This window comes from Necator americanus, chromosome X, assembly GCF_031761385.1.
Source record: "Necator americanus strain Aroian chromosome X, whole genome shotgun sequence".
NCBI lineage: Eukaryota > Metazoa > Nematoda > Chromadorea > Rhabditida > Ancylostomatidae > Necator > Necator americanus.
In genome coordinates, this window is record NC_087376.1 from 3,260,940 (window position 1) to 3,333,028 (window position 72,089).

At 35.1% G+C, this 72,089-nt stretch overlaps 6 protein-coding genes across 11 annotated transcripts; 5 read left to right on the top strand and 1 right to left on the bottom strand.

Moving 5' to 3' along the window:
- Positions 1–1,662: 1,662 nt before the first annotated feature.
- On the top strand, positions 1,663–18,108 carry RB195_021362 (uncharacterized protein; the record flags this gene model as incomplete). 2 transcript variants are annotated; one of them, XM_064208066.1, is made up of 14 exons in its annotated part: positions 1,663–2,005; positions 2,083–2,211; positions 2,328–2,429; positions 3,614–3,677; positions 3,964–4,094; positions 4,362–4,456; positions 5,922–6,038; positions 6,434–6,539; positions 7,834–7,920; positions 14,110–14,200; positions 14,267–14,376; positions 15,240–15,346; positions 16,385–16,540; positions 17,905–18,108. In XM_064208066.1, 14 exons carry the CDS (start codon positions 1,663–1,665, stop codon positions 18,106–18,108), a joined length of 1,842 nt encoding a protein of 613 aa, XP_064063946.1. The 2 variants fall into 2 exon arrangements, with proteins under 2 accessions (XP_064063946.1, XP_064063947.1); XM_064208065.1 differs by lacking the exon at positions 17,905–18,108 and having other exon boundaries at positions 16,385–16,591.
- Positions 18,109–18,126: 18 nt separating this feature from the next.
- On the top strand, positions 18,127–18,603 carry RB195_021363 (uncharacterized protein; the record flags this gene model as incomplete). Its single annotated transcript, XM_064208067.1, has 1 exon — positions 18,127–18,603. One exon carries the CDS (start codon positions 18,127–18,129, stop codon positions 18,601–18,603), a length of 477 nt encoding a protein of 158 aa, XP_064063948.1.
- A 1,441-nt stretch (positions 18,604–20,044) lies between these two features.
- Positions 20,045–22,027, top strand: RB195_021364 (uncharacterized protein; the record flags this gene model as incomplete). Of its 2 annotated transcripts, XM_064208068.1 has the most annotated exons (9): positions 20,045–20,156; positions 20,215–20,349; positions 20,591–20,677; positions 20,789–20,871; positions 20,960–21,049; positions 21,113–21,250; positions 21,315–21,440; positions 21,612–21,709; positions 21,925–22,027. In XM_064208068.1, the coding sequence occupies 9 exons, from the start codon at positions 20,045–20,047 to the stop codon at positions 22,025–22,027; spliced, it is 972 nt and encodes a 323-aa protein (XP_064063949.1). The 2 variants fall into 2 exon arrangements, with proteins under 2 accessions (XP_064063949.1, XP_064063950.1); XM_064208069.1 differs by lacking the exon at positions 21,315–21,440.
- Positions 22,028–22,468: 441 nt separating this feature from the next.
- Positions 22,469–30,213, bottom strand: RB195_021365 (uncharacterized protein; the record flags this gene model as incomplete). The annotated part of the gene is made up of 23 exons (XM_064208070.1): positions 22,469–22,563; positions 23,647–23,788; positions 23,849–23,948; positions 24,482–24,576; positions 24,650–24,758; positions 24,844–24,916; positions 24,977–25,081; positions 25,149–25,284; positions 25,345–25,481; positions 25,691–25,757; positions 25,841–25,971; positions 26,043–26,133; positions 26,222–26,305; positions 26,373–26,461; positions 27,020–27,160; positions 27,233–27,369; positions 27,430–27,552; positions 27,824–27,943; positions 28,001–28,071; positions 28,150–28,287; positions 28,343–28,524; positions 28,599–28,878; positions 30,010–30,213. 23 exons carry the CDS (start codon positions 30,211–30,213, stop codon positions 22,469–22,471), a joined length of 2,850 nt encoding a protein of 949 aa, XP_064063951.1.
- Positions 30,214–48,236: 18,023 nt separating this feature from the next.
- RB195_021366 (uncharacterized protein) lies at positions 48,237–53,856 on the top strand (the record flags this gene model as incomplete). Its single annotated transcript, XM_064208071.1, has 17 exons — positions 48,237–48,335; positions 49,296–49,405; positions 49,477–49,735; positions 49,808–49,994; positions 50,475–50,553; positions 50,695–50,909; positions 50,992–51,181; positions 51,242–51,473; positions 51,540–51,761; positions 51,819–52,001; positions 52,216–52,386; positions 52,448–52,675; positions 52,731–52,907; positions 52,984–53,131; positions 53,185–53,312; positions 53,418–53,636; positions 53,725–53,856. 17 exons carry the CDS (start codon positions 48,237–48,239, stop codon positions 53,854–53,856), a joined length of 2,979 nt encoding a protein of 992 aa, XP_064063952.1.
- A 6,294-nt stretch (positions 53,857–60,150) lies between these two features.
- Positions 60,151–71,630, top strand: RB195_021367 (uncharacterized protein; the record flags this gene model as incomplete). 4 transcript variants are annotated; one of them, XM_064208075.1, is made up of 23 exons in its annotated part: positions 60,151–60,237; positions 60,860–60,964; positions 61,074–61,160; positions 61,225–61,374; positions 61,428–61,610; positions 62,801–62,924; positions 63,022–63,110; positions 63,171–63,296; positions 63,551–63,649; positions 64,539–64,620; positions 64,677–64,736; positions 66,785–66,950; positions 67,043–67,150; positions 68,243–68,361; positions 68,434–68,519; positions 68,594–68,735; positions 69,388–69,465; positions 70,082–70,292; positions 70,399–70,482; positions 70,571–70,693; positions 70,750–70,884; positions 71,367–71,450; positions 71,534–71,630. In XM_064208075.1, the coding sequence occupies 23 exons, from the start codon at positions 60,151–60,153 to the stop codon at positions 71,628–71,630; spliced, it is 2,625 nt and encodes an 874-aa protein (XP_064063953.1). The 4 variants fall into 4 exon arrangements, with proteins under 4 accessions (XP_064063953.1, XP_064063954.1, XP_064063955.1 ...); XM_064208074.1 differs by having other exon boundaries at positions 64,683–64,736; XM_064208072.1 differs by lacking the exons at positions 66,785–66,950; positions 67,043–67,150; positions 68,243–68,361; ... (7 more) ...; positions 71,367–71,450; positions 71,534–71,630 and having other exon boundaries at positions 64,677–64,813.
- Between the last annotated feature and the right edge of the window lie 459 nt (positions 71,631–72,089).

Below are 72,089 nucleotides of genomic sequence, written 5' to 3' on the forward strand. Positions count from 1 at the left end.
AGCTGCAGGGGGAAAGAGTAATGTTAGATACGTACGTTGTACGAAACCGAAACACATGAATCATTCCCGTGTACGTACACATCGTCAGTCCTCTTTCAATGCTCTCTTCTTTCGTCGTCGTTGCCGTCATCTTCTTCTTTCATCGATACGATCGTAAACGTTCTCGGAGACTATTTCAAAAAAAAAAAAGTGCTCCTTCTTCGCCAATGTTCCGCTCCGAACACATTACAAGTAGTTATTGAACTCTGGAAAATTCTTTTTTCCTTCCAATGTTGCTTCCGATACTAGGAAATCCTTGCCAACAAAACTCTCTTAACATTTCCTTTTTTTAAATTTTTCATCTGACTTCTGGATGGGGGAAAAAAATCCCGAGAGTATCTCTCGACTGCTGAGACCACCCCTAATTTACGCAAGGCCACGCCCCTCCCCCCTCTCCACTACCTCCTAACAGACGTGAACAGAGCATAAAATGTGGTGACCACCTGCTGAGACTGCTCGGCTAGTAGCGATCCGGAATTTTTCTCCGATTTTTTTCCCCTTGGGCTAATTTCTTCTTCTACCATAATTGTTTATATGTTCTTCAAAGCATAGAGCTTACTCTTAGTCATAACAATGGATTTAAGAATGTTTATGGAATTCTGTTTATTTTGTCAGAAGTGTTGGATCCTACTGACACGAAAGGTACTCGTTTTTCTCCTGAAAATACGTCAAGTCGTTATTTCACATGCATGCCATTTCACTTTCACTATTTCCAGTGCACCGTATACCAATTTTCCGGACTCTTTCCAATTTTTCCTTTCTTTTGCCTCTTCCAGTAGAGTTTCTCTTGTGTTTTTTAAAAATGTAAACGTTAAAAGCGCATAAGTAGACTTCTTTTCCAATAAGTATATCCTGACATAAGTAAACTAGCATTTTCTAACGCAAAAAAGTTATAATTCCATATTTTTCAATGTTTAATTAGTATTTAGACTATCAATTAAAAACACTCCTTATTTTGGAAGTTACTTTTCAAAATAACTATAGCTACAAAATAAATATTACCGTAATTATTTCATTTCTTCGCCGTTAAGATGTTCATTTGATAATATTCGTTCTCTTTGAGGTATGTTTAAGGTTGCATATTCCTTGGATTTTCCGCTGCTCCTCTACCGATTCTTTTCAAAATTTATTGGATTCATTAGTCATATGTTTCACGGATTTTTTCTGTACTGCTAAATCTATAAGATAAGTCATAGTTTTTTTTTCTTCTGCAGATCTTCAGATTGGACCTGCTCTATTTTGCTCTCTGCTGGGATTTATTTTCATGGAAATTTCTTGTTTTCCATAGAATCCTTTCAGAAAGATGATGATTTTGTTTTGATTTTATGTCAAAGTAGTGAGTATCATAAACAGTGTGATTCGCTTTAGTTTTCATTTTTCGGATATTTATGGATCCCACATTGTTGGGACGTTGTTGCTGGAACGCTCTAATGTTCCAGGAAATATGATCGCCGCTATGTTTCGTTGATCTTCGTTCTATGTTTCGTTGAGACGATTAATACGTGGATATTCTCCGGAATATTTCAGATATAGGCCTTATTATTTGGTCCACCTCGGTGGTGGCCACACACACACACACCCAACGTGTTGCGCATTGATCGCCAATGAAGTTCTGAGGGGGGGATGTTGGCTCGCCAGCCGGCAAAATTACCGCTGTCCTCAATGGAGGGACCGAGTACGACAAATCTGACGAACGTTTACGGATGTACATCAAGTCCAGAAGCACGTGATGATAGTGGTGTATCAACAATGGAATCTGTATGTGGAAAAGACTCATTCGAACATGATACGGCACCGGCTACCGTACGAACATTAGCCGATATTTTATTATCCGAACATAATAATAATTATACGGGTAGTATGGACGTGGTGAAATTATTACGATTACGTTCCGTTGATGATGAACAAAATCAACAATCAAATTCATCAAGTTTAGAATCACTTTCTTCACTTGAAAATCATCAAGGTAAGAACTATGGATTTTTTTCTTTTGAATTCCTCAACTTATCCAAAAAATTGACAGTTTAATTATACGTATTAAAGGCAGCCAAGGTCCGGATGTGGACGGTGGTTCCGGTTCCACCTCATGTTCAGAAGACTCTTTTGAAATGTCAAGTACGTGTAGCGCTCGTGACATGGATGTATCACCGGAAGAGATATCTCCGGGAAAAGGTTAGTGGATTTAACGTAAGCACTCCGAATAATGCATAATTCATGTCGCTTAGCTTATTGACTCATCGGGACTCATCATTCCCCGCGTTCTAGGATCATTAACTTTATGATTACAGGATTTACTAACGTCACAACTCAACAAAATCTATGTAATCCGATTGTGGATCGATTAGATAGAGATTCCAGAGAAACTACATGTGAATCGTTCACCTCAGGAGGTATGTATTGTATGTATGTGAAGGAAGATTCATAACTGGTTCTTGACTACCACTTAAATGTTCGTACAACATTACAACATTCATTGTTAAAGGATGTAACGACTGGTAAAAAAACAATTAAAAAAAGCAAAAACTGAACAGATTTCCCTGCCGAATATTTTTTTTCAAAATCGATTTTTTATTCGGTAATGTTGTCCCGATCAGAAAACTTGATCCGAACCGTTTTCTGTTTCCAACGAAATCGTATTTGTCGGCTTTTTAAAAAAAAATTGAACTAGCACTTAAACTAATTATAATAAATTAAATTAAATCAAACTAGCTTTAATATAAGAACGTAATCGTTTTCCAGAAATATTTTATAACCGTTTTTTTCCTTGATTTCACATGTAACCATGTTTCAGATCAGTTCACTGCGTTTGTTTTTGCAATATTTTTTTGCAATTCACAAAAACCTCTTGGACATGTTTAAGTGTGGCAGTCTGGAGTGTTTTTTTTCTGGCATATCCGTATCAGTAATAATCTATATATTTGCTCCACTTTAGAAAAATTACACAGCAGCTAATCATGGATTTTCCATCATCCTCCTCACAAAAACATTACTAAAGGAAATTGCATAGTTTATGGTCAGCAAAAGGGCAAACGGTATTAATCACCAACGGTGCCGTTGGATGTTTTTTTTTGATTTCTAAAGTATAATTAAATTTTTTTAAACAATAATTAATTATAGTATAGTAATAGTATAAATCACATATTATTCTAGAGTAGTAGTATAGTAGTAGTAGTGGTATAAATCACATCATATTATTCTAGAGAATTTTCTCCTAGAACATTCTAGAAGTTAACATTTTATTTCTGAAGATATCCCATTTAGAATTTGATTGAATTTTTAAATTTCCAACTTTTTCTGTATTTTCGTGTAAAATTGTTAAGAAACAGGAAGTTTCCGTTTCCAAAGGAAAGTAAATGCATGATATTAAAACGAAAAATAAACATATGTGTTTCATTTATGGAAAAAAATATAAAAAAAACTCGATAATAATTATGGAACATAGGACGGGTGCATTTGAGTGAATATTTATAGAGAATTTGTTATTTATGCTGTAAAATAGCAGAATGAGTGGTGGAATGAAATTGAAAATCGTTTAAAATGAATTCTAAACTTTGCATCATGGATAAACTTTCAGGAAGTGATCGTAATAACTCGTCCAGCTCTGCTCGAACACTTTACGATGAGGATTGTTCGGAAAGGTGAAAGTTGATCGTCCATTAATTCTATTAATAATATTTTATTAAAGGATGAAAAAGATGAAAAAAATATTTTATTATAGCTTAAAAAATTGTTTCACATATAAAATTTGTGGAAATAACTTCGAAAGTTTAAACTTTAAAGTTTTTTCTCGCATAAAATATGCTCCGAATGCATGTTATTGCTATGTTTTACGATCTTAAACTACATAATTTTGATTTATCGGAGATGGTTGTGTTTGTTTCCTCCTCTACCTTCATTTCCATGGATAAATTTAATCCATTGTAGCCGTTCGAATTATCTACTATTTCGTCAACCACCAAGTTCTATCTCTATGGATTCATTTATGCTCAAAAATACCAAAAATATCTCGGCAATACGTGAGAGTATCAATATGGAATTGCAAAATTTGGATACTGGTTCGTTTTTCTTTTCCCCGTTACCATCACTAAACGAGTTACTTTTTTTTATTTTTGTTCAACAAATTGGTTTAAACCTATGTATGTATGTATGTTATATATATATATATATATATATATATATATATATATATATATATATATATATATATATATATATATATATATATATATGTATATATATATGTATGCGGACGGCTAGCCAGCAGCACATTAGCCGACCAGCTATGCCACCGGAACCTCAACGCACCGCTTTACTCCTTCCAGGATTGCCTGAGTTGGATTTTGTGAAGTTAGAAGAGCAACTTACGAATGCAGCTAGAGAACGTGAAGAGCACGATCGTCGGCTGTTAGGCGAAGAGGTGAGTCGAACGTTTCTATTTTTATCCACTATGATTTCTGGATTTAATTAACTGGCTAACCGTTCATTATTCACTTCCTTACACGGCAACCAACACCTCCTTATTCTATGTTACAAAGCTCTTCTATATCCCTTCAGAATCTTATCTATTCTCTCCAGGATACTTATGTAAATTCCTGGAAGTTAGTCTGAAATGATCTTGTTCGATATCTTGTGCGCATTCCATTCTCATTACCTTCATTACGTTCTTCTTTAGCCGTCGTTGAAACGATCCTACTACTATTCCTCCTCTTTTCCCTCATATAGGATAAATAGACAATCCTCAAAACACTAACCTCTACCTCATTTTTTTCTTCTCTTTTCGCCATTTTCACATAGTCTGTTTAGGTTCAGATTGCATTTCATGGATCGAATTACAAAGAGCACAGGACTCTCTACTAACGACGAGTTGAAATGTGATCTCATGCAATCATTCTCAATTAGTTAAACAAAAATTTTATTTTCGGGATTTCTTCTCCTAAGTGTTAAGAAAAATTTAAATCACATTTTAATTGCTAAATAACTAAGAAATCATGGTTTTATTTGTGAGCAAATTTGGAACAATCCTCATAGTTTAATCCCGTTCGTCGTTAATTTTCATTTCGAACGGATTTCTTCGTGCTACATTTGTTAGGCGGAGGACAACTTTTTATGGATGCTTAACTCGTTAAACATGTACGGTCTCCGAATGCCGCTTTTCTTAACGTTGTCCATAAAAACATGAGGTTTTTTTTTTTGTGGCGTGCGAACCAATGTTACGCCGTAAATCAAACACACGTAATCCGGAATGTGCGTCAGAAAATCGCAACTTGCTGACGTTTTGAACCGTATTCGATTCGGGAGACGAGGGGCGTTCTGGTGAACGCTATGACTCCTATGAAACGATAACAAGTTGTATTCGTGGTTCATCTTTGTTGCTTCTGGATGGATTCAATTTGCCTCGGGGCAACGACGACGACAACGTCGTGTATGCCCGGTTGAACAGCTGATTTCGTCGCCACAAATCGTATTTGCAAGTGCATTCAGTCGATTGTGGCTGTGAATGACAAACAGGCGAGAAAGCGTGAACGAGGAGGTAAATAGGATGAGGAAGGAACAAGATTGAGGGAGGTACGATGGCAAATTGCATCTTAAGACGGCAGACGAAGGTTCGTTGGTCCCCATGTACCGTGTACGTAGACAGCGGGTAGAAGAAGAATTCAAAAACGTGAATCGTTGCCGTCGATGCTGCTGCTGCTGCCGTCACGGATGTCAATGAGGTGAATGAGACCAGTGATGAGGACAAGTGCATGAACGACGAAGGATATTGCTGCATTTAAAATGTGTCCATTACCTATATATATACTGAAAAATGACGTTCAATCATCAATTTATATTAACAAATATATATGTGTTATTTTTTTAAAAGAATATTATTTATTATTTAGGTACGACGTCGTTTAGCGTTGCAAGCTGATTCATGGAAAGGTGCAAGTCCGGCGGTTAGTACACGACCACATCGTTCAAATTTAGCACTACGTCTACAAACAGCTATGAATTTACAGGTACAACATATTATTTATACCTTTTCTCGGATTATATAAACTCTATCCGAGTAGAGTTCTATACAAAAAAAAAACATATTCGATTTCTCTTACTAATTCCGTATTCTCGCTATAGAATCTGGATATCTTGCTTCTTCTCAAGTTTCATTCTTCTTTGTCTGTCGTATATACTGGCAAACATTTGCTGGAATTCTAGCTTACATTAGAAAAATTATTTTTTTTTTTAAATTTGATGACATGATAAAACTACACTACTTTGGACTTATCTTTTCTCCTATGAAAAAATAAATCTGCTTTGTTCAAAAGAATTTTTTTTCTAGAAAACCTCCATCATTCCTCATTGTTTCAGTAGAATTTTTTTAAAATAAAATTTATTCTAATTCCATTACGATTAGGTATGCTACATGAACGAATTAGCTGAAAGCGCATCCGAAAGTGAAATATCCGAATCAGACGATGAATTAATGGTACCAAAATCGCGTTCAACACCGAATCTAAAAGGTTTGTGGATTTTCCAGAAATTCTATTGGATCTCTTCAACGAGCCAGCAGCTAAACCAATAACGTTCTATTTTTTTTCCGCATAAATATACAAACTTGTAATGTTTATCAACTCGAATGAATTTTCAAGCATAAACATACGGGAGACTCGTAAACCTACGGTTTTCTTTAAATGTGCTTTTCTGCTTGCTCTGAATATGTTCTGGACAGAAAATTACTTCCAAAAAGTTCAAAAGCTACAGTATCCCTGTATATAACTTAATCCATAGTGCAAGCTGGAAAATAAGTACAAATCAAGTTAGGTACTCATGAATTTCTTATTGGCGCTTTTTAGGTGGAAATTTCTTTCCTAATGAGATTATCGATATTCATAAAATATACTAAGTTTTATTAATTTTATTTCATATCCTCGATTTTATCCTTAATTAAATTTAGGTTTTACTTTTATGTATATATTTCTTCTAGGATTAGGTTTCATTTGAAATATTCAACATAACTATTTTTGTACTAATGGTGAAGTGTAATCAGTAATTTTTGATACGTGCATACTGTAGAATACAGTACGACTGGAAGAATTTCGAATTGAATTTTGAAGAACGAATCAAAAGTGTTAATATTATTTGTAGATAAAGTAAAAATTCACAATTTTTTTACACTGCTCAGGTTATAATACTGTACTGTATGTACCGTATTAACGTTGCTACATTTTCTATATTATTCTGCTGTTTTTTTTCATCCACACTTTTTTTTCGGCGTGAGACTTCATTTGTATAAAAGCACTGCATTAACTAACTTTCCTTTTTTACATAGCTATGACTACAAGAACTCTATTATATATGCATTTGTACGTGCTCGGAGCTTAGTTTGTATCCTTGTTTATTTCTGCATTTGTGCGTAATATTCCTGGAAAGTAGGAGATCCGATCTTGCTTGCAAGAATCTTGCGAATCCATTAACTCTAGGATTTTTTTTTGGATCATCTCCAACCCTGTATCATCTCCTGGACGGGATATGAAATTTTGAGCATTATTGAAATATTCGCTTGGATCTAATCAGTTTTAAGCAGCTTTTTTTCTAGGATAATGCACGAATTTCTTCTTTGAGGGAGACTTTATTTGTTTGATTATTTATTTACACTTCATAATATGTACAGAAAGATCGGTTATAAAAAACTGTATATCTAAAATTGGCTATCTTCCAATCCTTGAATAATATCGGAGTTTTGTAATATTCTTATGATTGAATCGTGTTCAATCCAGTCTCCTATGACTACGATGATTTTCTTTAATTTTTCAGGAACGAGTCGACCAGGTTCATCCAGAGAAGATCCATATCTGCAAAAATTACGTGATCGTGCTGTACACGGACAACATCTCGATCCATGTAGGTGTTTTTTGTTTCGGCTTGTTTTCTAGGATTTTCTCCCATTTTTAGCATTGCCATCGAATTAGTGAAGAAATAAATAAGTAAGAAATAAATAAATAAGAAAATAAGGAAACAAATAAGAAAGAAGAGGAAATAAATAAATAAGAAATAAATAAGAATGAATCGTGCTGTTTGTATTAATCTCATTTTTTTCCCTGATTCCCATGTTATATCTGCTAGCCGTTGTATCCGTGGAATTCTTCCTATTTCCGCCGTTGTCAAGAGAGCGGCTGGGACGGGCGGGGCAGGGGCAGATGAGAGAGCAAATCTTTGCTGCACATTGTTTTTTTTTTCACCCTTCTGGTTCATTTGAATTCACGGACATACATGAGAAGCGAATGAGGGAGAGGAGAATTGAGGGAGTAGCTTTAGCGATGAGGCGGCATGAGGGAAAAGACTATTCACATACACCCCTTGAGACGTTTGTGCACACATAAGAAGGCACACACACACGTACAAATATACATATGTATACAGATTTCGATCACCGTCATTCCATTTATGTCCAGAAATAATTGCTACCACAGAATTTCCCATGATGAACAGAAGAATAAATGTGATTATTCCATCCATAACCGCATATGGATTTTCACGATGTCCTCATATATTTAATGTAGAAGCATAGTTATTGGAAGAGCACATGTAGCATCATATTTTATGGAATATTTTAAAGAAAAAAAGACTAGCGATATTTTCAAAAAGGCTGTGCAAATGAAATTTCCTGGAAATACAATGGATTTAAAGAAGTCATAACGTCGAAGCCTATCAGGTCTTTAAAAATATACTCAAGTATTTGGAAGAGAATTCAATTCACATATTCAAGTATTCTTTTAAAAAAATACAATTATTTCCTTCTTATTATTTTTTATTCTTTAAAAATACAATTATCTGCAGGGGATCACGATAATTTCGTCCAGAACGTGATAGTTTTTTGGCGAAAACAAAAATTGAACGAAAAGATTGCGGAAACGAAGAAATAATTCGTATTCTGGATAACATTTATGAATTTTATGGATTGATTTTTTATAGATTTAACCATTTATACTGTAAAATATTTATAGCTATTTATACTTATATTACCAGACATATTTTAGAATAATTACACATTCAAATAAATCCAGAGATTTAAACCTAAATGAACTGAAACGATTTTTCTCAAAGTCTTTCTCATCGCATTTGTTTGTTTTTTTTTCTGTGAAAGTGAAAATTGAAGAATTTGAAGTTGCTTAAAGTTGCTACCTTTTGAATCAATGTCCAGGATTTTTCTACTATTCTTACTTTCTTTTTTTCTATTTTTCTAGACTATTTTTCTAGACTTCCATGTTGAAACCTTCAAATTGTTTCCGTTTCCTTGTAAATTGGTTCCCGTTTGCCGAAATTATTTTCGATGTTTTAGCATTAAAGAGGAAAATTCTTTGGAAAACAACATCCGGAAGTCTAAAACATGGAAGAAATAGGAAAAGGTTTTTTTTTTCTTTCAAATGAAGAAAATACCCTGGGTGAAATCGAAATGACGACGATTTTTTAAATGTGCACTTTGAAAATTAATTTCACACTAATAGTCTTTCTCTAAAATACCTATTTCAAAACGCTTAAAGTTACCAGTAATTACTTTAGATACTAGTAGAAAATAAGAATGTTTTAATACGTGATCACTATGAGGGCCTTTGACTGGATGCGGCACATTCCAAGAAAGCATTACGGAAGTATTTATAAATTTTTTTAAATTATTATTCACGTCATCCAGTAAAGCTCTAGAGTCCAAATCTTACAGAGTTTCCCAATGTACCATCACAATAATTAATTTTTTAGTATTTATGTCCGTAGCTAAGCGGATTGCAATGTTTTTTTTTTGTGCCCTAAATTAATTGTTATAGCTTCCAGTGTACCTTGAGTGTATTTAATAAATGTGACCAAAAGAAAAATAAGAAAAAAATGATGTAAGTTGAAGATATGAATAGGCTTGAAAGTGAATGTAATTTTTAAAGGAATACTTGAACATGAAAATTGAAATTTTTTTTTCTGGATACCTGAGTATATTTTTAAAGACCTGATAGGCTTCGACGCTATAACTTCTTTAAATTCATTTGTATTTCCAGAAAATTTCATTTGCACAGCACTTTTGAAAATATCGTTAGTCTTTTTTCCATGAAATATTCCATAAAATATGGTGGTGCATCTGCTCTTCCGATAACTATGCTTCTACATTAAAAATATATGAGGACATCGTGAAAATCCATATATGGTTATGGATGGAATAATCACATTTATTCTTCTGTTCATCATAGAAAATTCTGTGCTAGCAATTATTTCTGCACATAAATGGAACGATGGTGATTTTCTTGTGATGAGAAATCTTTCGTCCGATAGCGTTATCGTTTTTTTAAATTACATTTATTGAATTCCTTGAATTTATTGAAAATGTTTTTGATATTTCTCGTATTGCTTTCACCATGACAGCGCAAATAAATTCTTTTTTTCTTTCACGAAAATTTATGTGCTTATACTGAATACGTTATATGCTATCGGAAACTGCCTGCAGATGGTGGCATGGATGTCTGGGATTTGGTGAAATGTCGCTCGGATAGACATATTCCCACGAAATTATCGATGTCTTGTCGAACAGAGGGAAGAATCTGTGTGAGAAAATTGAAAGATGTAGTAACAAAAAAGGAATAACGTAGAATATTAAAGAAAATATTATTTTTTTTAAAGGAATGATAGGCCAAAATTGATGGAAGTCTTTGAAAAGATAACAGAAGTAGAAAAAACGATACGAAAGTGCTTTGAATAGCAAAAATCTCTTACATTTTTATTACCTTATTATTAATTCCTCTACATATATAGTTCATAAAAATAATTTCTGAGATTTTTGCTTTTAAATTAGTTATTAATTAAAATTTTGGAGCTGCGGTGAATGTGTTATCGTTCTTTTTCTAAAAATTTCTTTTATTAAATATCTACGACACAAATGCTCTGTTTTTAAAGTAAATATAATTAAATCCAATGTAGTATAAATATCATAGCATAAATACTTATTTTTTATTCAAAAATAGGAAAAAATGATTAATAGGATTCTATCGATTTCGGGTGGTTACGAATTATTATTTACTTATATTTATTTTATCAATACAAAGTCGAATGAGTATTTCGAGCGTAGGGTTTTTTCCCCTACTTTTTTAAAACATTTCTTAACTCTAGTAAATGCATTTATACCGAATCTTGTACACTCAGGAATATTTTCGGATCTCCTTGGATTCGTGGATCTGTAACGTATGTAGGGACGTCTTAACTAAATAAACTCATTAATTTTTACTAGATGTTAGCGAAAACTTCCAAAAATTTTGTTACGTAGAATTTTCCCAATTAATTGCTAATTACTAGCCGTTTTGCTAATTTCTAAGGATTTTTTGTCTTGATGGTCGTTGTAAGCTCTCATGGATATCGATATCTGGACTTTTCCAAGCATCCAGGACGATAGCAACAACTCGAAACTGATTCAACTGAGATAAATCTTTCTTTCGTCTAGCTTTTATCCACTCCTCTTAATTGTTGAGAATTGTAAATTTTGAAATGACCCCACGAATTTTCTGGAATTTTTTGGTAGGATGAAAGCTATGAAATGAACCAATAGAGGTAGGAAGATGTAGAAGTTCCTATCAAAATCGCTCTATTTCTAAAAACTCTGGTTTTCCTCCGGATGATGTTACTAAATTTATTATGGCGGAAACTCTGGATGCATATGGATGACTAGGAGATTTATTTTTGTTTTTACCTAAGAAAGCGTTTGTTAATTTGATGTTGGATCCTTGAACCAGTTCCGATTGTGCACATTGAGGGTACTATGACGAATTCGAATGAAATCTCGGGATTCCCATACTTTCTTCCTAGGTTTTTTTTTCCAGAATCAATTTGTATAACTTGACCTAGATAGAATAACTCGAGAGGATTCCTTCAATGTCTTTTTCTTCTTCTCTTTTTATTTGTTTTCGAAAAAAAAAAGACCCAACGCATTCCATAAGAGCTCTTAAGAGGTTGATCCGTTCATGACTTTCCGGAGTCATTTTGTGATGGAAAGTAAGGCTTAACGGAATGCATCGTTATCCAGAGTTACTGATTTAGTGCCGTATGTGCAACTGGTCGTTTTAAATCCATCCATTAATCACAAACGGATTACTGGAACTGCCATCTTAGTTTCGCCTAAGATTCGATCATACGAGAAAGTCGATGATGGAATACCCTAGCAATCTATGCTCGGACGTCTTTTTTTTTTCGAATCATCTTTCTCGGACCACCATTTGAACGCTGATTTGTCTTCGATAAGTACTCCCTAAGGCCATTCCTTAAACGTGGATTTCGGACGGATAAAAACTTGCTCCGGGGATTGCGATCCCGTGAAGAAAAAACCACACTTGAAAGTGGAACTAGTGAGAATAATATTTTTAAGCAATGTATTAAAGGAGCTGTAACGTTTTTCTCAGTAAATAAAAGGAAAAATTACCTCCATTTCTTAATTTCTCGCAATAAAAAAAAACAAAAGTGCTTCAAATAAAGTGAAAATTTTATTTAATCACAAAAATTTATGGTGATATGGTAGCAGAATTTGTTTTTTTTTTCGTAAATAAAAAATTTCTTTCGTAACAGCACTTTCTTTTTGATTAGCTTTCCTAACTGATTTTATTCGCCCACAGGCTGGATTTTAGTTTCGGGATCGTCATATTTTTGAGCTCAAATTAAGGATATAATATAAATTTTTTTTGTCAACTAAATCCGGATGAAACAGGTCACATCCTAACATCTGTCACTCATGTGCTTCGTTTGAGATTATGGTACCAAATGTTTTTGCTGTATGGATGTTCTGGATTCAGTCTTAAAATTCCAGAAATGAAGTTCCTAAGTCAGAATTATAATGGATGGATTTATCAAAATAATGTCAAAATGCACTAACTCATTGAATATTCTTTGATTCACTCAATTTTATTAAAGTGAGGTTTTTAGTAGGTAAATAGAGTGTTTTGATCGAAGATTACTGCAATAGTAATGGAACGAAAACATTTCCGGATATAATCCTCTCGGGGGAATAAAACTAGGATACGCTTCCCTTTCAAGTTATTCTTCGAATAAGAATACTATGAAATAACTAGTAATAACTAGTAAATCCATTTTTCCACAATTATGTGCGAGTTTAGGTCACTTGTTCCAGGAATCGAGTTACGTAAAAATAATCGTATAATAAATAATGGAATTTTTACATTTAAAATACCCTCCAAATCTGGAAAAAATCTTTCACTTTTCAAGGAATTGAAGCTGTTTTTGGAAAAAAATGGTGGTTACATTTTTTTCGTTGAAAATTTGCACTTTGATGTAATCGTTGTGTAAATATTTGGCAGTTCCAATTACCATTTTTTGGTTTCTGTCCTAATACTGACCTAGAAATATTTAGAACAATATTTGTCCATCTAAAGTTCTTTCCAGAACAAATATCCAGAGAATCCAGAATCCAGAGAAGAAGAAGAATTTTTAGGGTTTGATACCTGACTGAATTATGTATTAGAAGAAGGAAAATCTCCTTATATTTATTTAATATTAATATCATATTAATTTCATTCTTTTTTAAATCCAAACTTAACGTTCTTTAAAGCTGCGTGATGTGCAATCCTTATGCATCTGGACATTTTTCTGGAATTGAATAGCGATAGCGTGACAGCTGTACATGCTTCTTGATAAATTGTTGTCACCATGACATGTTGCCACACTTTTCGGGACATTCAATAAATCCATGGAGCAACGCGATGCTGGATTCCAAGAAACTACTCTGCGAATACAGCAGGGCCTGGATTGCACAATGGAGAGATTTTGCGATGGAAAAAATCGTTTGCTAAAAAAATACAGTATTTGATCGTAGCATTTTTCCTGAAGATTGGTGGAAAATCCTTCTTTTGAGCCGTACACGTTATTGTACACGGTAGTCCAACCTTGTTCCTGTGGGATAGCAGGATTTTGCACTTTGGAACAGTCCAGGATCTATCTTTTCGATATGTAGTCCTACTAAGCAAGAACTGCTATATTATTTGGATAAAATATTAAATTGACACAGCTATTTACGTTATTTTTCTATATTACTTTATTTATAATTAATAATTCCAGGTGAACGACAAACTCTTCTCCACGCTGAGACTAAGAATGTTCTGGAAAATGCAAAGAAATCTGCTCAAACAGCATTAGAACGTTATAGAAGGTCGTTAGCCATTATTTTTTTCGTCATTCTAAATTACTGCATAACTAATTACTTGTTATGTTACAGCAGTAAGTCTAAAGCAAGTGGTGTTCCTCGGCAAGCACGTCAATATCTCAGGAAGATGTCTGTGGATGAAGTGTTACGGATCAAAGAGATTATGGAACAGGCTATAGATAGTGAGTTAAGCTGACAAAATCAAACTATACAGCAAGTTTTTTTTTTCAGAGAAATCCATGCATTAATAAGATTTATGGATTCAAATTTGAGATTATTCACTGACTTTTTTCAATACAAAATGTAATTAGTAAAATAAGCCGTGGATTAAAACTAACAGAGACCAAAATTTTTTATTGTTTTCGAAATCCTCGGTTATGTCAGTGTTTTCAATTATTCGACTGTAAAGTAACATCTGTAATCGTTCTCCGAATCCAGAACATTCATCCATTAAACCAGTGTAATTTTAATTTATATCTTGTGCAATGAGAAGGAGGCAAGCAACGGTTGCTTGGATGAAAACTCAAATCGATGCATCTGTCTCTTTTTTAGAGGTATAAATGTGTGGTACATGTAAATCTCTGGATGTTCAGGAAATGTGTACTCGTCATGCTCTTTTTTTTTTGAGAGAGTATCTTCTTAGAAAAGTGGATTTACTTCAGCAGAAGCAAAGCAAAATCAATATTTTCATTTTTAGCTGAGAAATCCAAGAGAATATCAGACATTAGACACAACAACACTTTATTTTTTGTTTACAAAGCGAACAGCCGCGGTTAGTAGAGTAAAATTCCCTCTTTCATCCCTGAAAATGAGAGAATTATAAGGGAGTTATTTGATTTAAGTTAGAATTCCGATAAAAATCCAGAATTGGTCTGCTAATTCCGTGGAGGTTTTCTTTATTGGATTTTTATTGAAGATACATATATTTATTGAAGATAAAATTTTGCTTTAATTCCGGAATTTTCAACCAAGAGAAAAACATTTGAAATATAGAGATTTTTTTAAAGAACAAAATGATTAAAAATTAAAAAGTAACTGTATTCAGGAAAAAATCTGGAGTTGGTTCAACTGCTTATAGAACGTGATAGCCTTCATATGGAACATGACTCGTTACTTGTCGATATTGACGATTTTACGGAACATGAGGCTGAGGTTTGTGAAAATATTCAGTTATAATTTTTACGAAAATGGTGGATTGTAATCTTGCTTCAGAAATATTCGATGCGAATAATACGTAACTTGAAAAATATCTTAATTTGTTGCGTCCTGACTGATTTTAGATTTAATCCACACTTTTATGGTGTCCATTACGGATTGAATCCGTATGTTTCTGGTGTATGTGTGTATGTGTTATCGATCCTTATCTCCAATAGTATACATACCTCACATTCAAAAATATCCAAACCATACTCTTTAACAATCCATGCATAAAAATTATCCTAGAAGACCTGAGAATATAAATACAATAGGTGCAGGCATGCGAAATGATCCGATTCTTGACATGTAAGCGTGAACCCCGGGTAACACTGAATTATTTTTCGTCGAATTTCTGGAAGAATGCATCTTGGAATACTATCTGAATGCCTCTCTTCGGAAGAGAGTCTTCAGATGAAGGGAAATGAAAAGATGTCGATTTTTAGCGCATAGCTTAAAAATAGTACCGCGTTTAAGTATGACCACCTCAGTCGTCAATTTTTTTTTCCAGAAAACTCCAGAAGAATAAATTTTTCGTGCACTGTTGTGCCGAAGAAATTCATCGGTCAGTTTCATTGGAACTAAAACTGCATTGTCGGAATTAAACTGATATAAATTGAGCTTAAAGATAAATAGATGGCGGGAATAGATAAATTAGAATAAATTACAATTTAAAAGTATTTTTGCTTAACTTTACGGAATTCACTCAATCCTGGACATCAACGTGGTCGATCTATTGGTTTATTTCGTCTCAATGCGTAAATACGAAAAAAAAACTTCAGACGCTGTCAAACTAACTGTTTTTTTTTTTACAAAATCGATTCTATGCAATTTATATTATTATAACTATCCTCATTTTATAGTTTTAAGGCAATATTTGATCAAGAAATTATTTTTTACCCCAGAAGGTAAAATCTGTGCCTCATAGATAGAGTTTCATGAGTTTTTCTTAAACTATCTCCTTCCAAATTTTATTTTTTTAAAATCATTTTCTAGTGTGCCGCACTTGATTTCCCGCATCTACTGGGCATGATGGACGGCCGGATAGCGCCCGTGTTGAGAGGTCCGGCCACGATTGTGCCGAATGGTGGTGTACCGTCTACCGGTGCACCTACACCAGCACCAACACCAACAAGTCCCACAAAAGCATTTGTTGCCCAATTACCGAAATCCCTCTCACGATTCGTGCTCTTCCGACGTTAAATAATTTCGAGTGCAATTTTGTTTTTCCATAAGGTTCCATTTATCCGAGAGATTTGGTGTGTATTTCTTCATATTATTTTTTTTTTATATTTAACATTTATATCAACATGATATATGTGGGTGTTGAAGTCTCGCTGTCATTACAAGCAATAAATTAATTAGATGATAAATATTCCTGGATTTTACTGTGTGCTACATTTTAATTGTATGTTGCAGATTCCTAAGAAAACAAAAACGGAGAATACAAAATCGTTCGTTTTAAAAAACTGAAAAAATCAAATATTGAATACATAGTGGATGAAGTCAGCATAATATTATGTACATTTCTGGATTTGCAGAAGACTACAATTCGTATTGTGCGAATACAAATTGTTACCGCTCAAACTCAGAAAAAGGAAGCTTTTCAGTTTTGTACCGTTTCTCTTAAAAAAATTACCTCTACGGTTAATTTAATGTCCAATATACTATATATTGTCTTTATTTTTGATAGCTATAAATTTTAATAACAACCTCATACCAAAGTCTGCAAAATTTGCTCAAAAAAGACTACATATGTACTTGCATGTTTGAAAATTACCAGTTTTTTCTTTTGTGAAGAAGAACTTATTCGAATATTCACAAAAATATTTCTTTAGCTGTACATGACAAAATGAACATTATATATGAATGTATGCAAGAGAAAAGTGCAGGTTTTTGTTTCCCCCAGCATAGAAAAAAATTCTTCGGAACACTTTGCAAACGCATATGTAAGTTCTAAAAAAAAACATAACACACGCTACCGAAAAAAATCTGGGATATATTGTTCTTTTAGGACTTCATCTGCTTTCTGATTTTTTTCTTTTCCTGGTAAAAAGTGACAAAAAAAAAGAAAGAATTGTAGGAGAGTAATATCAATCTTTTTGTGGTCGTATCTATAGCTACTGTTATTCAATGCCTGAATTACTGAAAAAAAGAGCAAAATTTCAGAGTTCTATAGTTTGCAGCTTGAAAAAAGATGGTGTCACGATGGTTATAATTTTACAATCTGAATAAATACAAAATAGGTCTAAAAGTTGAAAACGAAAAAAGTCTGGCTTTAGACTTTTTTCGTCTTTTAAACTTTTGTGGATTTTCTGCTAAAAAACGAAAGCAGCATGAATTTTAAGAATGTTATTTCTTCCGTAAAAGTTAACTGTAGCGCAGCCGGTAAGAAGTTCGGCTGCGACTGCACGGTTACGGTGGTTCGCCACCGCTACAGATCCAGACACGCATTCGATCTGCTTGATCAATAGCCCGCATTTTACCTTTAAATACTTCAATAGAATCTTTAATAGGATGTTCAATTTCGCTATCGACGACATTATCGAAGAACAGTAGATGAGTGCCCTGCCGATATCATTCTGGCACCATCAGGACACCCCTTGACCGATCTCGAGTACGCCGACGATGTTGTTATATTCGCGGAAAGCAGTACGAAACTTCAACATGTTGTCAACCTTGTATCGAAGTTGGCTGCAGCCTATGGACTACGTCTATGACCTGATAAATGCAAGCAGATGTGGATCTCTTCGAGACCTCGAACGGGAATCAGGGTGGACGGACAACCGATAGAACTCGTCGATGAGTTCTGTTACCTGGGCTGTATGCTGAAGAACAACGACAGCTACGAGAGAGATGTTCAGCAAAAGTGCGCTGAGGTCACTTCTGCATTTAACTCCTTATCGAAGTGCCTGTGGTCGATCTCCATCACCAACGAAGTCAAGCTGCGAGTCTACCGATCCGCAGTTCGCCCCATCATGATGTACAGATCGGAGACTTGGGCAGCACCATCAACGGTTGTGGAGAGGCTTGATTACACGGAACGAAAGCTACTTAAATGGCTATTTGGCTACATTTGGCCTAGGGTATGCCAAATGAAGATCTTTAGGCAGAAATTGGTGTTGTATACCGGACACGTGGAAGATATCAACATCTCGCAACGCCATCGAAAGTGGCTGAAGTCAATAGTCTTCGCCTCTTTTGTCATATATTAAGAAGACCGGCAGATCGCCTTGTTCAACGAGTTCTGAGGAATTCGTCGGGTTCGAGCTGGAAGAAATCACCAGGCCGAAAACGGAAGTTCTGGACTGAATTGGTGAAAGAGGACCTGGGGCGTGGATAGGCAGTTCAGGCGAGACGTAAGATTTTGTAGAATATGGAATAGCGAAGAATGGATTGATTCTGCGCAAGCTCTCGCAGAAGACCGAGAAGGTTGGGCAGAGCTGTTTTCAAGGACGGCACACCTTGGCGAGGATGCGCGTAATCGCGTCAGGCGATGACATCAGCCCGCCGATTAATCCAACTCAGTAAGGTCATTACGTGAAGACAAATTTATTGGCACAGTTTGAGAAAGGAGAGACATTCATTGTATCCCACCTGTGATCATAAGTAGGCAGATTCGGATCCCAATCTTTCTTTTAAGAGGATATATTACAGTAATTATATTTAGTTGAATTTCCAACATATTCAGAAATTGTATTCCAGAGTACAAGAGCTGAATGGAGCACTAACCTTGTTAAATATGAGGAAATGCTTTTATGCTTTTCGAGAACATTCTTCTTAGGGTACCTCTTAGTTGCAAGTTTCACTGTTTTCATATCGAATTTACAAGAGATTTTTCCATCCAGAAATATCATGTCTCACACTTTTATGCACTTTTTTTGTATATTCTTTTTTATTTATTGTATTATTATATTTCTCTCGTATTTTTTCGTTCCTCTGGGAAAATTTCTCCGTTCATTAATTAGGAGGTTGGATTTACTAATTTGATTGAATTTCTGAACTTCAATAACTGAGGCCCCTACGAGAAGTCGGTCACGATTTCAGGATTATCGAGGACATAGTATAGCCTAATTGGACTCCAAGAAAACTGTTCAATCTCGAAACTATTCCATTCTTTTTATGGGAAAAAAATCTTTCAGTGCTTCGGTGTCATCTGTTACGCATCAAGGGAGAATCTCTTCCTCAAATGAAAAGATTGAGGGATACTGTCCCGGATTCACCTCGTTGAGAGTCAAATAACTTGCGAGTCAAAGTTTTGAGAGTTTTGGAAAGGTGAAACTTAGCGAGGATTGTCGAAGGATTCTTTCCAAAGAAGCTGCGTTTAAATCTAATTTTTATTCATAAAGCCCTTTAACATGGCAACAATCTATTTTTTGATAATTGCATTGTTTTTTTAGTTAAGTAGATCAAGGGAAGTGATTCGAGAGAGATAAGTATCCAGGGCAAAGTAAATTCCTCTACTTTGACCCACAATTTCAAATCAGTTTATTTACATAATTTGAAAAATGTACGCTCGAATTTCTTCATCGTACAATAACCGATGTTGATTGAACGTTAGCATCATATTGTCCGAACTGGAAAACAACCGTGTATGAGGCGAAATTATTTTTGATCGTGATATTTAAACCGTTATTGGGAATCATTCCTGTTCACATGGCCATTTCACGGATATTTATTCCAATTCTAGCATTTCTCGTCGGTTTATGTGATGCTAGTGACACTGTGACCTACGTAGCTCCACCTCCAGGAGCTTTTGCTGAATTCAGTAAGCAAATTTTTTCCTATATTATATTTTTATTTTTGTAAATTATTGAAAATTTTAGAACCTGCAAGATATCTTTCACCTCCTCTTGAAAACAAACCAATAAAAGCTGGTGGTTGTGGTCGAAAGAAGAGAGAGGAAACAACTGCAAATCCAGGAGATGACGACACGATGGATGGAGACACGGAAACTGACGGTAACTTGCCAGACTTTTATGCAAGATTTTTTTAGCTTAAAATACACCATCAAAATAAATAAAGCAATAAAGAGGAAGTAAACAGGTAATTATCATTCCAAGTAAATAAATTGACATCAACAAAAATTCTCGTAACTAAATAGCTACACTGTATTTTATTAAAGTATTAGAAAGAATCTGTGGATTTGTGGAAACTGCACTGTATTTTTTCAAAGTATTAAAAAGATTATCTTTATTAAAGCGCCCGGATTTACGCTCAATTCTGGCCCTAAACCGGAACCTGAAGATGAGGATGAAATTGGAGATGAAATTTCTAACAACAGCGAAGGTTTGAGTAACTAACTTACTTTTTTTTTAGTCAATTCGTTTGAGATGCACAACCGTGGACACTTTTTTCCAAAAAAATACATCCAGAAAATTCCCCCCGAAATATTTTAAGGGAACGAGGACCAATCTCGTAAGAAAAGGCAAGCGTCTTGTAATGGAAAGTACTCGCAAACGGATAGAAACGCTATTCTCAAGGTATGCGCTGCGGTTGTACCGATTTTAAGTCCTCCATTCTTTTGTAAATATTTCAAGCTGGATTTTTTTTTTCGAAATTGGTTTTTAGTTCCATAACGATATGAGATCAACGATCGCTCGTGGACGTTATGTTGCACGTGGAATTACAAAGCCACCGGCTGTAGATATGAGAAAACTTGTAAGTACAAGATTAAACTAGTAAGAAAAGTGCCTTATTGATTAGAATTGATTATATTTCCAGTATTGGTCTTGTGCTCTTGAAAATAGTGCACAACAAGTAGCAAGTGGATGTGTTTTTCAACATTCAAATCGTCAAGGAAAAAATATCGGTGAAAATCTTTATCAATATCGGATTCAAAGTAGATGGTCACCGAATCCTGTGAGTTCTTTTTTTTATGTGTTGTCCAGATCAAGTTCTCTCGCCGAAGATCTCAGGATTTAAGTTGCCCATTAATGGCACCGGCTATGATGCATGCAAAGCATGGGAAAATGAATTCCCAACGATCGGGTGGCCAACTAATGTCCTATCCCAGAACAGTTTTAATACTGGAATTGGTCACGCTACGCAGGTGATCTTTTTTTTTACAAATAAAATTGTTTTTAAACAAGTAATTTATACAAAAAAAAGCCACTCATGTAATTCAAGGTTATAAGGATTGATTAGGTAAAGCAACAGTTGTCAGTTAACTGTACTTATTTTATTTTTGTAATTATTTTGTAATTTTTTGAATTTTATTCAGATGGCTTGGTGGCAAACCACAATGATTGGATGTGGAGCAGCTCAATGCTCGGATAGTACTTATCAAAAACTCCTCGTTGTATGCCATTACCGTGATGCGTGAGTTTCTTTTTTTTTTCCAGAAAATATGTAAATAAATTAAATAGAATAATATAAACAAGGGAAAACAAGCTTATGATGAATCTTTGAATTATGAGCAGCATTATAATTATGAACATCTGCGGTTCAACCGATATTTAGTTGCTGGTTTACTGACTATAAGAAAAACTCTATGCATGTTATGTGAAAATAATCTAAATTGTGATTGTTTGCAGCGGGAACTGGATTGACGAGAACATTTATGATTCTGGATCGACTTGTTCCAAATGTGGAAGCGGCTACCGATGCGAATCGTCTTCTGGATTATGTACCGTTTAGTTTTTGTTCTGGATTGATCAATGATCAATTGCTCTCAATTTGTCGCAAATGAACCATACTAAAATTACTTTTTATACACCTCGAATTGTTATGAGGCAAGAACAAAAATAATCTTAAAGAAACTGGAATAGAATTAGGTGAATGACGAGAAAATCTCACAACTACAAGCAAAAAAAAAGAGGAAAAAAATCTTCAGATCATTCTTTGGAATGAGCTATATGTGTGCACCTCAAAAGTGAAAAAAATATCTGAGGAAAATGAGTAACTAACACATGAGGATACAAAAGAAATGGAAATTTCGAGAGAGAGAGAGAGAGAAAAAAATGTGAACACGGCTTTATGCTATCAAATGTAGCAACCAGTATTGCACCAGCATTGAAAAGAAAATAAATTAAAATGATGAGGGAAATTCTTGAGGGATATCGATTATAATTGCCTGATTTAGTGCTTTTTTAAGCGTAACCTCAAAGGGATTCGTTCACATGGATCTAGTGCAGCAATTAGTTGTGGTAACCATATGAGCGCATGTGTTAATCCTGAAAATTTCATCATACAATTTCATAGAACTCAAGTTGCTCCAGGAATTATAAAATTATTAGAATAATTATACTAAAAAAACACCATGCTCTGAAAATATTCGATATCACTTAATATATTTAAACGAGGTTTGAAATCTAGGCCTAAAAAAATTTTAACTTAAAATTAAGGAAGATAGCTGTGGAGATACAATATTAGCATAGGCTAATGGAAATTTTCAAACTTTATTTCTGCAAAAAAAAAAATTGTAGCGAAAGCGTTGCAGCTGCAATCCGCAGCAAATTTCAATATTCAATTCAATTTATTTTATTCAATGCTCCCAATATTAAACTATACTATTAATTTTGATAAATCCGGGTTCCAAAGTTGGTAAATTTTCCTTTCATCACAGGATAAATCGGAGGTAAAAAAGATCAGGTGGGGAAAAATTAAACAGATTTGATCCTCACAATCTGTTGCAGTGATCAACGGACAATTGCTAGGAAAAGCTACAAAAATGCGAAAACTGATCCCCATCATATTTGACGATATGGGAAACATATAGTCACAAAAATCTGTATTTCCTTATTTTCCCTTAATTTTTAGATGCTATATCTTAATATTTAATATTTCTTAAAATTATATTTTGTAAAAGCTGTCTGGATACTGAATAACCGTGTTTGTACCATGAAATGAATGTTGTCAATCGTGGAGGAGTGGTCAAAAACAAGATCAATGAAATTGCTATTAATTTAAACGTCTAATAACTTTACTATTTTGATCAGGATCCGGCAATTCACTTCCACAAATATTCTCAAAACAGCAATTTGTTTTTGAAAATTCATCACCGTTCGATTTTTGAGAAGAATACCACAAAATCATGAAGAAAAAATTAGTGCTTTTTTTGGTCCTCATATATTTTACATTACTATTACTATTTTTATATTACTTGATCCTGTTATAGTTCTATTAGAATACTGAAATACCATACAATATATAATACTAATTAGAATACTGAAATCACTGTTTTTTTTTTCTGAATAATTTGTAATAATTTAATTTTTCTAATAAATCCAACAATGGAAGAAATCAAATCAACATACCTATAATATTTACAAGATACACCGTCTGGAAGAATACCCTGACAAGGTAAGCAGGAACAAATGCGGTTGAAGACAACCCGAACAACGTTGACGTAACTGCTTGCGTAATTGGCCAAGCAACCGAACACAACGTATCACGTACCTGTGCATTGCATATTTTTGATTTTACAGTAATCCCAAAAGTAATGTACTGATCGCTAACCTTATCTGAGGCTTTAGTGTATTCAGAACGATGATATCTGTAACAAATGTGTACCGAGTAGTCGACCGCTAATCCGATAGCCATAACTATGCAACCCATACTGAAAAAAAAACTGATTGAAAAAAACCAAAAAATCTTATTTCTTTTTATTCTGGTGTTAAAAGGCGTGGAGGCGTCTGCGAAATTATGAGAATTACGTTCAATTGCTGTTATTTCTTCGAGATATTTACTCTATATATTAATAATAATCAGTATTCATTATTATTATTATTTATTTATAATATTCAATATTTGATATTTTTATAACTTTCATTCTCATTCCCTGCTTAGTTGAGATAACAAAATTCTCCATTTTTATATCCGCTTGGACAAGTTTGACACCAATTTATTGATCTCTCATCGATGAAAAGCTTGGTTGGCACTAGGACGGTTTCGAGCCATCGATCGTGCAGTCACAGGGGACCTCTTACCGACTCCGCTACACCCGCTAAACTAAAACAATATCCCTGTGGATTTTATGGATCTTACAATGTCAATAACATTTTTCTCAGGTGTTATAAGTAAACTTAGCTAATTTTTCATTACACATACCATCGATCAACTTTTTAGACAATTCATTTTATGGATTGTTACCTGACAGAATCTAAATCCGATCCAAGCATTGCTAAACCACCGCAAACCCCCATTGAAATTGACAACAGCGACCATGTCATGAGAAAAACAGATTGCTGTAATAGGAGTGGTCAAATAAAGATATATAATGGCTTCTGGATCCTGGCAAAAAACAAGGATTTGACTTGCCGCATCCGGTAAAAAGAAGAATGAAATGAGCGCCATCATAGCAAGAGCCGAACCAATCGTCTGCATTGACGATGGGGCTATAGTATGACGTTGATCGATAAGGAATGGACTAAATTCACGGATTAAATCCGAGAAAAAATTTGTTGTTGAAATCCGAGAAAGAAAAGGGTTGAGCTGAAAAAAAAAAACAGTACCTAAATATACCAGCAAGAAACATGTCGAAATCGGGATACTCGTCCAGAATCGCTCGCCAATGAAAGAGTTCAGCTGGAAAAAAAGCTGATGATTCTCAATCGATACGATAAAAATCGATAAAAATATGTGTACCCTGTCGTTTGTCCCAGCTATCTAGACCGTAATATGAAGTTTCAAAGGCAAATGCAGCAATACATGGTTCTCCATTACTGACATTATTAAGAAACTTCACATTATCTGGAATAGGCGGATCCAGGAAACTGTTTCACCCAACTTTCTCTTACGTGAGATTTTAACCGCTTACCACGATATTGTGAATAATCAATTTGATTGAAAAAATCTCTAAGATACTTCTTATTATAAAAATCTTTTTGATAGTCGACATCAGGAAAATCATTCAAATATTGTTGATATTGCCACATCCAGAAATTTGTGGATACCTGCAACATAGTAGAATAATAAAATGCCTGGATTACGAGATTTTTTTTAAAAGGAATTACTCTTCCAATGGAGTAATTAGTGTGTTCCAATCGATAAACAAGTTCATTTAAACGAGCTCGTTTTCCAGCATCCCGAAGATCCGGAGGATTCATAATGTAGAATGATGGCATCACATTATCAGCCCAGATATATTTGTCTGTAAATTTAATTATTTCAAATTTATTGTCTTACTTTCTTGTTTGATTTTCATTATAAATCCACGAATATCTTTTCAAAAAGTAATAAAAATTAGTTTATAACGGAGTAAATTTTAAAGATTTCATTTCTCAAATAGCGAAAATAAACAGGATTCGGTCACGGTATCTTAAAATAATTTGATGACAAATGCCAAATTTAAAAACTTACCAGCTAATTTCACAAATGTCTGGATAGGAGAGTTGTCACGAATGTATTTCACTGGACTAATATCGACCTAAAACGACAAATGTAACGATAATTTCCAGAAAACTCCAGCAACTGTGCCAAAAATCAATAAAAAAAATATAATGAAAATACCTTCAACTGACAACAACCATACATTGCAACACATGCGTAAATAATGAAACCGATCCAGCTAATAATTCGTACATCTCGACGAAGTATAATTGGTGCAAAAGTTTCTCCGAAGAATTTATGCATATACGGTACTGAAAAAAAAGGAAAAAGTAGTAAATCGTACAAGTTTCCAGTTGACATAGTTCCCCTATTGAATACTCACAGCTGGCTGCCTTTGCATGATGTTGACAGTCGACCTCGACCTCAACAGTTTTCTCAACCGCCGCTGGGATTTCAGCAATTTCTGGCTGATCCTGGAATAGAATATTCAAGTAGATATCATGTAAAAAAGATCATTTGTTGAGTTTTTAAATCTAAACCACAGTAGAAATGCCTATTTACATCATTTTTATAGCAACATGAAGCCAATCCACCAGTTTCCTCCTTACGTCCTGAATAACACAGGACTCCAGCAAAGAATGTGATCTAAAACATAAGGAGTTAAATACTTTTCAAAAAAAGCAATGTATGGATATTTTCCCAAATTTCAAACCTGCATAAAATAATCGATAAGCACTGCCCAAGCAGTGATCATACAGAAATCAGCAACAGCAGGAGTTGAACACATGAAGTATCCAAGTCCTAAAAATTTATTTTTAATTTTAATTTGAATTTATTTTAATTTATTTTTTTTAAATTTTGATTTAATTTAATTTTAATTTATTATGTTTCAACTATGACTACAATTTTATTTCTGGGGAATATTTTGTTTATACTCGACTCAAAACGATCTGAAACCTGCTGCAATTGTATAAATGGCTGCGCTCGAGATGGGACCTTTGTTTCCACAGTTAGACTATAGAGATCAATGAAGGTCCCAGAGAGCAACCTCGAACAAAACCGATTACAAAATTCCATCAGTCTTCAGAACGCTTTCACACAGCTCTGCTAGATGACTTTTCAAGTGGATATCCAGATATCCGTGGGGAAAAATAGTCGTTTAACCTCAGAATGTTAGGATAACACAGGGATTATGGTCTCTACTATTCCAGAAAAAAAAGTCCTCTATATTCACATTGAAATTCGATTTTAAGCACTTTACATAAGCTACGAAATTTGCAGCAAACTGCACATAGTTAAGGTCAATCTTTTCACAAAAAAGAAAGTACGTTTGTTCACGTGACTAAACGAAAAACGTGCCGAAACAGAAAAAGTTCGTGAACGATGTCACGGTAATTGACGCTCCAGCATCAGCCATAACCAGAGCAACACGTTGATGTAGGGGGATTTTTCGATCCAACTCTCTCCATGCGGCTATCATTAAGAAATCATCATCGATACCTGGAACAATATCCAATAAATTCACAACCAATCAATAATGATCTATGTCTCGTCGAGAGGAAAACCACTCACCAACTGCTAACACTAGGAATGGCATCGTTGATGTTACTGGATTGAAGGCGACACCAAGAAAGAAGAAAATTCCAAATGTACATATAAGAGCCAGAATTACCGACCAAACTCCCAAATACATTTCCAATGGTTTTGACCTTTAAAAAGAAAATTTTAGAATAAAAAAAATACACGTATTAAAATAATTACTAACTTACTTTTGTTTAACAGAACTCCAATTTGAAAACACTACATAAATCATGAGCATTACTGTAGCCGGAAAAGCAAATGGTACGGTTGTTTCAATGATTTTCATCATTTCATCGTCCATAGCTTTATCGCTGAAAAAATAAACAAATAAAATAATGAAAAATAAATAAAAGGTTAGAAAATCGAAGAAACGAAGTTCCTGAGTCCCTATTTCTTTTATAAATTTCAAAAGAAAAACCACAAGAGAGAAAAGAGCAGTGGAGATCCCCTGGATTTATTTCTCTTCCAAAGATCAAGTGATCTTTAGATCAAGTGTTGCGAAATGCATGGACCAGCACAAATCAATATTGCACGATGTCCCCCTGATCACGTGCTTGTGGGAAACAACAATATCACACTCACTTGTGTGGAATAAACTCAAATTCGGTTTCTTCCATTATTTTACGCCAGAAATCCATTAATGTCTCTCTGAATTGATAGTATGCTGCGTTGTTCTCGGGTGATCCAGGATATTGAATGAACCTGGAACAGAAATTGTGTACATTTCTTTAATTTGTATGAATATTTTAGTTTACAAACCAGTGAAGTGTAAGAACTCTTGCTCCTTGAATTTCATTCTTTTCACCTTTCACGTCAACACCATAAATTACCTGGAAAAAATTCAGGATTTGAAGCGTTTCTTTCAAATTTTACTTGTTCATAAATTTCTGGATTACTTCACCACTCACATTTCCTATATCCTTAGGTCTGTTGAAAAGATAAAGTACTGGATAGGATAGTTGAAGATTCGGATTTGTTTTAATTTTTCCATCTTTAAACAAAACATCCGCATGTTTAATCCATACGTTCAGATTATTGTCGCATTCCTGAATCACCACCATTTTTTCTTGGATAAAACCAGTAGCTAAACGTACAGCAAACCTTTTGAGCGGCATCTTTCTGGCAAAAATCCTCCAAATCATAATGTTCACCGCGGAATTCCATCGTAACTTTCATCATCTTATTAGTGTATTCATAGAGTGGTCCAAGATATTTCGATTGTAGCAGATTATCGAAATTTTTATGTACAACATAAAATCGTAAAATGTCGTTCTTAATCGGTGCTGTAATTAGTGAATCCGGCAATAAGGAAACATAATTAATTATTTAAATTGTAATTTGGAAAGTCGTACGATACCTTTAGATCGTCGAACCTGGGCTTTTTTCACCATCATTTCTTCCTTATGTGGATCCATTTTTGTTTGTCTTTTAATCCGTGTTATATTTAATTCAGCCTGATCCAACATTAATAGTTCCAAATCCTGACGAAGTCGATCCATTTCGATATCTTGGATATCGAAAATTTCACGTGGACGTCGTTTTTGATTTCGTTTCCCGCCTTTTATCGGCCCATTCGATGTTAAATCACCAGCTGGCATTCGATCGAATTCGAGACTTCGTTCGAACTCATATCGAACCTTTAAAAGTGTGTATGAAATAAAATTATAGCTTGATGTATAAATAAGTAATTATGAATATAAGTATAAATACAAAAATACTATTTCTGCATTTTTAAAGCGAAGCAGACATAAATTCGAAAAGTCATCTACTATTATCGAGATTATTCTTTCGTGTGAATCCATTTTCTAGCATTTCATCCAGGAATTTCCTTTCTAAGCACAAGTTTTTTTTCTCTACAATGATTTTTCCTTCAAACTGCAAAAGTTCAAGTTTTTTTTTTCACAAATAAGGATGAAGTTTCATCTAATTAACAAAGAAAAACAATGATTAATGATTTTTTTAATTTTTGATATTTGATTTTTGATTTTAGAAGTATCTGCTTCCACTTCTGATCTCGTTCACCGTTCAAGACTTCCTATTATCCATCGATAGGTGGGATTTAAGTTCCTACGAGAGATCGATTAGCTAAAAATCGTTTGGAGATCAAACAAGAGGACAGGATTAGGGGATGTAATTGCCTCATAGTTTGCGAGAATTCTGTGAAAGCGCAACGAACCTTCTGGAATACATTACTGGATTTTGATTGAATATTTTTGGAGCTGGAGCACAGCGTTTACGAATACTTTACTAATTTTAATAATTCTATTACAAAATTATCTGAGAATGGAAATGAGAACCTGGACTTTTCTGTACCTCAGATCACTCTTCAAATATTGTTATTTAAGAAAATTTGGGATGACATTACGGAAAATACTGCTTGAGAAATCTTCAGAAAAACTTTTGATAGATACGAATTCAGCTGATATAACAAGTATGTTCTAGAAAGTAAAAAATACAACTATAATCCCTTAAGGTTACAATATTACTGCAATCAAATCCAGGATTGAGGAGGAGGAGTTGAAATCTTCGGAACTGGATAAAGTGAGAAATATTTTCCCCCTAAAGTTATCAGTTTCATTTGAAGAAAAGGAACAATTCAAACGAATCCTGGCTGAATTCGTCGGGATATTCACATTGTGCAGATTTGAAGATGCTAGCTACAAACTGGTTCCACGTATCGACATTCTACGAAATGTCCAGAAAATAGCTCACTATCCATGCATAGAAACAATGAAAAAAAACCGTAGAAAATTCAAAAATTCACTCACCGGTGCATCAGTAGGCACGAAAAGTTTGTAGAGATCAAGATTGATTTTTAGCCAGAACAATCCAGGTGTACAGCATGCAGTGAAGATCAGAGGACCCCATAAAAACCAAAATGGATGTTTACCCAGTATCAGACCATACTGATAAAACGCTTCTACCATCCAATCCTCAAATCTTTTTCCATATTCGGATAGAAGAGAGGGCATGGCCCTAGAATTAAGATAAGTTTTATGAAGATCCTATATACACATGAAATTTATAGCAAAAAACGTGGATTAATCTTTCTGGAGAAATCCCTCAAAATATGGCTATTTTTGGGACATCCGTAGTGAGCAAATCAATTTCTTTAAACAACTAAAAACGAGCGATGAGTGACAATAATATCAATTTTATAGACTTATTCAACTCTAATCCAGAAATAGGAACAGAGATGAAGGGATTATCAAGGATTTCTCGTGGATTTTTGCATGAATAAAAGGATTTTCGATATTGATCGTTTAGTTGGTTCACCGAAAGAGGTCTCCCTAGAAATTTTGAACTTAAGCGATTATCGCTTTTTGTTATTTTTATCCCTATTTAGGCTTAACCTACTGCTCCGAAAAATATCGCTTTGATCTCCTGTTGAATGGTTACGGTATGACGAAAGTACGATAATTTGACTACACTACAGAAAATGTCCAGAAAATCCGTTAACGTTGAATTTGATTAAATTTTAATTGTTGTGATAAAATGTCGGCCTCAATGGTATCAAGGCCATTGAATCGGTACAATCAGCGAACGGAGAGAAATCCATGAGATACAGTACAGAATCTAGATTATATGTCTATCAACTGTGAAAAGGTTGGAAACGAATAGATTCGCAAAAAAGAGAACTTATACTACAGAAAACAATAGAAAAAGTAATTTTGAAGTATTTTACAAATTCTTTCAAATTCTAGTAAACATAGAGAAAAATCAATTAATGTTCAAGATCGGGAATATCCATAGAATAGTCCAAATCCACAAGACTAGATAATAACGAAACATTAGCAAAACGTTGAGAGACTGGGACAATCGAATGTCGGCTTGTTCGTTAGTTGACGACTGGGCTGGCTACAAATCATGAAAGGCTGATTCTCAACTTGGATAGATCGATGACGTCATTGGAATTGGTTCGATCCACAACGTATACGGAACCCGTATGGATTCGTAATCAATAACAAAGTGGGACAAATCGACGAGAAAACTATGTTATGATTAACGATTAGAGGTGAAATATCCGTCAGAAAATGGTAATGTACATATAAAATGATTTTAAAAACTATGAAAAACTATGTGTACGAGTTCAGGATAAGCAGGGGTTAACCGTTTTAATTCCTTCTATTCGCAAATTAATTGAAATGGTAGATTGTTCCGCCTTTTAATCCAAAAAAAATCCAGTGATAGTGATGGAAGTGAAAGGAAAAATCCCAGAATTCCTTGATTCCATAAGCTAAGAATATGAAATGGATCTTCTCACTAGGAATGTCCTGAGTTCCATTCCAGCATAGCGAGAATGCGACAAGGAGGACGTTAACGAAAACGAAGGGCTGGAAGGTGATGTGAAAGTGAGTGAGAATCCACGTTAATACGCCCATAGTTTCCGTGAAGAAGCTGAACACCCGAAAAGTCGATCCACGACAGGGCCTATTATAAGCCTAATTCCTAAATGCTAATGACATACCACGAAATACTTCCTGATTGAAATCTCCGTAACGTCGGCTACGCTACATGTATTAGCATGGTGAAAATTCTCAGCCATATATAATTCTCGTGAAAATAGAACCACATCCAGATTAGATCGGAGAAAAAAGAAGACGAACTACAAAAATGTAAGACACATCTCTGTTCAGGATCCGGACACGGTACGGGATAATTTGAGGATATATATAAAATCTCGCCACCATCATCACCGGACACAAAGGAAGTTTCGATTCGTGAGACGAAATTGGATTCTGATGGTAGTTTCGAAGATCGAATGGATCAGTGGGGGAAGTAACCAGTTCGGGAACGCTACATTTCCCGTAGAATCCAAATGCAACAAAAACGTTTTTGATATGTGGTGTGGCGAACGCGTTGAACGACGATTGACCCCATTCCCCCCCGGTCTCTCTTGACGGGCCCCCGTCATCGGCCAAGGCTAGTCACGCTCCCGTCCGCCGGCTACGCTCCGCCCGCCGGCCCCTATTTCCGAGAATTCCCCCCGTTTACGGTCCGCACCGATTACGGGGGATAATTTTCTGGAATCACTATCAAAACGCGATGATCATTCAAGGGACAATAGGTTTTAAAAATAGGGCTTATAATTTCTAGATCCGCACATGGATGTGGGCCATTTATTGGATCATGGATCCTTGGTCCGAAAACAGTGTACGAGGCACTCCTTCCTTGATCCTCTTCAATCCAATTCTGAAGCTCTGATAGAGTTTTAACCTCCCGAAAATATTCGAAAACGACTATTTTTTACGGATTTCAACAAAAAATAGGAAGAAATGTCCTCTTTTGAGGATTATGCGCTTACAAACAAGTTTCGATACACATCGCTTGCTTCTTAAGTGTCCTAGCCTATCCAAGAACTTTGAATCTCACACATAAAAACTTAAAATCCATGAAAATTGTTGCAAATACAAGTCTAAAAGCAGTTATTTAGCTGAGAGAGGATTTCAACGAATTATGGACCATTTTTTAACAATTCTAGTTGTGTTCGTTTCGTTTTGTTCGTTGTGAAAAAAAATCCAGAAGTACTACAATTTATTGCAAATTTTAGTGTATGAACTCAAAACGTTTAATTAAATTTTTTTTTTGCTTCTCAGAAATCTACAAGCTACATAGAAGAAATATCATTTCAGGTTTTCAAAATAAACAGCGATAAATTTCAAAAGATCCTCATGCCTCACTGAAAAAAAAATAGAAAAAAATAATAATAAACCTCGACCTTATTGTCTTCAAATACCAAAGAGAAATATAAAAATTTATAAAAATAAAATTTATAAATCACTATGGCTCACCGAGTGCTTTCTGGATTTTTTACGTTATGATTTCTGTAATTTTATGGTGTCCTTTAACTGTGTACTAGGTGACTGTATTTTTACACATGATTTGTTTTTCATTACAAAAGCCCCCAATTTTGAAATAATCACAGTATTACTTACACTTTTTAGGTGATAAGAGATAAAATTAAGGATTTTGAAGTTATACAGTAGTGGATAACACTTGGTAACCAGCTAATAATCCAACATTCAATCTTTCGGGATCATTCCCGGCGAAAGTGGTCGAACAGGTCGACCGGTCATCGTGTCGTTAACGAAACTACTCTCTGTTCCTCTTTCGCGTTTTCTTCAATGAACTTTTTAAGATTCTATGAAACAGAACAGAGAACGAAGTGGAGGTTATAAATTGCGAACCGAAGCCAATTCACAGATTGTCGTTGTGCTTTTTTTTTCTAACTGGAAAAGACTAGATGTAGCCGGATTGAGACGGGCAATTCTTATTACAACCAGGATGGTATTCTAGAGGTTAACCGGAAAATTTTGAAGAAACTCATATCTTTCAAATTGATAAGCACACCTTTAATTAAAGAATAATAAAGAATAAAAAATATTACTATAACATTCAATCGAGATCTATGAATTTTTAAAGGTGTGTACAGAAGGGCATTACGGTTAAGCTTCGTTTATAACAATCTCCAAAGGTCGTGTTGAACACTCTTGTACAAATCCAAAATTTATGGAGAAATAACTTGTTGTGATCCATCCAGAAGGACTGAAATCCTGTAAATATATGAAGGAGTAATGGATAAAATATTTAGCGCTAACAGTAGCTATAGCGGTCTTTTTTCTCTTGAGATTTTTTTTTCCAGAAAATACAAGTTATGAGAAGGCTGAAAATTACAGAAGCACATTTCACGGCTAATTTTTATTCTATTAAAATAAATTATTATTTTATTATTATTTTATTATTTATTATTTTTATTAGATCGAAATTGTATTTCTTTCTTATGTTCTTTGTTCAAATAACAAGGACAGGACATTTAATAACGAATTTGCTGCAAAAAAATGTTTATTCATCTTAAAATTGCACTAGGATTAGTGATCCAGAGACGGTCAAAATACAAACAACGTGAGAAACTTTTTTTGTGCTTTCCACAAGAAAAAGTGCAAGGATCAGTAGTGATCCTGAGTTGAAATGGGTGGGAACTATATAGTATCTAAGAAAACTTTCAAATGTTTGAGGTGTTCAGTCATATTCCGTAAAATCTCCGTTTTTCATGGATCGATTGATACCGCGTAAGGAGTAAGGATAAAGTGTTTAGCGTTTATATCTATCCGTTTCTATTTATCGGCAACGTATGTATCCGACTTCAATTCAGAATCGAAGAGGTTTATGAACGCGTATACGGCCAATACAATGTCTCGCGAGGCCCATCGATACATCAAGTCAGCGCTCCTATCCATCCGGAGAAATCCGGTACCAAATTATCGACCTGCAAGGACCGATACTCAACTTATTTAAGGTAGGAAATACGAAAGAAAAAAGAAATTAGACCATAAAAAGCTTGAAGTTTCGATTGATACTGTATTTAACTCCTTTTTAAAATAAATTCTGACAGTGAAATGGATCCATAGATGTTGTTTTTACTCACATTTGGGATTTGACACTTTACGGAATACGAGGTGTCGTAATCTTTTTTTTTTGTGGATTACATGAAGCAGTCATTAACAAAGTTTATTTACACTCCTAAATATTTATCTCCGGGACTTTTCAGGAAAAATCTAGTTTTTGCGGCCACACCACGTTGAAAACAAACAATCCCGTCCGATTTGTCTAGCTAAAAAGAAGCTAGAGAAGAAACCTTGATTTGCACCGAGCGGAGTCGAACCATTAACCGCAAAAACATAGTAGTGAGCTTTTACAACTGCACTACACCAGCTCTGCACAAGGATTAGTCGGAATAATCCAGAAAGCTTTGTTTTACTGCGTTCTGCAGCAGTGCTGCTACATGTAATGACATCGAATAATAACACTGCCTTCTTAAAACTTCAGAGAATGTTTTTTTAAAAGTATGATCAAGCATCTATGCGGTCCCATATGGAAAAAAGTGAGTGAAACCTCTTTCCATACTACTGCGAACTAATTCTTCTTCAAATGTCCTATAACTATTGTTGTCTTGAAAGTTTTGCGGTGAGAAAGATCGTTAAATCTCAATTCTAAAAAATCCAAAAAAAATTTCGTCAGTAAGCTACAAATTTGAAACATAAATTTATCAAAATTTACCATCTAATTGACAACAATAATCGCTTTTAATTACTTTCTTTGTTAGGTAATCAAACTTGCGCTACGATATTTTATAGGAGACCCATTATATGTATATGGAAGATTTCAATAATCATTAGACTTTTTTGGAATGATATCATGGATAAAGATGCGTTCTTACATGAAAGCAACTTGTAATCTTTGCCTAAACCGAACCACAACTAATTTTTTTTCATGAAAATTCATTATCATCATTACATCATTTCGTTTTTTTTTTTATGAAACACATTATTTCGCTAGTAGTGCATGTGGTTAAGAAAATAATAAAAGAATGACGTCCAATAAAACAGTTTTACTATGTTTTGTTCTTTTCACTTCAAGTAACTGGATTCCTTTAAGCGAGTTTTATTCCCGAATCTACGTGGAAACAGATGTGGAAACCTCCCATCCCCCCCCGACCGCCACAAATCCTGATGACGGCCATCTGTGCTTGGCTTTGCAGATACGATCTCTAAACGCTTTAAATGTCATAAAGCACATTGATTCGTGGGGTTACAAAACACTGTCTGAGAAAATTTGCAGGAAAGTTTATCTAGATGTGAATATTTTCTTGATCCCGATGAACCACTGAAAAGACTGCAATTCTATACATATTGCTACAGAAATTGTTATATTTTATTGATATCGATTTTCAAGAAAAAAAAAAGAACGTCGGAGATTCTCCTGATTCTCGAATTCAGGAAGTGTTTTTTTTTAATCGATTTATATCCTGCATTTTGTTCTTAAAGTGTTGAAATGGGATATTTTTGATTGAAGGGATTTGGAAGGAATCTGTTGAAATCTCAAGGACGAACGATTACTGTAATGTTAACAGAGTCTGAATACAAAACCATCTAAACAAATTCTTTCAGATTTGCTCTACATTAAATCGATAAACGATAAATATTATCACGCTGTGAACGTTGAAAAATTTTTAATTTCTTCAATGGATGTCAAAGGAAAGTGAGAACGGATTTAAATAATTTCGCTACAAGAAATGAGAATAAGATTTTATCAAAAATAGACTATTAAAAACAATAGCAAGGTTAGGCAATTTAAAAATAAATTATTCAAAGGATTTTAGACTCATATTTTTGAGACTTCCCAAACTGTAAATTTCGGATTACTAGTTCAACTAAAAAAGAATAGATACGTGTGAATTCGTGTATTGACTCGTCAACAAAAAATGTTCATGAGCTTTGGGATTTACTGGATATTTGCACAGTATATCCCAGTGTCCCAGCGATTGCTATCAATAACATGAAAATCATCTCTTTTAATTTCTAACACATGCTTAATTAGAGTTTTTGACTTAAAGGCATCACCCCACGAATCTGAGGTGGTGCGATTCGGGGGCGTCGGGTGGGGACTCGGGGAGGTGACCATCATTTCCTATTGCCGTAAAAACGGCCCGAAGATGCGGCGCCGCACAAGACTGGCGCGCTCCAATCGAACCTCTTGTACAAATGGTGCGCCAAAACGAATGAGCCGATTTTGGGCCTTTTTACGGCAATTGGAGAATGGACGAAATCGCCCCTCTCCGTGTCCCCATCTTTACGAAACCCTTTCCCCCTGTCGGGGTGCTTTAAAATTAATGGATTTTATCTTTTTCCTGTTTTACCTACTTTCCACTTTTGTAAGCTCAAATGCTTAAATATTATTTTAAAAATTTCTACAGAAAAAAAAAACACTTCTCTGTCAACAATGAAAAAAATTTCGAAGCATTTCTGAGTGAAATTCCCTCCTCCTAAAGCGAGTAATAGTCCTCAAATCTTCTACACGTATATTACTACATAACGTTTGCTAACAATGACTCATTTCCATTGATGTGGTCGGATTAACATGCTTTTTTTATCCACAGGCAATGAATAATGGACACCTAGTCCGGGAAGAAGGTGAAGAATTAGTAAATGAATTAGTCCTGTACAAATATTGTTGGATCCCGCTGAGATTCCATATTTCTAAAATGTTTTTCTTTTTTTTTCAATTATAAGCAGTTCCAATGGTTCCCTGTTTCTAAATCTGTTCATCTCCGTCTCTTTAAAAAGCATCAATTTTATTTCCATATCCGTTACAGAAATATACTGAAACCGGTAGAAGTGAAGTAACTGTTTATAATCGAGATTCATTTACAACAATAGCAAAATTACGCAATTTGAAAATTAATTATTCCAGAGATTTCCTTCGTGTAATAATGGATTGTAGGAGGTTTTCCGCTTCTCAAGCAATTCCAACCAAATTTACTCCACAAATAATAAAAATGAATAATAATAATAATAAAAATAAATATGGATATATTTGTAGTAAATACTGTAGTCCTGCAATCACCTGTTAACCCATCACGGAATGTGCTTAAAAGACTCAACTTTTTTTCTGTACAAAACTTGGACGAAAATCTAGTGATCTTTGTTTTTTTTTTTGTTTCTGTGTTATGGCACCCATACGGGTGTTTTCAAACATATAAATAAATAATAATAATAATAACAATAATAGTAATAGAAGTAATTGTAATATTAGTATAATTTCTACAACTGCCTAGTCTGTTCTGATGCATCGTTTTTGCAACATATCGCGAAATATTGCCAACTTACAAGACCGTGGATTCGATAGAACTTCAAGCTTCATGGATTGAGGTTATAAATCCTACGAATTGGCGAGAGCACAGTTTTGTGAATGAATTAGAATCTAGATCCTTGGAACTTGAAGAAAGACGAATTAATGTCATAATTAAGCTAACAGGGCACGTAATAAATTCTTCATCGCTCAAAAAACCCAAAGAATCTCTTTCTTACTATCCTGAAACGTCACGGATTCTCATTTTCACCCAAAATTAGAACCCACGCTGTGCTCGAAGTAACTACATATTTCAATCCTTTTTTTCTATTGAATCCAAAAAAAGAGACTCTTCCGCCTCCATTAACATGTGATCCGCCAATTCAAAAAAAAAACTATTTTTGTGTAGTATAAAAATAACTCTATATGAAAAACAGTTTGAGAGAGATGTTTATTGGAAAAATCCATAGCAAATCGTGGATTTGTGATCCATCGACGGGTACGGCAGCAAACATCTGTCTCATCGATTTAATTATAAATAAGTGCAACAGTGGTGCGATAGAAAAAAAGTAGAAACGACGTAAATATCAAGTAAATTTCTTAAAGATAATTCTTTATTCAAGAATTCTAATTTAGATGCTTCAGGAAGTGTGGATGTGTAAGTTAAAAGCTAACAAAAATATAATTATAATCATTTTGTTGTAGATCAAAGCTGTTAGATCACCAACAAGCATTATAGATCGCCGCAGATCAAAATCCCGATCATTCGACGAAAGAGAGGTGGTCACCATTTTGATTTATGCTAATCTGCAGGATAATCTGAAGGATAATGAGGTCCCAAAGTCCCAAATACTACCAATTTCCAACTTATTAAATTATTACTTATTAAATTATTGTGTTGTCGTTGTCTACAATCCTTTAAAAAAGTCTCAACCAACGGGTAGACGAAAAGTGCAAAAAGTGTACCGAAAACTGGATTATTCCTGAAAATTTCACCGCTTTCAAGTTGGATTCTTTACGTTTTTGGGCATCTTTTTTCTACAAAAAAAAACAGAAATTAAACTAGAACAGAGGATTTTAATTGTTTGTGGTGGATAAGTTTAATGAATTTTCAAAAATTTGATTGTGAATTTAGTATTAGCATAATTTATCAAATAACACGGGAGATTTGTATTTACAATTTTTTTTTCAATTCTCAACAAATCCCCAGACTTCCATGAGGGTATGAATTTGTTGCTTTTTTATTACTCCAACCAATCGAAAAATATTTATTCACATGTGTGCCAGTGCAGACATGAAATGAGACCAAGCAGTTCCCATAAAACAGCAGTTTCTCTGCGTTTATTTCTATTCGAGGACTCCCGATATTTCTCGGATGTTGTTTTTTTTTTGTGCGGTTGCTTAGATGCTGTATCCTCTCATATGCAGTTGTGTTTTCTTTCTGAGGTCTTCTGGATCCGTAAACTTTTAAATGCGATAGTCTACCAGTGCCAAAAAAAGTGAAAGCTTCTTTTTATCATCACGAAACGGCTCCATAATTATTTAATATTAAATCTGTTTATTTTATCACACAATTTTTACATTAGAATACATTTTTGAGCATTTTTATTGCATAAGATATTTACTTTTTTCGCTTTAGCTGTTACATTCATTTCACAGAGTGTTTTGATTTCTAAATACTTGTTTCTACCTCTGGGACAAAAAATATACTCTATGTTAATATATTTAATCACAAGTTCAAAAATGAGGGAATTTCAGCATTTGTTTATTTTTTTAATTCGGACTTTGTGAGCCTTTCCTACGGTTTTCGGTTTCCGACATTTTCAAAGAACAGGTTTTATTCGAATATATCCAGAAAAGAATTTCACACGTCGTATCTTCACTTACGCGAGCAAAAAACAGTTATTTCTTGTTGAATATGTACATTACTCAACTTATTTGTCTTTCGAATGTTTGACGTAGCTCATTGCGCTAAGTTGAAAATCCAGGATAAGAAGAGATATGACGTTTGATATATCCATCGCAACAGGAATTATTCTAAATTATTTCAATTCTTGAAGCAGAGTAAGATCCTTGCCACTAAAATGTTTGCTCTCATTCCTGATCATGCTTTTATACTTAGATGTTCTGTCTTTTTTCTTAATGAAAAAAAATTGTGTACTACGTAAATCCTGGAAATCTCTATTATTTTCCGATGAATTTAAGTCTTTTATGATCGGTTTTAGAAAAAAATTATTGTGCTCTGTTGTTAGTCGCAATGCCTGGAATGCTTCCTATTTTTTCCAGAATTTTCTCACATCATAGAAAGAAGTTCTTCTCAAAAAACTTCATAATTTTCCGTTATCGATTTGTTGTTTCGACGCGTTTCGGCTGAAAAACGCGTTTTCAGCGGGCGATCCCCGCCGTTTCGTCGGGTGGCTGCGCTGTTCGTGGCGATGGCTGATTTTGTTGCGCCAACCCTATGTCTCTGATACGCCACGATGACCACTCTCGCCTCTCTAACCCTATCCTTGGAGCCGTTCCGTGCCAGCCACTGCGCTTGTTTACGCGTTGATACCCCGATTGATTTTTCGGCTGGTCACTCAAAAGAAGAGATAGCGACCGTTGGTGCCAGGCGCGAAACGCGGCGCTAAATCTCTGCAACGCGTGTGTTTCACCATGGTGAAAACGCCATCGTTGCACCTCGCAGCTATTTTTAGCCATCGATATTCGGAAAAACATAAAGTATCGCATTAGGGATTCTATAAATGCTATGTTAGACTTTAGCAAACAATTAAACAATGGATATTTTCAATGAAAGAGCTCATAATTGAACCTCGAAACTCTGGAAAGAGTTTTCTTGCTTAAACCTACGTTTTACAGGTAGAACTCAAAAGAAATTACTAGAGTTTTTTCCTAGAGAATTTCCAATAACAATAGGGACATCAAAGGTACCAACACCAGCAAGTATTCGAAAGAGAACACATTACTAAAGCCTTTGCAAATGCGGCTGTAACTGAAATTTTTCATCTGCACTCTCAGGAAGTGAATCTTACTGGTTTTAAAAAATTTACGCACACCCGATATACGGATTTTACGGTGAGGAATAAATATGAGCTAATTTATTAGGATACAGGAATCAGAATACTCAAAAATATCTAAAGAAATAGTGTACGTAGTAAATTAAACCAGTAAAAGTAGCGTGTTTCATTTTTCTTAAACTGCAATACAAATTCTTTAGATTTAAAAAATAAATCGAAATAATTATTAAATAAAACAATTAAAAAATAATTAAATTTAAAATGGAAAACTTAGGCACGAAATATTTTTAAAATATTTTATAATCTATAATTGTCATGATTTAGAAGAGGTTAAACGGGGGTCTAACTTATTAAGCCTATGTGTAGGATGTACACTACCAGTGTAGTCAATTTGTGGATTTTGTTTTTGATTTGGATTACTGAAAGAGCCATGGAATCGGTATCATATCAAATCACCAAGACGATTATGAATTCTTAAAAGCAGGATAAGATATATTTGATAGAAGATAGACGTTTATGAAATATGAAAGGGAAATCTCGAAATCTGTTTATTTTTGAGAGTAGAAAATAAAAAATCGCACTCATCTCTGATTATTTGAGCTCTTTGAAGATTTAAAAATACAATTACTTACGCTTGCGATTGTAAAGAACATCTAAAACATTCTCACATCACTCATTTTTCTTCATAACTTATTTTCTGGTTATTTATTTAAATTTTAGGAAGCTGAATCCCAGACTTTCACATAGTGTACTTTTTGTAGGGATTCACTTGAAGGATTTGAAAGACCATTGATCAGTTTCTCTACTAATTCCACATATCTGTGAAGGTTAATCCAACTGAAAAGGAGGAATCCGACGAGAACACACATCGAATTAATTCACAACCTGAATGGGCGAATGGCATGACCTTGTTGTATTCGTCGGACGGGAGGGGGGGGAACGTTGGTTCAGCTCGTTACTCCGATTGCCATGTGAAATGCGAAACATTCAAAAATGCGCGCCATCTTCTTTTTTTTTCTTGTCGTTTCGGAAATGTAACCTTGACGGCTAACATACACAACACATGTCCTCGTTACTATTGAGACTCAAACCTCACTACGTTTTTTCCCCCTTTTCTAAACAACATATGCATTGTCTACAAGTATTCAAGAACTTTGATTCTCATAGAACGTTTTTTTTTTCAACGGTTCCAGTAACATTACAGAATATTTCCGCAAATTCTAATCATGCATACTAACCATCCAAGGGAAATTTCTAAGAAAAAAGTTTTTTGTTTTCGAAAAATATATAATTAACAAAGAGAATGTTTAAACATTCAAATGTCATAACTCTTAGAAAAGGTGTTTTTTTTTTTGCTCGGGGCAACTGATACAACATGAATTCAAAGCAATTATCGATGAAATGTTAACGGGCTCTAATGAAACATTGTTTGCTGTGTTTCCACGCTGCTCGGAAGTTTATGCGCTGAAATTCACAGTTCCGAACTTGCCATAAGTCCCTCATATATGCTAAATACATATATTATTCGTTAAACAACAACTTCGTGGATTTTTTTTTTTGAGGAAAAGAGTTTAATTCAAGCGGATTTTATGCAAAATTATCTATAAGATAAACAAGAAATTAGTGTAATAAATTTTCACAAAATACAAAATTAAAATTAAAAATGTTCTGAGTGTGTGCTTGTGTTGAACTTATGAAAACGGTTAATAATTTTTAGTCAAATGATAATTTTATCCATTCCATTACTTTCTACATGTTTAATACTGCAAATTATAGAAATTACATTAAAATAACTCGAAGTTCATTCTCACTAATTCTTTCCTTCCTTGATTTAACTTAACTAAATGTTATTTTCCTCTTTTACAGCAGATTTCTGTTCAAAGTTCTCATTTACTTAGTATTTTACTTCAGTAGGCAATACATTAGTAATGTTTACTTAATAAATGGCCTTTATCTCTTCATGATTTAACTACATTCTTCGTTGCAAATTTCTTTGTAGAGTTTACAGTACCAATTATCGACCTAACCTGTGACTTAGGTAGATCAAGAATTATGTTGTCGAATTGTTCGTTGGTGGTCTGTGTGCGAACAAATTATTTTATTGATTTGATCTTGATTTTCTTTGTTGCATGCGTCTGCATGGACCTACACATTATCCATGAATCTCTGTTCCACTTCTAGCTTCTAGTAGATCATAGCTGCAACATTGTGCAGTTATCATTCAGTTCTTCAATGGCTGTGCTGTGGGTGGTCCACATTTGTGATCTCACTCGTTTTTTTTGACCTACCAATTTTTGATCTCTATCGAACAACGATTCGTAGGGGTTAGGAGTGGAAGAAGGAGGAGTACAATCATAGTACGGGTGGGGAACGTATGCAGATGTTATTGGTGCTGGTGTGTGTTCACGGACCAAACGGTTAACGGGGCGTCCCCCCGGCGTTCGTTGTGGTGTTGTGTTGTTGCGCGGCCCGTGCCACCCGCAAAACATTCATTTGCATATAGGCGTTGGCGCGGCTGGCGCGTTCATTAGGGCGCGCGCACTCACCCTCACCCTCAGAAACTCTATTCGCACTCTTCGTAGACGAGCGAAACAACGTTCGAACGTTCATCTACGCTTCGACCGCTTGCAAAATCTATGAATGTTTCCATATTGTTTTAAAAGCAGTAATTGTTGCAATTCTTCCTCACAAGTACACTCTTCTACATTTTCCACTTTTTCAACTTTCAACTCTTCACCTGTCATTCATCTGTTATTCACTGCACTTAAGCGTATTTCTTGGAATTCTATTTAGTTTATGTTGAATTCTTTGACACTTTTCGATTATACCAAAACACCTTCAACAGCGAAAAAGAGAAAAAAAAATTCTAATAAATTGTAGTGATAGAGTATAACTCTTAGCTCATATGTATTCTATCGAGACAGAATTTTCACTTGAATAACTATTTCTGTAACCAACTTTATGGATTTTAATTGTAAATCCTATTGAGCAACCTTGAGCTTTGTTCATTCGTGCTTATAAGGACGATCGGCTATGATTTTTCTTCTCATCCTCGTCTAGTGTAGGAGTAATATGAATATGTATCCATGTCTGACGTGTTTTCTCATCAAAGTAAAGTGAAAATCAGCTTAGAGCCAGATTGAAGACACGAGCTCTAAGGCTATACTTAGTGGTTCAGAGAATATGTGAAGATCGTTGCTCGTTACGAATATTTGCAATGAAAATGAAAATTTGCTAACTTTGGAATTTCATTCACGTTCTCTGACCTTCTAGCATAGTTTGTTGTTGGATGCTCGTTACAGCAATTCCGCGAATCGAGACATTTCTGGAATGTCGTCACCGTGCCCGAGTTATATGCACTAGCAAAAACTGCGGGTTGACTCGTCATAATTTTCTTATCTGCCAAAAAAAAATCCTATCAGACTATCAATGACTCGTCGCCGTCCACTTAGAAAAAACACTTCTTCTCAGTTATCTGATACGTGTTCAACCAGATTCTGGATACCTATCCAATTTTTAGTACATAAATTACGTATACGAAAATTAACGAATCTTTACTCGCGTTCTTCGCCATCCACTCTCAGCCATAAACCTCTATTCTCATAATTTTATCGTATTTTCTGTTTGCTGACCTTAAGTGACCGCCCTAAACATGGGAGATATCAGGCTGACCATCGTGGATAGCGTGTGGACGGCGGAGCGTGCAGACAGCGCGCATAGTGGTCACACGTGAAAAACAATCTCCAGCCGCTCCGCTGTCTTCTCGGATCGTATCGTCGTCGGCGTCTCGTTCCTAAGCGTATACTCTCTCGATCACTACGCTAAACGTATCGTCGTCTACGTTCGTGGATGTTTGGTTTCCTGTCGATTGTTTACTGGTTGCACTATGTTTCAATCAACAAAGGGGGATTTTTAGCGCGCGTGTCCTACGTTGACCTTTCGGGTGGGACCGTATTATGTACGGCCTTCAATCCAACATCGGATGCACATTGTGTGAATATGGATGTGATCAGTGGGATTCGGTTTTGATTAATGTTTCTAATGTAAGATTTTATCAACGAGCAAAGGAAAAAAAATCCGTAATGCTCTACGAGCAGTTTTTTTCAGCTCCTCACATTTTTTTGCCTCCATTTGCTTCCTTTTGAGTGCAGAATTTAACGACAGTGACCCGCGTGAGGAGGATTCGTTTTACTGCCGCATTCAAATGGCACCACGTTCGCTACAGCGGCCGTCTGCGCACAAAGACACATTTTTATCGAGCCACTCGACGAGGAAAACCCAACGAAAAACCAGCTACGATAGGATTGAAAACATCGCTAAATTCCATGAAAAGATATTAGACTCACCGCGAAGCTTTTTTGTCCTCATTTTTATCCACACTCACTTATTGCACGCTTTAAAGGTTAGTAGAATTGTGTGCGGATACAATTTTGCAAAGTTTGTCCTCTTTTTTTCAATCGTGCTTCGGTGCTCCACATTTTTCCTAATGAAAAAAGGAAGTGTTGATGCCAGAAAGAGCTTTCGCCGACAAATCATGCGTTCTAGTAACATTGTTGTTATAATTTATTTCTACAAAGTAATATTTTATCAATAGTACTTTGATATTCTCCTGTATTATTAGTACATTATCGATCCACTATTTCTGTAATGAGGTGCTTCATTTACAAGTTGTTTTCTTTTTAAAGCACAAAATTTCACTATCTATTCCATCAACGTTACATGTACTTGGATTAGCTTACTGTATTGACATCAACATTTCCCATTTTCACTACACAATTATTTCATTCGCTGCCCATATCCCTCTCTTACCTCATACTCCCCTCATAGTGAGTAGATAAAAAGTAAAGGAAAAAATTATTTTCTGTTTACTCTACTTTATTACTCTATTACTTGTTCAGTTCGTTGTGAATATTTAAAAGTGCAAAATTCCATAGATTTCGTTTGAAAGTGGCAATGTATACTGAAATTGCTCTTAGCTTAATTTAAAAAAAAATTAAAAATTATCCACCTTGTGCTTTTGGTTCTACATGTTAGCATGCTATTGTTTCTAACATGCGATTCCTGCCTGGTTCTTTGTACCGTATCGGTCGTAAAAATTTTCGCGACCTGGAGACACGAGATGATTTATGAATGTCATGACCCTACTCATTAGTACTGGTTTTTTTTCGTAGGTTTTGCTTAGCATTTTTATCTCAGCGTATTCGATAATGTGGCTATTTTTTCTCGAAATATTTTTATCATAAATTTTTCTTGTTTCAGAACGAAGTTGCGCCATACTAGGTCATCTGATCCAGATAAGAACGCGTCAGCTGATGCAACAAATAAATGACTCTTCCATAGTTTCAACCTATTCAGCCTTCTCTTGAAAGTCAGGAAACCACAACATATTAGTCATATTGAAAGCATATTTGTTTTTTCGGAAGAGGTTCAGCAGCATATGATTCACTGAGGCTTAATTTTTTCAACTAATTCTTAAATCTTCCAGAAATTTGCTTTGAATTGATTTACATGACACTGTAATCATTGAGCTAATTGTTGTACTAGTAGTAGTCAGTATCTTTTCTGTTCATGCTGCCAGACAGGTGATGGAACTCCTAAGAATTCCTGCAAATTCACAGAGGCCTCATCTTTTCGGTTTTCCGGAGGAGGCTCAGGAGCATACGATTCATCGTATGAACTCGGCGTTCGCTACCGAAGGTGTCGGATGCTGGGGAGGTTGAGGGAGTGCAAATTATTTTATCCTAGATATTTCGCTGTATGAGAGAGAATCGAAGTGAAATGTAAAGTGATCTGGAAAAAAGATGTGAAAAAAATTCGCCTTTTTTGAGATTTTCCCTTAAAAATTTATTATTATTTAAAACTATATCATAGTTATATTTATTTAATTATAATTTAAAATTTAAAATTAAGATAGTTTTAATTCGTTCAGAAATAAAAACCACCTAATGGTGAAATAATACAGATTTGAATCATCTACATAAGCGTAATTAAATGTAAGGATTACAAAATTATCCATTTTTTTTTGGAAGGATATTCTATGTTCGCGAGATTTCGAGCCCCCCCTCCCCCGTCCATCCCTCTCCCCTCCTCCCTTCGTAAAAACTCGGCGTTCGCTACCGAGAAGGTGTCGGATGCTGGGGGTGAGGGGGGAGGTTGAGGGCGAATCGCCGTCACAAATTTGCATACGCAGTCGAAAAAAGCCTCAGCTCGTCGCTTAGTCATGCATCGCTCTCATTGAGCGCAACGATCGTTGCTAGCCTTCAACGTTAGGAAACATCTGGTTAGTCGTCGGGGCGATTTTTCAAAACCCCGCTGACCATTTCGATCGACTCAATCATCCCCCACCACCACCTCCTCTCTCCTTCTCGTATCCCTTCTATGGCGTCTATCGATTTGCATATAGCGATTATCTTCTCAATCGTTTCCTCAAATATTTCATAACCTCCACAATCAAAATCATCTCTGATTTTTTTTCCTCACTCCTGCACTTACTTATAGCTTATTTGATGAATATTTTTGGAGCACGTGAGTATTTCATGCAAACAACGTCTACGCGCTTTTGCAGACACAAATAGTGCGAATCGGGTTCGCGTATGATGAAAATATATTGAGTCCGGTGGAGGGAATAGAGAGAGGGGGAAAAAAACATGCCGAAAACAAAACACCATGTCGCCCCACTAATGTACTATCGACAAACGACCAATGCCTCGAGAATGAGGGGAAGAGTCATTCGTTGCACTAATTCGATGTTGAAATCCCATAAAATCGGAGAGGGGGGAGGGGGGAATATTTACATATATATGTTCTATGATGAGCACGATTAAAATACTTTTTATGATGTTCGGTATTCATTGGGAATCTTTTTTTTTTGTAGGATTTTTTTTTTGGTCGAAATGATGACGATGATGAGGGCGTTCGGAATCATCACAGCCGAGTTGCGGTGTCCGTGTGGAGACGTCTGGGGCTTGCATGCACTGGCGCGGCTATGGCAGTCGAACAGAGTGCATTCCACTCTTTTTTCGTCTGCCGAAAATGTGTTATTATTGGATGATAGTCAGAGACGACGTTTTCATCATAACACTAGCACTAACGCTGTGAAATAACTCTTCTCCTACTTTACAGTATCATACGTACATGTTACTGAACCTTAAGAACTTTTTCCACCCTCCTCTTTATTCAACTAACTCACCAGTTCGACCCACTGATGAAAAAATCGGCTTTTCAACTCCAAATTTTTGTTGTCTTTTATATATTCTGTTGACGTGAATCGAACCTAACCTACAAGTTCTCCAATTTCCCTCTGAACTCATTTCAGGTGAGGTATATGCGGTAGGAAGCAGTGTGGAATGGCACAGTGTGACGACTCGACGCAACCACCGTCAAGTTGGACTCGGGACCCTCTAAGGGAGCAACTAGCTCACCTGGCCACACACACTCCAATTCAGGTGAGAAAAAAAATATACACCTCCATTATTGTTCTCATACAAAACTATAATAAAAGTTTTTTTTTTACGAGTTTGAAAAAAAAAATTGTCTGCCGCTTATAATGTGCATTGCTGAGTTTAATTTGAAAATGTTGCTGTATCCTAGCTCAATGGTTACATAATCAAATAATATTTTGAATCGTATGGATGTTAGAGTAGGACATGTTCAACTACTGTAGGTGGTTGTTTTCGTTTTCAGGGTCTCGTGGCTATGCACTTTTTTCAGATAAACCTCATGCATGCACATACACATTACATAGTTTACATATTTGTATTTTTATAGTAATCATAAGTCAAATTTTCGTTTAAACCATTAAATTCTAGCAGTTTATTACTTCTACCGTATACTATCTACACAACTTTCCGCCCGCGACAGTTTTTTTTTCTTTCTTTTTTCCATGAGGTTTTATTCCAGGAATCCTGTGACGTTAGGATAGTTGTATTTAGAGTCTTCATCTACACCATCGTCCTATCTACTATACCTACGTCTATCGAATCCACACACCACACACACATATGCACAGACACACGCTTCCGCTCCACGATTGTACTCTTAGTGCATTTTTTGGGGACTTGACGATGAAAACAGGCCGTGTGTGTATGCCTCCAGTTTTTATCACGGATTGCACTTTTTTGCTGGCTGAATAGCATAAAACAGAGAGTGTACTTTTGGTTATTGCGTTCTGCGAACGGGCGAAAACGCGCGCTCGACACACATTTTTTTCTCGCCCTCCCCCCCCCCCCTCTTCATTATTTTCTGACCATCTGCAGATCGCAAAAACCAACAACGTTCGACACCATTGATACTGACTCATCCTTCTAGACATTCCTTCTGATGACATTGCTTATCGTCTCACATCATCTCTAGCTCTTGTTCCTTTGGAGCGCCGGTCCAACAGAAGTGATCGTCTGCGTTTGTAGGTTGCTCGACCGCAAGAAGGCGTGCCGACCGCGTTTCACGCCATGCAACAAGGCGGATGGCGAATTCCTTTCGCCGGTTTCACTCCTTCACAACCTCAACCTCTATTTCGGTACGATTCGGGGATCATCGGCTTGTAGTCGCTTCCCTGTTCTTTTCGTCGATTATTTCCGATCATTTTAGATCCACTTGGCAACAACCAACCAGCGGAGAATGGTCAGCAAATAATAATAAGATAAATGAGTGGAAAAGATGGAGCTCATTGGAAGCTCCACCACCCGAGTTAGCTCGGCCTCGTCCTCAGCTGCTCTCGCCTCATTTCGGTTCACCGATTTTGCCTGGAGGACAGGCGGCTCTACCGGCACCACGCACCTCTGACGTAGTTAAAGAGGAGGAGACGTGCGAACCTATGGATCAACATGACTTTCACAATCTGAAAGAGGTGAGACTACATCTTCAGTGCACCTTAGTTAACTAATTTATATGTCAAGGATTGTTTATGAATATTTTTCAGGAAGAACGGAAGTCTGAAGAACACCATTCAGCATCGTACGATGCTTCAGCGTCCCCGTCTCTTAGCGGTGATGACGATGAACGTCGACTTGATGTTGAAGGCGGAGATGATCAGCATTCAGAAGAAGTTGAAGTTGATGATAGCAAAACCACATCTAAACTTCGTATGCAAACAAGTACAGATTATGGTACGTATGTTAGTATAGAACAAAAAAAAAGACGATTAGGAAAAATTAGTATACGATTCACGTGGTATCCACGTATTATCCATAACTGCAATAGGAATTTTTAAATTGCGAGTTAAAAAATTTTTCAAAGTGTAGGCAAGAATGTTTTCGTTTTGAACGTTTTTCTTACTCACTCACAGAGCATAAAATCGTTAGAATAAAATTAAATAAAATATAATCATAAAATCACCTACATTTTTTCATAGATGTATGCGTTATAGAAGATTTATTTAATGTCGATGAGTGGGTGAAATTATTGAAGCCAAAACAAGTCTATTAAATCATGACGTGGAACGTTTGCACTTGTGATTGCATGTGTCGCCGTTTCTATCCCATAGTTCAAATTAGCTAGTAAAAACGAAAAAAAAAAATAGATGACGTAGTTGAATTTTTGCAGGATTATCCAAAAAACATTTTTTCGAAATTTTATTTCGGTTTTAGAAACTGATGAAGGACATCCGGAAGATAACGATGATAACCAAGTCAGCACAACGACAACACACAAAGAAGATGAAGCTTCGTAAGTTCTTCTGCACTCTTACGTATTGTGTTTTCTTGTACTTGTACTAGAATTCTGGGAAAAGAACCTACGAAGAAAATAACTCCAGTCAAATTCCTGAAATATGATATGAGATATTCTATTTTTTTTTTCTTTTTCCAGACATCTCTTGTTGAACTTTTCACAACAATCGTTCACCTCAACTAGTGATCAGTCACGGATTCAATGTCTTCCATCACCAACAGAAAGTGGTAAAGCTGGTGATCCGAATATTCCAACCACAACCACACATTCATCCACACCAACGCTTAACGCTGGATTTTCGGCTTCAAACGAACAGCATGCAACCGTTGTCGTGTCGACGTCGGATAGCAATCGTGAGTCGCACTTTTCGTCTCGTCACTAACCGTTTTCAGACCTCTTTCGCACACACTCTGTTTTTGACGTGTACATTTTCAGCGTCTTTCTGTCGTCCTCCTGGACTTGGGCCTGCAGCGTTTTGCACTCCAATCACCGGACAAAGTGCTGCGCTTGTTTGTCCAATTTGTGGATTTTCATGTAACTCAAAATTTCACTACAATAGTCATATGAATACACACGGTGATCATCAATGTAGTATGTGCGATTATACGAGTCGCACCGAGGGAAGGTAGTGAAATTTAAATATTTATTGCTCGAATTAGGTAATTAAAAAGTAGATTTGTTTTAGACTAAAGAAACACATGCGTGAATCACATACAGTGGAGGAACAACTTGCGGTTGGCCTCGAAATCAAACCATCCACCCCCGCACCAACCGCAAGTGCTAATGGAGCCATATCGGTTGTAACGACAACTTCACAATGTTCATCACTAGCTGATACATCCAGTTTATCCACAACAATGGCATCACTTGTGGATGTCGCAAATATGGCTGCAGCAGCTGTTGCCGCCAAACAAGAGGTTAGTCGTTGACTCGAATCTGGAGTTCGAGTTTCCACGATGAACTCAAATGCCTGATTTTTTCAGCAGAAGAACACTTTAATGAGCGCATTATCCATGGATAGTTTGGTTAGTACAACTGGTTTCCTGAGCACAATCGCATCGACCGGATTACCATCGGCGTTAGATCAAATCCGAGCGTTCGCTGAAAATTCTTCGCTGCTTCCTGATTCTGGTACAACACTCGCGAATGCGTTAGGTGTTATGTCACAAGATGTAGCTGAAAGTATGGATAGATCACCTGAAAAGGTAAAAATCTCAGTTAAATTACATTTTAAATCTCTGATAATTTAATTTTTTTTTTAGTTGAACAATTCTGAACCACGTCGTAATAGTAATGGGAAGATGAAACAGTATAAATGTAAACAATGTCCACACATTTCATTCTCCAAGGATGATCAATGGGCCCATGCTCGAACTCATATACCGGTTGATAAGCAGATGAATTGTCCAACATGCAACTTCGTAACCGAGTATAAACACCATTTGGTAGGTGTTTTTTTAAAAATCCTATTTAATCCTGTAAAAAAATCACTTTTTTGAATAATGGAGTATATGGTCTAAAAATAAATCTACAGTAAATATAAATATAAAGTTTTAAATAGTTATAAATATAAATCTAAAGTTTATGTTTCGAATGTAATTTTTTTCTTCATAATCGTCCACTTAGTAATACATTACCTAATAGCAGTTACTCTTTCAGGAATATCACATCCGGAATCATATAGGCAGTAAGCCATTTCAATGCAAAAAGTGCAGCTACACATGTGTGAATAAGTCGATGCTAAACTCACATATGAAGAGTCACACAAACGTCTATCAATTCAGATGTATGGATTGTACTTATGCAACAAAATACTGTCATAGCCTCAAGGTAAATTAGTAGTAATCAGTATGGTTGTTACGATACGATCCTTATAAATTCCAAATTGTAGCTTCATCTCAAAAAATACGATCATCGCCGAGTTCCGGACGGTATGGATATTGGTGATACGTCACCAACTCAAGTGAAACCGGAGCCGTTAACTCCGTATCCGAACTTTGGGCTTAAACTCGACGCACCGTCTCCGGCTACAACCTTAGCACAAACTCTTGGATTAGCACCTATTGTGACTAGCCAAAGCCTGAACTACGCCAGTCAGATGCTACTCAGACAACATCAGGTAGCGGTTAGGTTTTCGCCGAATTTAACGAGTTATCCTGAAAAAATTGTTTTAGATGGAACAAATGAGTTCGCTAATCAATGGACTGCCAACACTGCCTCAACCTCTTAAGTGCGCTGTTTGTGATTTCCATACGAGCTCTCAGGAAGAGCTTATGCGACATAATGTGAACCATTTCCTTAGTCAACCAACGCAAAGTCCAATTGTTAGTCTATACCAGACATTGCCTCAGGTAATGAAATTTCTCATTTTCCTTAGTCCTTAAAGTAGTAATTGATGCGCTCAATCAGAATATGTACTCTGTTCAGATGAGCTCTTTTGCACCACCGCTTGAGGGAATAGCTGAGAAACCAGTGAGCGCTGAACCTCATGAGGAACGTGATAGTGGACATGTTGGTGACGATGAAATGGAGGGAAGTACTGGTAGTACCGGTAGTCCACATTGTAGTTCTAAAGGTAAGTAGTAACCTGCGGTAAACTCGTAATTATTAGCTATTGAGTGTTTTCAGGATTTGGAGATGAAACTGATCATCCTGGTAGAAAGGTGAAGGCCTTCAAACTCGATCAAATTAGCCAACGTCTTCAAGGAAAAAGTCCTACAGGAAGTGAGGATAGCGAGGATAAGGACGGTGAAGAGGTTGGTTCTCTAGAAACATATATAGTAACATTTACCTGAATAATGCATTCAATGTTTTGAAGTCGTTCTGAATCCTGAAAGAAAAAAACCTCTTCTTTTTTCCAGCAACATGTTGAGTGCTGCTCACCAGCACTGGATCCACCAACATCTTCCTGTTCCACCTCCGTAGTGAGGGCAATCGCTCAACCGTTTGCTTCTCTGACTTCGGATGGAACTCTGAACATCTTCCAACAAGCCTATTTGGCTCAATTGAATGCGCTCACTGCTAAGAGGGATGAGGCATCATGGCGATTCCAGTGCCAACATTGTCGCATGGCTTTCCAGGTGAGAAATGGGTGAATTAGGAAGGAAATGGGATGAGGCATCTACTATATTAATTCATTCCAATATGAAAAATATTATTTTTTTCTAGGATCAAGCTCTCTATCACATTCATATGGGCTATCATGGATACGAACATGTGTTCAAATGTAATCGATGTGGACATATTGCACCGGATTCGTTGAACTTCAATCTTCATCTACTACAAGCGTCACATGAATAGATTAGGATATTCAGATGTCAATCGTCTGACATCATCATCTGACCGTTCATCAATGTGGGGCGCCACAAAAATCACGCGTTCTTGCTCCGTCACGCTGGTTCAAACGTTCTCCACTCAGTAATTTTACTGTTTTTTTTAAATTTAAATGTCGCTAGAGTAATTAGTATCTACTCACAATTACTCGACTGAACCGCATCGGTTCTATACGTTGTATATAGTGAACGTTTGAGATAATCATCAACCTCATTCCCCTCGTATTCGTATATCGTTGTAGTGTCACCTCTCATCCGTTTCCCCTTCCCCTTTGCCCCCCCTTACCTACCTGTACCCCCCCCCCCCCCCCAGTTGTTGTCTGTTGTCTGTTCGGTCGCTAGATTCGCTACCACCCGACACGGGCTTTGCGCAATTTTGCCATATATAAGTAAGTAAGTTAGTAAGTAAGTAATCAACATAATTATATGCGCTAAGTTGTCTTTTTTCCCCTTTCATTCTTTATTTTATTTGTTTTCGTTTTTCCTCATCGAGTTACACGTTCCTCGATTAATCAGGGATTCGCGGGCTGCTAACTGGCTCATCCACACTATCACATATTTTCATGGATCTTCGTATTATGTTTGGTTAGTTGAACTAATCGTGGCGTATTTAATCATTATTTTGTCAATCCACAAAAAAAAAAATCAATCCTCATTCAATCAACATTGCAACATCGCCACGATACGTTCATAATTTCGGTAGTAGTTGCTTTGTTAGCTGTCTGCTAGCGTTTATTTAGCGTTTTACTTGTTAACTTTACTCGTATATGTATCTTCGCCATTTGTCATACAGTCCGAGAGTACTTGTCTAGTTTGAACCTCCTCTACCTCTTCGATCAATTCATTCAGATTTATTTCACATGCGTGTGTGTTCTGTACGGTTTTTTTTTCTGAAAAAAAAAATAACTCAGGGTTGTATCGTCGGAACCGAATTCAGACCGCTTCTCCTCCTCATGCCAAACTCCTCATTAAAATTCTCTTTTCTACTATATATATTCCATTATTATAAAGTAATAATTGATTGAATATGAACAATTACAGTCTTGTGTATATATATACAACTACATATATATGTTGTATTTGTATTGTAATTAAATTCGAGTACCAAAGTTGTTCAACATTGAACTGAGTCCAAAATGAGAGATTTCATACATCGATTTCTCTCATAATTCTATACATATTTATTTATTTCTTCTTTTTCCTCCCTCTTCATTTTCTTCCGCCTCCTCTTAACAAACATCGTGTCTGTGTCCAACTCCGATTCGTACACATCGTCGATACACCTCATTTAAACCTTAATCCATACCTCGACTGTTACACAAGTATCTCGTCACAATAATTCGTTTCGTCTGTTTGTTCGGTTTCATTTTTATTATTTTTTTTTTGTTTAATGCATGCCTCTTTTAAATAAACGTGTTTAAGTGAATTTTTCTTGCTTTCTTACCGTATAAATAGTCTCTAAGGTGTCCAAATAAACAAATAAACAAAACATCCCGCACTCATCTACGCTGTACACTTGAAATATTTTAGGAAATAGAAATGTTCAAAGTATAAAAAAAAGTCTGGATCTTACTTCTTACTTACTAATTACCACTCTCAAAGCAGTTACCCAATATTTAGGAAAATTTTACACAAGGAAACTAGAACCTGCACCTCTCATATTGACACATTGTAATTTTGAGTCAAAAAGAAAAGGAAAAAAATCAGAGTAACAACGTTTTAGTCAGTCGATTCACATACAAACTTCTTCCTGGAAAATTGTTGTCAGTTTTTTTTCTTAAATCCTACGACAGCTCTGTAAAAGTATTCTATTTTTTAGAATTTCTATAAAGAAAGTTTTTAAAAAGTTAGAATATATTAATTCTAAGAAAATAAGATGAACTGTTCTCATCGCTAAAAATCGAATCCTAAAATAATTGCAATGACATTTCTCTAAAATTTGTGTTAAAGCTGTGGCTTCAATAATAAAAAAGTTTTTTTTTTGCATTTACGTAAGTCCATGATGTTTACAATCCGTTAACAAAAAATCTGTTAGAATATTCTTAGTTCTAAGAAAATAAGACTAGCTGTTTTCATTACCTGGCCTTAATTTCCTTAATTACATAATAAAAAATAAAGAAAAATCTTGTTGGCCATTTGGCTGAAAATGCACACGTTTAGTGGAATACTGTACTCTCTAAGAATTCAACATAAAGACGATTGATGGAAAAAATGCTGAAATTTGCCATCAAACCAAAATAAAATGACTAACACACATGATAAGTCTTATTGGACAGATCAGCCGTTAATTTCTTTGTTCACAAAAATTCTCCCGGGAAAGATTCACAAACAAAATGTCATCATACGATCGTTTTCTGTTCAAAATTCCGATAAGACACAAATGACGAAGCAGATAACAAGCACAATGAGAATTCTTTTTAAAAACATGAAAAACATTTTTCAATGTTGTAAAAGAGGGAATGTGAAGGAGGATTTTTTGATCGAGGGTAAAAAAAGTTGATTTCTGGAAAAACAAAGTTCACATGAGAGTTATAACTCCTTCACAGAGGAGTTATTGAGAGCAGCTCATAGTTTTGACTGCCGGTGACATCCTATTTCTTTGTGCTTCCTGAGGGAATCATGATTACCCGCATGGATTTCGATTTCGTTTCAAATCATTCATAGAAGAAACAATTATTTTTACGTGGAAACTGTGGTGATATAGAAGTTAAAGAAAATTTTGACGAGAACTGATCTTTTCCGTCGTTAAAACTCCCTTTTCCTTCCGTTTTATTTAGATTTAAATTAATTTTAAATTCTTATTCAACCCACTGGTCTAGAAATCTTGCATTTTTCTTTTTTTCAACGTCTACAAGAACTAATTTTTTCAAAGCGTCTCGCGACATTCGCGAGCACGAGCAATTCGCTTAAGTATAACTGCCGGGAAGTCTATGTAGTTGAGTTAAGAGTAAAACTCCACGAAAATATCACAGATATTATAAAGATAAAAAATAAAATATTACACCAATAAAATCAATTTTTTTGAAATATTATAAAAACAAAATATAAAATAGATTTTTTCTCGTAAATCCACTATATTTACGACTATAAAGAATTCTGATGTTTTTATCTGTTCTATGCTCATTATCATTTGCACTTTTGTAGAAGAATCATTGATTACAGAACTACTTCAAATCTACATCACAGATTACATTTTCAGTGAAATTTATTCAGAAACTTTTCATTATTATTGACTGTTACGGTAGTCGATTATTCCCTATTGTTCATTCGTACCAGAAACGTACTTTTTTTCAGCTTTCCTAAATTATTTTCTATTGTGTTCGAACATTTTAGGTCTATAGCGCTTCCAGTATGGAAACAACTAATGTTAAACGAAATAGGGATGTGTTCAACGTATATAGGAATCGCTAATATTTTTTCTGGGATTGTAAAAATTGTAAAAATTCTTTTGGAAAAAGCATGGATGGGGACGATGTGCAGGTTTGTAATTTTTTTCTCTGAAACGGAAACGAAAGAATAAAAGTCACCACCAGTTGTACTTTTTGTTGTTTACGGAACGGCATTCTTGTGGTAACGAAGTAAAACGCGTTAAATCCATGATCCACGCATAAATGAACCATCAAAATATTGTTAGTACATCTATACATCACCATTTTTTAAAAATCTTCCATATAAAATACTTCATACTCGTTCTGGATTATAGATGAAGGTAAAGGAAATCCATACACAATTGGTATGCACCTATATTAGAGCATCGCGTGGTGTAGCGCAGTCGGTAAGAAGTCCGACTATGAATGCACGATCGATCGATGGTTCGAAACCGCTCCAGCGGCAACCAAGCTTTTAATGCCTTCGACGTCGATAAATTGGTGCCAGAATTGTCTGGGAGAATAAAACCACTGATTCTTAGCACATCGCCTGGTCCCACAAGTCCTTGTATAGGCCAACACGTGTTCCAAAACCTTAAGGATTACGAACTCCAGTAAAAATGCGTTGGTGCATCCCAAGTGGATTAGTGGATTGATACGCCAGTGACTTTATCCTTCTTTTTTTCGAAATTTGTTTATTGCTTACTACTGTACCCATAAAAGATCTCTCATGAGATTGAGCACCTTTTTCTTTGGATCAGATCAAAATAAATTGTTCGCGGCTGCCGTATCCAGAATGGGCAGAGCCTATCCGGGACAATCTTACCGAAATGTGCAAGATTTTTCACAAATGAATGGTTGATGCGCAGAATGATACGGAAGGAAGTCAGTTTAAACACAAATTCTAATATTTTTCATATCATTATCCGTTATTATTAATATTAGCATTTGGAATTATTATGATACATTCGCTATTATCCAGAAGTTCACCGATTTTAATGGATAATAATTAGAGGAACAAAAAAACAATTGTGGAAAGCGTATCTTCCTTAAAATCAATGACACATTCGAAGGATTACTCCTGTGTGGGACCGAATAGACAGAGGGATGGACGGATAAGTTTATACAACTTCACAAAATATTTGATCACATCAATAATGTGTTGCATAAGATAGGTGAATATGTCCGGAAGCGATAATGTTGTAAATTTACATATAAATTTGATCTACCATAAACATATTTTTTAGTTCAACAAAGTTAAAGGAATTTTGTGCATCTTAAGCAGAAATTCCCTTTAGGTGGATTAATGGTCGGGGGAGAAATAAGAGAATCAATCGAACCCAAAATAAATAAATTTCAAAATTATCGAGAAAAGGCTCCTGGATGGAATCTATGTGCGACCCTGGTGTTAATTATGGATATTCATTTCGCTAAATTTCTAAGAGTGTACAATACAAAAGTTACTGGATGCTCGGATAGTCAAAGTTGAACACTCAAAAAAATAATTCCTGACTTTCAGATGTTTAGATGGATAGCGGGCGAATTTTCGAGGTCAAGAAGGATTTATGGGCTGCTGGCAGCAGAGTGATCAATCCATAAATCGCACATAGTGTACATCATATGTCACCCATCCAATGCGAACTATAAAAAAAAATCTCTAGGATATTAAACTATTACTTGGATATTATGATAAATATCAGCTCCGTCTTCTGAATCCAGGATTTGAACTATATTAGAAGAAAAATTTCTGCCTATTCAATCAATTCAGTTTACAGGAGCAAAAATCAATAAAAAAAAAAACAACGGGACTCTCACTGTGATCAAAAATACAATGTTGAGAAATAAATGTATGAGTCAATTTAGAAGAAAAAAACACTTAACAAATCAATAATCCCACAATTGTAAAAGTATCCGTGAAGATTCGAATGTCCGAGATTTTTTTATCCGCCCTACGTGTGAGATGGAGGTTGATAGAGTAATTGTGGCTATTTTTGTGTTCTATGGATAAATAAAACCTGAATTTGAAGGCGCTAACTGAGATAAATGTTATTCTAGACCGTTATTTTTACATTACATTTTTATTCCTGTATTACTGTATTAGATTACTATGATCCTCAAAAGTGCATCTGTTTCGAAAGAGAAAAATTTGCAGCTTATCTATTTTTTATGAAAATGACAAGGAGAAAGATAAGCTAACAAAAAAATTATTAGTAGCAATACAAAAAAATAAAAGAAGGATTCGAATGAAGTTATGACATTATCCGGGCAATCCTGAGACAATATCTGACTAATACAATCGTTCATAGGAAAAGAAATTCAGGAATTGCCAAAAAGTTATGAATTTGCGATTGCGCGGACTCCGTCGCTACCCTTCTCTCGCCGGGAAATACGGGAAAAGGAGATCACAGTAGATCACGTAGCGGCCATAGTCATCATCAACAAAAATTCCGGATTCGAAAATGCTGGCTGCCTGAAAATTCTATAGTTTCAAAAGCACGGAACGTGCAGATTGTCTTGTCTGGAAGCAAACTGTCATTCAATATCACACACCGTTTTTTTTTTCTTTCTAGAAGGAAAAATTTGTAAAGAAAAACTGTAGATACTGTACAAGAGCCTTAGGATAGGTGAAAAACGTTATCCATAGCACAATAACTGGGTGAAATCTGAGAGAGTTTTGCGGGAATTTCAAAATTTTTATTATATTTGTGATTTGGTACGTGTTGTTATGCCGTTCTGTAACTGTTGTTGACCCCTTCCCAGATGATAACACGGACACACAGGATCGATGAGCGATAGAAATTCCTCCTCGAGTATTCACCCTCATTCACTAATCATTCGATAGCGTTCCTTAAACGCACGGATTCATCTCTGCGACACCACTAACTATCCTCGGAATGGAATCCTTCGGATATCCTATATTTCTTTCCCTACTCTCCCTCACCCACGCACAATCTGAATCATCGCTACAGTTTGTGGAGTTGGTTAGCTTTTAAAGAAATTCTATATTCATAGGAAAAAAAATTAATTTTAATAAGAATCCTAGACAAATTTTGTTCAGAAGTCTTTCACTCTTGATATCAATATCCATTATTATTGATGTTACTATTTGCAAATATTATGATACATTCGCTATTATCCACAATTTCACGGATTGTGATGGACAATACATACTTAGAGGAACAAAAAAAAAGGAAATGTGGAAAGCGTGTCTTCCTTGAAATCAATCACACGACGAAGTGAAGGATTTTCAGAAATCCTTCATTTTGTTAGGTGATTCGAAGATATTTATTCGTTTTTATCCATTCGTTTCATTATTTCCTGATAAAACATCGAGGTATACGGTGTAACTATTTTGTATTAGTAAATACATTAATTAACTAATATTAGTTAATTACTAAACATTACTTTTAATTTTTTTCATTCTGGGAACGAAAGGAAAAAAAAAACGAATCAGAAGTACTAACTAAAATTATCGATAATTAAAAAATGTATGTTCTCTGATAACAGGCACATCATTCGCGGACTTTTTAGATTATCGATAAATTAAACTAAGCAAGAAAACTCCATGAATTAATCCAGAAGAAAATTTTTGTTATTTTCCAGTGGTTCCGACATGGTGAACGTCTTCCGACACATTACGTCCAATTTCCAAACGATCCTCCTCCTGTCGTCCCGTACACAGAGGCAGAAGCTGGTGAACTCACTAATGTGAGGAAATAAAAGTGCATAGAAATGAAGCAGCCTTATGGATATTTTTTCTGGATACAGTTATGAGTTGTCGGAATCGGAAAAATAACCGTACAATGGAAAATTTTAGAGAGGAATTCAACAAGCTTATCAAAGAGGAGAATTTATTCGGAAAAATTACGGTAACTTTCTAGGAAACGTGTATCGACCATCACAGGTATGGATTTCGCATACACTATCTTTAGTTTGAGTTTTAGTGACTCATATATCCATGATTTCAGATTAGTGTCTGGACAGGAGTTGATAATCGTACGGTCACATCAGCTCAAGCAGTTCTATCCGGAGCTTACAAACCGGATAAGGATCATAAATGGTCAACTACTCTGAATTGGCAGCCGATAGCAACACATACCGATCCAACTATCGATTGGGTAGGTCATTCATAGTCGAAACGCTTAATATTTCATGGATCCTTCTTTTATAGGTGTCCACAGGGATTACCAGTGTATGTCCAGTGTATGAAGATTCGTTTTACGTATCCACAGCGTATCAGGATATTTTGACCCCGTTCGATCCATCATTTATTCAATTTCTTGAGAACAAAACTGGAGTTGCTGTTGAATCACCGATTGATTTCAATCATATTATAGATTCTTTGTATACAAAGGTGAGCGTTGGTTAACTTCCTACAAAATTCAAGGAATAATAGATTTAAAAATGGAGGATCAGATGATTTGTCCAAATACTGGTTTCCAAAAATTGTGCAAATTCACAAAATGCGGATATGTTAAAAGAGTCACGCCCCATTTTTCACAAAAAAACAACTAAGAAACTCAAAACTGGTTTTTCTGCCTTTGCAAAAAAACTATCCATTTGCAAGATATGTGGTTTATATATACGTAGTGATTGTACTCTATTTCTTTCAAGTAAGCATTATTTTCCTGAAAAATGTGGATAAGAACGTTATAAACTGCATCCCATGATGAACCTCGGAAATATTCTGATCCTCAAGATTTATTTAGAATTTTGCTGCTACATAAAGTCTTAGACAAGTTTTTAAAACGAAATAAGTGGAATTATTTTTTTATATCTGTCACTAATTATTTGTTATTATCTGGCGCCGGAAAATGTTAGTGTATTTTCAAAAAGTTTACTCTCGGGTTTCTTCCTGAAAAAAGTTCTCCACCTAGGTGCTAGTTAGACTGAATCCATAGAGTGTTTGTTGCTGTAATTCCATAAATGAACTAAAACTAGGAATACTTCTCCTTAAGTAGTTAATCCATGCACAAAAGGTAAGCTCAAGTTAATTCAACAACCATGAGAAAACGGGAATAATCAATAATCGAGGATTTATCAATCAAGAGTTCATGCTATTCTCATAGAACAAGGATGGATCGATATCTGAAATGAAAAAAAAAACGTCTTTCGGTGAAGTCGCTTAATAAAAGTAGTCTAAGAAAAAGTTCGATGGTTCGAAACCGCCGCAGTGCCAACCAACCCTTTAACCCCTTCGGCCTCGATAAATTGGTACCAGAGTTGCCTGGGAGGATAAAAACACTGACTTAGCACATCGGCTGGTCCCACAAGTCCTTGTATAGGCCCTAAGGTGGCTGGTAGTCCATCCGGATGGATGTGGAGGAGGGGTTTGAGGGTTTTCTGAAGGAAATGGAATGAAATGTTCCGAAACCTTAGGGATTACGAATTACAGTAAAACGCATTGGCCCATCCCAAGCGGATTAGTGGATTGACACGCCAGTGACTTTATCCTTCTTTATTTTTTTAAAAATATGTTTATTGCTTACTAATGTACGGATAAAAAATCCCACATGCATTTGAGAACTTTTTTCTTTGGATCAGGTCACAATTAATGATCCACGAATACCGTATCCGGAATGGGCAGAATCTATTCGAGACAATCTTACCGAAATTCGAACGATTTTTCACAAACGAATGGTTGATGCGCAGAATGATACAGCTGGAAGTCAGTTTAAACACAAATTTTAGTGATATTGATCCATTATCAATTATTATTAATATTACTATTTGCAATTATTATGATACATCCTGCTATTATCCAGAATATCACGCCGAACTCTTCCTTTCCTACATCGAAGATCATCTTAATCGCCCCGAACTCGAAAAGAACAAAGCAGTTTTTGTTTCAGGGGTAAGTTCGATTATAGGTTAGGATAAATTTGATAAAAATCCAGAATGATAGTAATTTCAGCATGATACTAACTTTCTCGCTTTGGGACGACATTTAAATATTACACCAATTTCGAATAAAATGGTATCCTATGCCGCATTACTTGCCGTTGAACTTCATTCAATCAATGGGACCCACATTGTCAAAGTAAGTGATCATACAAATAAGTTTTATATTAGTTTAGTTTAGTTTATCTCAGCATTTATTTTTTCTTATTGTATTATTCATTACATTTATTATCTACCCATTTTATATTAATTAAATCCTGGTTCTTTTTTTCAAATACGACTTTTCATTTAACATTTATTTTTTCTTATTGTATTATTTATTATATTTATCATTTACCCATTGTATATTAATTAAATTCTGGTCGTTTTTAAAAAAAAAATATGATCTTTCAGATCTATCTCTCTTCATCATTAGAGGATCAACCGCAAATGGTAGAAATTGCTCAATGCAAAAATCCATGCAAACTTGAAACGTTACAAACTCTTTTAAAGGTGGGGAAAAGTTCTTTTTTTTCTTCAGAGCTATCAGACCATTTTTTTCCGAAAATAAATGTATGTCAATTAAATATTAACCATTTACTGCAGATATTAGTTGTTTTATTCCGTGAAACATAAAGTAAATTCCAAATATCAGCTGACCTATGATCACAAAGTACCTCACTTCAGCAGCGGACTATGGGCGGAGCTTCCCTCTTCATACGTTTCTGGTCCTCATTAGTTTTTTTTTTGTTCAAATAATCCTCCCATCCGTGCCACCATATGATAAAGAGCTACATTCCGTTATAATGCGCAAAAATTCCGTGTTTAGCTGCAGTTCCAGTAAAAATCTCGGAAAGATGACCTCATGCGATAAAAGGACCGAGTCATTGAAATGAGGTGACATCATATGTGAATAAATAAAAGTGAAAAAATCGGTAACAATTACGAAAAAATAGGTCAAAAATATGTAGATCGACCACCTACTTGTATCTGTGAATATGTGAAAAAAAAACGTTCTTCATTCTCATGGATCGCTGCCGAATTCCAGTTATTGATTGATGCGACGATGTATGCCAAAGTTCACGTGAAGACATGTAAGAAACAAAATAAATAGTACACAACAAAAAGGTGAAATTAATTGTATTTTGCAGATTTCTTCCACAATTGTCCTATCCACGATTCTATGGATTCGTGGCGCTTATATCCAACGCTCTAAAAATTTATTTTTTTTTCAGTATAAAATATTCCGTTGTACTATACAGCACAAGTCGTAATCCGTGTATTATTTAAGCCAAATATAATTAAAATTATTATAGAGAATATCTTTAATATAATACAAAATGAACACAGTTTGTTTTCCTGGATAAGATCAATCCTTACTCTAACGACGGCAGTTTTTAAGGACAGTAGATTAAGTCGAGTCGATTGGGAACTCGCATGTCGTGGATATGGTCCTCAAATTCCAGAAAGTGCTGTATTAACTGGTAAGAAACCTCCGATCGATCATGTTTGAAACCGGAACTATCGTAAATAGTTGTAGTTGCAGGTTCAATGCTTATTCTGCTAGCTGTGTTTATAGTTTCTACAGTAATACTCGCATGTACGACTATATCATATAGGAAACAGGTGAGGGACCTACAAGATCCGGAACGACGACGACTCCTTGACGATTCGTAGATATTTCCCTATTTATACACTTTTTTCCTGTTCCATAATGTTTGTGACGATCAATAAATATTCAAAACATTCATAGTTAGCAATAATGGACAAAACAATTAGGAAAACCCATTGGGTCCTGCAACGAGAACGGTACGGTATATATATATTCGATATGTTGTGTCGTTTATACGAAATTGCTTTTTTTCTGGGATTACTTCAAGCGATAATGATATGATGGCGAATAGGTGCCTTTATTCTAAGTATAATAATTATATAGGTGTAATTATATTATTCTGGTGTCCTGAAAGAAAAGAATCCTTTTTTTCTCCGTTATCACATAATTTTTTTTCGAGCGCACAATTTTTTTTTCAAAAATACAAGAAAAATATTAGTTAGTCAGTCAGGAATAAGTTTTTTTCATGATTATTTCTGTTCCATCCCAGGATTCGTTCCATGATCTCGAACGATATTATGTAGGATGTACGTTCTTTGCCCATTAGAAGATGCCTTAGGTGGCGTTAAGTCAAGCACATGAATAATATCGACGTAGGTCCTTGGCAACGCTGGAAGTAGGTTGTTCCCATCCTCGCTCCTCTTCTATTTACGCATATTCGACGTCTAAGTATATTTTTGCTCCTTTCGGATAAGCATATTTCTGGATCCCTTCACAAACGAAGTTATGACGTGTAAGAACATTATGGATATCGATATTTCTTTTTTCTGCTTATGGTTACATTTTTCCTCCACAGTTATGAATTCGCCCCAGAATAAAATTTGTGAGAATTGTGAAAAGGAAAGATTACATTTGAGAATGTGTCCAGAATTTTGAAAAATTGTACAGGAAGATGATATTTTTGCTCTTGATAAATCGTGATCTGCAGTTCTGCTGTAAGTCGATCCTTAATTTGTTGCCGCTAAGATATAAATTATCTCGGATTTTTCTGGATTTAGGTTTGGAAGAAAGCGAACGAAGAGGACACCATAGTTGAATAAACTAGCAAATTTGGTTTTTGTTTAAATGCAAATCAAGTAATTTCCATGACTGGATTTTAAATTATAAATTTTGAAATCCTGGAAACACTAGAAACGCGAAATCGATGGCATACGGCTGGGAATACTGAAAAAAAGCGTTTCAGTGAGGCTGGATTCAGAGAGACCAATTTTTTTTTTGTTTCCGGTCCTCATCAAATATTATAGAAGTGGTCATATAAAAATGTACGGAAAACAAATGCACCATATGTATAACACATGTGTGGTTAGGGTTTTTTTCCGGTGAGTGGTAGTGTGAAAATACGTACTATGGCTAAGAATATCAACTAATTTTTCCAGACCATAGAAACGTGGGACTTCATTAATTTGAAATATTAAAAATGACGGAAATAATATTGTTTTTTTTTGCCAGATTGAAAGAAAATTATTTTTATACTTTTTTTTCCCAGTTATTTATCTAATCGTTCTCGTTATCATTGGTCTTTTCCGTTCTGAAAAAGAAATTTATGAACATTTCCGTATCAGGTGGAATAATTTATCATTATTTTCTCAAAAATTCATTGTTTTTCAAGTTTATCCTCGTTTATATACATATGTATGTTTGAAAAATAAATCGATAATCTACAATAATCTACATATAGTAAACCTGTAGGTAATCAATGAGATCAATAATGGATTATAAAAACGAAATAACCATTCGATACTAAAACCATCTGATATTATATATTTTGGAAAAAATAGGTCAAAAAATATAGTACTAAAAAGTTTTCCTATATAGCCTACACACATACGTTTAAAAAAAATAGATAAATAATCTACCGTACTCTATAACAATCTACCAATCATTAGTGAATAATAAAAACAATATGAACCATTTGCATCAGTAATCCGCCACTGTATATTTTGAAAAAAAAATAAAATAAAATGAAAAATTTCAGAAATAAAGGATTATGGATTACGAGTAAAATTATTAAAGGATTAAGAGATTATTTTTTTCAGCCACATTACGTTACGATCCATACAATGAATTCTCGTATGTAGCGTTAAATAAACAACGTCGTGGTGAGGTTGAACGTCGTAACAGTGAAAAACTTGAAAATCGTTACGGTGCACCAGCAGTGAAGAAGATTTACGTGAAAGCTAATGGAGATCCACGTAGTAAAAGGTTCCTAAATTATTTATTCTCTTAATAATTTAATTTTAAACTATTTTTTCTATTTCTTTTTGTTAATTGACTCTTTTTAAATTATATTTTAGACCAAAATTATTCATTTGGAGAAAATGGCAATCACCAACATTAGCGGATCTTCGATCCGATGTTGGTCCATACGTTGGTTTAGAATCTGCTGAAGCTATATATGACATGTTGGTTTTTTTTTTTGTTTTTTTTTTCTTTTTAATAATTTTTTTCGTAGGTGTTGGTGAAGTTTTCAACCTGTGTTTTTTTTTCAAATTTAGTTAAATTAATTTATTTAATTTTGAATAAGTAATTTTTTTAATGCACTGACAATGCATCAGTATTATTAATACATATTACGGTTGAGCACGGTTTACAATTTAATTTATTTTTTTTTCTAATTTTGTTTTCAGCTTCGTGTTTCTAAGAAATCACAATAAAACAACATGATAAAAATTACAAAATAACATTTTTTTGGAGATAATTGTTGAAAAATAAGAAATTGTTCACTTTTTTCTCTTACAGACATGGTCGACGAGTTCATTCCGAGGACGATATACAGGATTTCGGAACATATTACATTGTTGGAGACGAGGAACTTCTTATGTACTTATATGCATCTTATGTTCCTGGAATTCTGGAATTCTAAATTTTTTTATAACAGAATATTTAATGATAATAATTTGTTTTTTGTATTTATTTAGGGTTTCAGATTTTAATTCAATAAGTAGTTTTTGTCCCATTTCACCATCCATGAATCGATTCAAAATTAAGTCTTCAAGGATCTGATTTGTTCCTGAAAAAAGGGATTACCAGGATTGACAGATTGCCTTGCGATAGTGCAATATTTCTTGAGTTTTTGTCGTTAGACTGTGGAGAGAACGGAATATTTATTGAGTAGCACTTATGTTCAGCAAGTAATTGCATCACAATCGCAACTTTCTTCGTTCGACAGACATTTACCATCGAAAAATCCTAGCGAAATGCGAGAAAATAAGTTCGAACATCCAAAAAATCGAATGCGCATTCAGTCTTCTATGGAAATATAAGCACTAAAGTTAAAATATTTTATCTCAAGTTAATCGTAATAATTATTAATTAAGTTCCCAAAAATAAAAGTCGGTCTAAGGAACCCCGCAGTGGGACCCTACTTTTCGCTACTTAAAGGTAGTAATCGAGGTGACGCAGTTTTCGCAAGTTAAGAGTTAATATGAGTTAATGAACCTATTATATTATTAATTAATATCTGCTCAGATCGAAAAATATTTTGTGACGTTAAGACCAGATTCCGATGAAGAATACGAGGAAGAATACCGAGAATCTCTAACACGTGCCGGTAGAAATACGTCAATGTCCGCTCCGGAAATGTTCGCATCCAGACAATCAATCTACGATAATGGTAAATTATTCTCGTTCCCGAAAAAAAAGAGTGTGTTAGTTGTTTTGTTTTGTTTTTTGTTTTGATTTGCAGTGCCAACCCCACTTACCCCACCACCTAAACCTTATCAATCCGAGAGAGTGTCATCGTCACAAGTTCAACGTAAATTCACCACGCAGGTTGGATGCATGTAATCGATGATCTACCTCGCTCCACCTGATGTTTTCTGTTCAATTTATCAACTTTTGAACAGGTCCCACAATTACCCTCCACATCCCGAACGAAACGAACAGCTCGTCGAAACAGTGTCGGAGGTTTAAGCGATTGGGATGAATACGAGAAATATTATAGAGATGCGATTGGAAACAATTCAGAATCACCACGAAAAGCACGCAGTAAGCTTCAAGGAGCTTCTAGGATCGAAATCGTGGAAAATTTCGATCCTAGAAGCTTTAAAAAATTCTGTATTTTAAACGGAATAGGATTCTTTCTACAGGAACGTTTAGTAGCTCTTTAGCTCTCTCAAATGGAGCAACGAGAATTCAATGGAAAAAAAGAGGAACAAATCCACATTCACTGAACTTACCTCTTAGTTTTTCTCCCATTTTTTTTTGCTACAGGTGACTCATTGACCTGTCAATCGATATTGTCTTGTGATATCGATTGACGGAGTCAGAGTCGTCCAGTTTATTTCGATCCCGTATTTCGTGGATTTGCGTTAAACGTAGTGTAAGGATAAACTGAACGAAAACCGTAACAAAAACTTTATTTAGTTTTGCGACATTTTTATTGTACTCGGCTTTTTACAAATACTTTACTATTACCTTCTACAAGCTTTTTACTGTATGGTACCGTACCGTATACATATGCCATAATAGCTGAAATGGAAATTAGAAAAATTCGAAAAACTAGAAAATTAGAAGTTTCACTTTCACATTACATTTGGCTACCTTTATTTTTTTTCAATTGCTGCATGCTTACACTTGCACACTTTCGAATCTACAGTATCCATAGTATTTTATTAAAGGTTTTTTTTATAACTTTCAGAGAAACGATATAGAACTCGTGTTAAAAACAACAACAATAACAACAACAATGCAGGATACGCAAGAAGGGAATCAAGAAGTTAGTTTTCTTTGATTTTTTGCTTATTCAAACTTATTTTATAAACATATTGTTTTCAGCGTTCTCAGCATAGTCAACTCGCATCAAACAGCTGCTAGATACTTGTTTTTATTTTTCTTTTGTTTATTTTTAACATTTTCTCCTTTGTTTGAATCACCATCGGTTGCTATAATTCTTCATAGATTTACAAAAAGTAAAAACGCTTTTTTCTGGAATTTGCAGCATTTTTTTAATACTCACCCATTCAAAATGAAGAAAGAACTGAGAAGGGAGCGAATGTTGAGAATTTCTTAAAACGTCTTATAAACTCGTTAAACCTCATATATTTTTATAAACATATGTTTATATCTCTTCTATATCTGTATACTTGCATGTTACAAATTTTACAGTACAATTACAGCTTGCAAGTTTTCTTCTTTATTTTTTATGTATTTTAAACCAGCACATTCTCACCTCGTTAACTATATGTAAGAAAATAACTGCCATCTGTATTCCCTCTTTTTAAACTCTCCCTATTTCCTGCATTTCTCTCTACGTAGACATTTATTATTGGAATTGAAATTGAAATTTTTATTTCCCTTAAGAATATTATGATCAAAAAAAAATTTCGATTAAGGATATTATGATGAGGATGAGGATCGTTATGGACGTCGTGCGAACGATGGATACACCTCAAATGATGATCGTTATCGTGTTAGAAATCCTACAACTGTACCAAGTCGATCCAGAAGCGCTAACGATGATTTTCGGCAGGATGATTTCGTGTCAGATTTCGATACAGACGATACGAAAAGAAAAGATAGACAGGCATTAGCTAAACATAAACAGTAAGTTACGCCTATTCTTCTCCTTTTTTCCATTTTTTCTTTTTTTTACTACAGCATACTGTACTTTTCTTTATGTTCTTCGCATACAGTAATTTTTTTCCCCAAGGAAATACTCCAATCTTACACGATCCACTAACGACGTCATCTATAACCGCCGAGATCAGACACATCCAGACGCCTACATCATTTAGTAGGAATAGCTTTTCAATCATTCTCTTTCCAAACACAATTAGTGTTCAAAGATTATGGATTTTAAGATTTTCTTCCATGAATTTTAGCGTATTCCTTAACGGTCAAGGTATGGAATGTCAACATATGCATTTTCAAAAGAAACAACTTGCTAAAGGGATGAATTACGTCCTAGAGCTTATCGCTCGCCGTTTCAATGTGAATCCATCCAAGTAAATATCCCAGAAGATCTTTTCCTAGGAATAATCCTAAAACATTATCATTTGAGATTATGCGATATGGATGGACATCGGATTGCAGAACCTTCACAGTTAATGTCAAGAGGTGCCTATGTTCTTGTAGCAGCTGGTCAATCATTCCGTGATACATGGTATTTTCTTCCGGATAATGCAATAGATACAAGGTATTCTGGATGCACATAAAGATTTGAGTAAATAAGGAATATACCAAATTATCCAATTAGTAATTCAAAAGATTTTTCTACGCATTTAAAAGGAAAATGATGACTTAAAAAAAATCTAGCAACAAGCTACGTACCCGGATGGTTTGGCAGAAAGATTGAGGACCATTGTAAATATTTATGGAGAATATAATTCAGACCAAAGGGAAATTTGTTTGCCTGATATTCTAAAAATAAAGGATGCGTGAGAACATTCTGGATCACCCACTATCCGTATTAGAAATTGACCAGGTCAAGGTCAATGTCTTTTGATCACAATTTTGCGAACATCCCTAAGTTAAAGTAACTAAAAATCTTATTTTTTTTTCAAAAATATGACTAGTAATATCCTATAGTACTATTATTATAAAGTTATTGTTAATATCTGTACTATTCTAAGCTATCGGAGATCCTGGTGATGATTCCAATCAATAAACCCATTCCAGTTCTGATCGAGATCGAATCGAGGAACGAAATGATCAAAGAGATCGTCTCCTACAACGAAGAGAGCGACGAGAACGGACTAAACTGTAAGCTTAGCTATTTAAAAAAAAGGACCATCTCCAGATCAATTCATACATGTAAATTCATGGATGGATGAGAATATTTCCAGAAAATCTCAAAAATCCCAGCATAGAACACAAACGAATGAACGGAACGTGAATCAAACGGTAACGCCTGGTAGACGTTTTGGTAATACTTACTCATAACTACTAGTAATGTCCATATACCCGCAAAAAACATTTTTCTTCCTCTTTTAATCACTTTTTACACGGTTTAAGCTTATTTTCAGCAATGTTTGGAGATGTAGTTTGCAGTATTCGAATAAATTTGTATTAAATTTCCTTGAAAACCTCTCAGAACAACCAATATTCTGTTTTCTGGATTTAAACATAAATTCTTCTGTTTGTCCTTTAATTATTCATTCATATGTAAAGAACGCTGAATGTTCTATCATGATATGAAGATCGCAAGGAAGTAGAACGCAGGATCCAGAGAGAAACAAAAAAATCGTGAAGGAAAAATCCTGGTTAACTGAATCCCGTGTACAAAACTAGATGGTATTCGAATCGTATCCGAGTTTACCAATAGAAATGATCAACATTCGTGATCACTTCTGAATAGCAACTGAAATCCTTGACTAGAATTATCCGGGAACACTACAAAAT